We start from the raw sequence: 70917 nt of genomic DNA, 5'->3' as shown, positions 1-70917 counted from the left end.
ACTATGCACAAACTAAGAGATTTTAATGTTAGTTTCTATATGATTGAAACAAAATTATAAACAATATTATTATTCGAAAACTATAAACAATAGATCATAGCATATAATAACAATGAACAAAATGACTAATAAAATTTTAAGTTATATGAAGATAAAAATATTTACAAATCAATATTGGAACATAATATTCAAACATTAAATTATAGATAGAACTTTAAACCTCATCCTTGAAAACTAAAATCCTTATCAATTCTAAAACCTTTTTTATGACAACCAAGAATGCTGCAAAACCACCACAGGCAGCATATGTTGTTTTTCAGCCCATCTAATCGTTGCATATAATAACTGTGAGACTAAAAAATAAAGTAAATTTACATCACACAAAACAAAAAAAAAAAACTAAAGAATGTATAATTACCACTTCTCCTAATGAGATTTAAGATATTGTTTATCAAAAGCTATAATTTAAGATTGCATTGGTGAGACACTTCCTAGTCAAGCTTCATTTCATTGCAATATAGTGACCCTATACACTAAAAACCCAAACCTTGAAACCTAAATCCTAAACCCTTAACTTTAAAACATACTCATCATGACCAACAAATGAGCCAAATATCAATAAAATTCTCACTCCGTCCCAGTTCAATTTTACTTTGTTGATCATTTATTCAATTTTGGGGGTTTTAGATCTGTATCCGATATCTTACACTGGGTCGGTCTACGTGATAATCCTTATTGATAGTAGATGTTTTTTTACCTGAATCATGGTTGTAAATCTGTTTATGTGCTCATATCAAGAAAGTGCTTTACAATAGGGTTATGTGAACGGTAAACAAAAAAAAATCTTACTTGCATTCATCCAAGCATCTATTCAACCAATGATATTATTTATTGACCAATAAAAACTCATATAATCAAATAAGTTTATAAACTAAAAATTGTACACAAATCACATAACATTTAAATCACTTTTCGATCTATACTACAAAAGATCAATCACAAACACATGTCAATAAAAAATAATGTATAAATATATATTAGAAGATAGCCAAATCGATCAAAATCATCAACAAAAATACAGTAATATAATAATAAATAAATAAAAATAAAGAATGCATATAGTGGTGGACAGTTATATAGGTATTGGGCGGGGCAACAAAATATATTAGGTATATTAAAAAGAAAAGCAATTCATAAAACTTTTCACTATCTCGATTTAGGACGAATATTAAAAAACATTTAAATTTCCGAAATATCAAAATCTATAAAAAGATAATTAATGTTGGACACAATGCAAAAACAAACAGTTGTATCCTCTCAATTCTAGTCACTGCCATACAAGCAATATATTTTAACAGAAAAGAAGGTTAAATAAAAGTGAATCTCATGATATACAAACTGATATCAGTGCCATCTAACGTTAAATATTTGATTTGATAAATCTCTGAAGGGTCTCGGTTCTCATCTTATGTGCATGTAAAATTAATAATTCAAAGTAAGGGTATAGGATATCTCACGGGAAAACCATTTTCTGCACTGATAAATAATTTCGTTAATTTCTATTATCAGAATTTGTGAAAAAAAATCTTTTACACAAGAAAATGAAATGAGAAACAACGTGAAACTGCAAACATGATTAGCTGCTCAAACCTCATGGTTTATGGATACAAGTAATAAATTTTCATTATAGATGTTACATACAGCTTGCATGTAAATAACAACAATATTTTTTTCAAACAATATGCAGAATGCATGAATGTACCACAATAAGAATATTACCACAAGATAGTCCTAAATTAGTAAAAACCAGCAGTTATAAAATAAAAAAAGTAACAACAATTTCAGAGATGAATAATACTACTTGACAGCCGAAGCCATTTTAAGAGGAGAAGACCAAACCACCTTCGCTGAAAAAAATGGAAAAGATTGTATAAGTATAAGACTTTCACGTAATAATAGGTTAGTGGGTAAGTGGCAATGAATGCCATTAGTGGGTAGTTAATCATGAAAAAAATGAAGAGTCATACTACTAATATTTCATTTAATAATATAGTAAGTATACTAGAAAATTCTTTTTATATTATCAATGGCATTCATGTAATTATTCCCAAAACTCCCCTTTTATAGATTTATAGATTATTAACAATGCTATTTCGCTTTTAGTTAAGTTCGACATAGTAAACATGGAATCTTACATAAATCATTATTAACGAAGAGAGCAATGTCACGACAAAGTTCAACCGCACTTCAAAATCAGGGATGAAAGCATAATTTGTTTTTTCATTCGAAAATATTGAAGGGAGAATTTTTCTATGATATATTTTGATATTTAGGATTTTTTATAATAAAAACATCAAAATACTAGTATTTATTAAAGTATATAAAAATAAATTTATATTGGTATGGGTTTAAGTCCCTTGTCACTAGTTTGTGTTCGCCACGATACTACTTCACTGATAAGTACTACTACCTCCGTCCATAAAAATAATTATGTATTGATACAAAAATTCGGTATGGTATCGGTATAATATTTTGTCATACCGCAATTTTTGATACGGTATACGATATGTCGTTCTCGGTATGGTATACCGTACCGACCCACCCTAAATACCACAAGTCCTAGTTCCTAATTTCGTCATTCCTATTATTTTTTTATTGTATATATGTGCACTACAAATGCATGCTTATTTGGTATAATAATGTAATTTTCGAGCTATTAATTATTCACAGATCGCAAATACAAGAATACATCTATAAATACTTGTACTATATAAAAAATTAAATGTCAACTATCTTATTACACATTTAAGTTGCCGATTAGAGGATTGTGATATACTCCATTTAAGGATTAGATTATAAGCATATGTGATCAAACGAGAAGTATATTAGTATTAATATTTCAACATTATTTCTTTTCTAGTTTTTTTAGATCTTTTATCTCTTCCATTCATGCAGACTATTTCTGTAAACACAATCCTGATATTAACATTTTAATTGGAATGGTTTTGCTGATTTTTGAATATATTGAGTCAAATTCGAATATCTTACGTACTTGCAAACTGCAACAAATTTCACACATATATAATAGTTGCTGTGAAACAATGTTTTCATAAAACGCAATGAACATATGTACTTAATTATATTGTATTTTTAGGTAAATTATGAAAATATGAAATTGTTGCCTCTCAAAAGATCAACTTAACCGTTAGGCGTGGTATCATCGGATGATCGACGTGGAGATGCATCCGTTATATATTTGCATGATCAAATGACCGAAAATGATTCTGCGTTCCACATTATTTGCACTCGTTCTTGCATACTCCCTTCGTCCCATAAGAGATGTCACATTTCTTTTTTTTGTATTCGTTTTTGCACTCTGCATTATTTTATTTCTTATTTTACTATCTCTCCACTTTAACTATTACTATAATTTTTTCAAAACGAGTGCAAAAAAAAAATGTGATAGGAGTATCTTTTATGGGACCGCGGAAATATTTATGTGTCTATAAGCCTGTATATATCTACTACATATACAATGCATATTGGTGGTGTTCGGTTTCCAAGATAAAATAATAGTACTAGTGTTCGGCTGTCAAGATAAAATAATAACAAGATATAATTTATGATTGAACTGTGGGATTATTTTAGTCATATGGGGTTAGCTATGACTAATTATCTCATGATTGTTCATCTAGGACTGAGTTGTGAGAATGAATCTAATGAACCAAATACACTACAAACAGGGGCGGACGCAGAAATAAACATTAGTAAGGGCTATTTTTTCAAAATATAGTTTTCTACGTAATTTATATGATTAATAAGGCTTTAATATAAATATAAATAAAAATATAAAATAAAAATAAATTATAAAAATTTATAAGAGAAAAATGTTAAAAAAATTAATTCATTAAGGGCTAAAGCCCCACCCTTTCTCTATGTATGTCCGCTCATGACTACAAATTTAATCTCGGATATAATCTTGCAAACCGAACACTCCCTCATATATAATTTAGGATTGAGTTGTGATATTATTTTAATCATAAAGGGTTAGATATGACTAATTATCCATGATTATCCATCTAGGATTGAGTTGTGGGATTCAATCTCACAAACCAAATACACTATATATTTAATCTCGAGATACAATCTTGCAAACCGAACAGCTTAATATTGTTTCTCTTTTTTTTCTTTTCTTTTCTTTTTTTTTTCTCCTGCGACCTACGAAATTTCAAGATCATAATTAATCAAGTACTATTAAATTAGTTTTAAGATGTTATCACTAGGAAATCAGACACGCTCGTGCACACATACTAAAGTGTGATCACGTCTAACTGTCTAAGGCGAGATTTTATTAGCGAAAGATTAATCTGGCTGCTTTGTCTTAATACGTCCACTAATTACGGAATCTCTTACTAATCCTGTTTTATTGATTTGGATTTTCTTTCATAAACTAGGTTGTAATAATCCCGACAATTTCTGCATTCTAATATTTATACAAAACAATTATAATCCTTCGGATTAAATCGGATCGATTAATATTCTCTGAGTTGTTTAATGAGTAGTATTATTTTGTTCTTTTTCTATACAGATTTTGGAATTTATGGAGAAGCCTCAATTAGCTAGACTGACAGATTGATTAGAAAAAAAAATGTTTTCAATTTAAGAGTTAAAAATGCTTGAATCATAATCTGTAACCTCAAACAAGATTAACGAAGATATTATGCAGACAACGTGAACGTGGTCATCTTGCTCATACATCTTGATGTTTTATCCTTTGACTCAATTAGTAAATAATTATCACGTGAATTATTCTTAATTTTGATTTTATTAGCGATAAATAAAGATTTCTGATAATCTTGCAAATCTTCAAGTTCATTGAATACTACAAATTATTCTAAACTAAATGAAAATATAAATATTTTATTATTACCCAGAGTAGACACCGAAAATTTAATTTAGAGGAGATATAAAAAAGGGATGAAAGGGGGCTAATTAAAAAAATTAGCAAAATATTAAGTGCAAGATTTAAAAATTAATTGGTCATATATTCCTCGTATGTTACTGCAATATGTATTTAAGTATTTTGGATGTTACAATTTTAGATTTTATAAGCACTTATAAGATCTGAATAAGAAAAATAAATAGAAATGCAACATTGTTAAGGACTTAATCCCTAACGATCCGATAAAACAGACAATAACGAGATAAAGATAATCCGGCGCCCGTGAGGGTCGGCGGAGATAAAGATCTGGGCGGCTGTGCGCGGGTTCCAACCCGTCGGGCAACGGCTACAGATCAGATATACGTTCCGGCTGTGCGCGGAGACCTTCCGTCGGGCAGCAGGTAGCGTAGGGAATTATGGATTCAAAGCATAACTCGAGGCATTTGGCCAAAATAATATATTTGTTGATGGATGATTAAATATGATAACAAGCTTTCCTATTTATAATACTAGAATACTACCCTAACTTATTGAATAAGAAAACTAAGATATGGAAAAGATTTGCTAAATCCCTATAATATCTAAACTAAATAAATATAATATAGGTTCGTATCAACTCCCCCACGGTTAAAATCCACCTTGTCCTCAAGGTGGGAACCACGAAGCTACGAAGAGTTGAAAGAAGCAGCTTTGGCGATTTATCTCCTCCTGGATCAAATGCCCACCGAATAGTTGGGCGTCTCCCTTCATCATTTCCACCCAAAATCACCAATAGAGAACCGTGTTGGGTATAAGATATGGTGGACACCCCCGGCACATTGTTGTCACGACAATTCAACGCTGAAATGAAAAGTTTTGCCACACCTCCATGAATGCTCAAACACGGCGTGTCATTTCCCGGAGGAATCAACCTTGCATCTTTGTCGAACGATGTTGATCGATGATTCATATTTGGATCATCACTGACATTCAAATCCACATTGACACAAGCAATTACGGGCAAATCGGTATAAGCACTATCTCCTTTCTTGCCCCAACAATTTCCAATGACATTTTTGGATGACACTTGAACAACATTGAGTGAGGCGATTATCTTCTCCACTTCACCAATAGAACCATCCTCCTCTTTATCTTCTAGCAATGTCTCCTCATTTTCACCAATCTTCTCATCAGATACCCCAACGAGCACTTGTGGTGGCTCATTGTCGTTCTTGACAATCCCTTTGTTCTTGATGAACTCTCCAGGGGACTCGTTGTTTGGAACATCAGGAGGAGCGCCATCATTGTGAACATCGGTAATGTCATTGGGAACCTCAACACCGAATACTATCGTGGGAGTATTATCAGTTTTCTCTTCGGCTAAATTCTCATCTTGAATGTTCTTCTCAAACGACCCGTTCAAACTGGCGAGCAAAGCGGCTTGCTCTAACCTATAAATACGTAATTTCTCATTGTAATCGTCTAAGGCCGCTTGTTGGACAGGAGTGAGTGATTGAACCATGAGATTGGGAGTATTGGGTAGACCACACTGCTTCCCCGAATCAATAAACTTGCTGGACTGTTGTGGCCGATGCGTGACGCCGGACCGTGGCGGGGCAACGACAGTCAACGGAGCTGTGCCGTGACTCAGAAATCGGTCGGACCGCGGTGACCGGTATGTAGGCTGCTCGGCGCGGCCATTATGAAGATGTTGGTGTCGCCTCGGATACTCCTCAAGCTTCTCGAAGCGGTGATCTGTGTCGTCGCTCCAAGCCTCGAATTTGTCCAATATGTCCAAAACGCGATCTAGTTTACTGGAAACGGGTTCCTGCCTGTACTTGGGTGGCGGCTGATCATACACCGAGACCTCGTTGAAGGGGCGTTGCCTTGGTGTCTCTCGATAGACAGGTGTGTCCCAACAGGTAGGTCGGCGCTTGGGCGGTGATGGCGAGTACATATCTAGCTCATAGGATGAAGAATGTTGATATGCAGTGGTCCGACGGGTCCATGGTGGGTCCCAGCAAGTGGGCTGTCGGGTATGGCAAGGGTGAAACGGCTGCACGAGTTGAGGGAAATTGTATTTACGATGGCAATAGCTGGCGTAGTCGTATGACATGTCGACGGACTGAATCGTGGTTGTGGTAGAAATGGTGGTGATTTATTTGGGGATATGGATGAACGCAGACGGAGGATGCTGAGCTCTCAATGAAAGCACCAGTTGTTAAGGACTTAATCCCTAACGATCCGATAAAACAGACAATAACGAGATAAAGATAATCCGGCGCCCGTGAGGGTCGGCGGAGATAAAGATCTGGGCGGCTGTGCGCGGGTTCCAACCCGTCGGGCAACGGCTACAGATCAGATATACGTTCCGGCTGTGCGCGGAGACCTTCCGTCGGGCAGCAGGTAGCGTAGGGAATTATGGATTCAAAGCATAACTCGAGGCATTTGGCCAAAATAATATATTTGTTGATGGATGATTAAATATGATAACAAGCTTTCCTATTTATAATACTAGAATACTACCCTAACTTATTGAATAAGAAAACTAAGATATGGAAAAGATTTGCTAAATCCCTATAATATCTAAACTAAATAAATATAATATAGGTTCGTATCAAACATGAACTGGTTTTTTTGTTAATTTCTTTTTATCATATCTGTTGATTTAAAATCAAGAAAATTAGGATGATTAAAGAAATAAATCCAGCAAATAAGTTTTGTTTGGTAGCGTTTATATTATAAGTTTGTAATTTCAAATTTGTTTGGTGGGCAGAAGACGTGTCTCAAAACCACAGATGATTAGCCTAATTAGGGGCATATTAAAAAATAATTATTGAATAGTGGATAAAGTAACAGACATAAATTAATATTATCTATGCTAAATCACACTGCTTGATTTGTGGCCTTTGTTGAATAAAAATCCAAGCTCAGTTCTTCTGGATTAGTCATCAGCTTATGGAAATTACTGTATTTTAATTAGAATTACTATCTCATTTTTTGGTGCCCCATGTGTGTACCACTAAGGCACTTATTTATTCAATTTTAGTTTGTAATTTGAGTTTTGAACATAGGTTCAAAACAGAATTCTTAGTTAATGTACATGCAAAATACGTATGTAGTAGCAATGAAATTAAAAGTCACTATTTGACACATTGATATAACAATATAATATCAAAACGATGTTTGCATTACTACAAATACTTCAAAAATTAACCGAATACGTCCTACATTATACTCCATATTTGTCCCATAAAAATGCACTCTTTACTTTTTAGTCCGTCCCACAAAATATGCACTTTCTAACTTTGAAAATTATTTTTCCTCTAATAAGGTGAGACTCATTCTCCACTAACAATACTTTATTTACTTTTTCTCTACTTCTCACATACTTTATCAATTTTGCATTATAAATTGTGTCAAACCCAAAGTTCATATTCTTTGGGGACGGAGGAAGTAAGAAAAGTGGTAAAAGATCGATTTTCCCCGTTTGGGGGCATTTATCCTAAAATGTCACACTTTATTTTATGGAATAAATTGTCCCGCAAAATATTTATGGCAATCGGAATACAGATGTGCAATTTGGGTAATTGGCGTGTAATATCGACTGCCACGTCAATACTTCAACCGCCATAAAAAAATTTTGCACGATCATTTATTTCCAAAAATGAAACAATGGAACATTATGAGTAAACACCTCAAACGATGCGACAAAATCGGCCATTTACGCTTGATGAAAAACGTATAAAGACCTACTAAAAGGTGAAGGTATGTAAAAGCATTTGATGTAACTATGCGGTGGAGTACTAAATAAAACTAAATCTGACAGCTCATATCTGGATTGAATTTGTTGAGTTGGTTAAGACATGCAATGAAGTAGCTAGATGACAGTACAGAAGGAGGTGCATAAGTACGAAGTATAAATAAATACTTCCTCTGTCCCAAGTTACTTGAGTGATATTCCTTTTTGGGTTGTCTCAAGTTATTTGAGTCATTTCTCTTTTTGATTAAAAATAAAACATCTAATCACACCTACTTTATTATTTATTTACTTTACTTTCTCTCATCTCTCTTAATTTATTTAACTCATTAAACACAAATTTCTTAAACCTCGTGCCGAAAAGAAACGCCTCAAATAACGTGGGACGGAGGGAGTACAATAAATATAAAAGCCTAAAACAAAAGTATTTGAATCAAACTTTGGTATGTAAGATGTGTGTATAAAATTAATACTTAATTGGAAAAGTGAAACGCACATAAAATCACAGAAAGCTTCCAATAAAGTTGTTCCAGCTTTGATTAGAATCTGCTAGCCTACCCTCTTCATTATTTACCAAATTAAGATTCCTAATAACTTTTGCTTTGTATGTTTCTCAATTTTCTACTCATCCATGTCTACACATTGCTGTGAACTACTTGCTTTGTAATTTGTATGGTTTTGCTTCTTTGTATACTTATGTTGTAATGGTTTAGTTTTGAGCATTAATATAGTCATGTGACACTGAATAAATTATGGACAACAAAATCTATAATAATTTTTGTTCAAACTATGGGTCTTATTAGGGCTTTGATTGATCCATTGTGGTACGTACTTAATTGGCTGGGTCTGCTCGTCATGTCTGTTTCTTCAACCGCTAATTTTTGTTCACTAAAACAACTACTACCATTCTCACAATTCTCCTTTTTAGATAAGGAGAAATGTTCACATTATATTTTAAATGCAATATCACTTTTAATCAAAACCACAATTACTCTTATGCATAATATAAAGCACTTTTGTTTATCGTAGTAATTACTTATACAATGACAATGTCATTTATATATATCGCATTTTATGGAAAATTAAATAGTAGAAATTTTTGAAGGCCAATAACATATAAATTCAATTTATTTTTAACGAATCGAACTTCATTAACTAATACTCTAGTAAATTTTCATCCCTAGTTGAATTCGAATCAAGTGCTACATTCTTCAAGTAGAATATGTATTTACAGCTAGAAAAAAAAATAGCCACACAGCCATTAGTTATACTTTCATATACATTTTCTATTTATCCTTTTTTTTCCTTAGAGCATTGGCAATGGTAGCCGATCGCCCACCTCATCGGCAACCGTCGGCCTCCACTGCGGAGGGAGGGCTGATCTCCCTTCTCCAATGCCTCCCCCCTGCCCGATCAATCGCCCAGCCGATATCCCATTTTTCTTTTTTCTTTTTATAATTTAATTCATTTTTAATCCACTATATCTACCTCATTCCCCATCAATTCACATTCATCCCTTTCCAATCTCAATTTCAATTTTACTTCTCTCCACGGTGATATGAACTTCAGCAATTTTACATCAATTCACATTTTATCTATCTTTATCTTGTTTTTTTTTGTTTGTTTAATGTATGATGTTTTATTTTGTTTTTAATAAAATTTGTTTTTTTTGTATATTACGTTGTCTTTAATTTACACCAACAATTAAAAGTGAAATATATAAAAATAGTGATGATTTGGAAATAAAATTGGCTCTGGGATAGTCCCTGGGATGGACTTTCATTGCAGTGAGATAGACTTCGAGATTGGTCTGCTGACTTTGCATGAAAAAATGGATATAGACTCTGAGATGGGTTCTGGAGATAGGTCACCATTGCTAATACTCTTATAATCAAGACATTCATCATCGCGAGCCTAGGGACTATTGTCCTTTACTAATTTGTAGGCATCTAAGAGGAATCGATAATTGACCCAATAATTAAAATTTTCTTCATATCCAAATTGAAGGATCAATCCACTGTTCATCTTATTTCTAATAAGTAGAAAATTAACTCTTCATGTTTTGAAAGGACATTGCAAGGATCGAATAAGAAGAATGATCAGTCTAAATAATTAAGCTAACCTCATTTTTTTTTATTTTTAGCGTAAAGAATATGTAATATATCGATTGATGAAATCCTGTTAGTGATAATGAGGCGGCACAGTGATCTTAAAGTGCCATTATAAAACATAATTTTCATAAAGTATTGTATTTTATGAGCAGTGTGAAATGATAATGGCGGTTATGACGTTGACGGCTTAATTATGATTACTGATTAGTGTAGTTTTTCTTTAGATTATGATATGATGATTAGCTCTGGTTGAGACAAATTATTAAGATAATCTTACTTATATGGAGTACTCAAAAGATGGAAACAATGATTGTAAGACTTGCAAATACATAGTTACCACAATACAGAGTTTTTGTCCAAATTTACTTGGAAGTTGGATCTATATAGACCCATATATATTGGTCTATTTACTACTCCTAAAATGTAATTTTGAAAAAATATCACATAGGGATTTGGATTAATGCTTAGACTCGTTTAGAAAGGTATTAAAAAGTTAATACGGAAATGATTGGATTATAAACTAATTTTTGTAATAATTTATATTTATAAAATTTAAACAAATTTTGGTGAATAGCAAGGATTATTATACTGTGAATTCGGAAGTTGGAACGTGTATCTACCGCATTCTCTATTTTTATATACTCCGTAATCCGTAAATGTTAATGTTAATGTTAATGTTAATGTTAATGTTAATTGTTAAATATTTTTTGTACATTCTTAATTCTTGCATTTCATGTTTAAAATTATTCATATTTTCTTAATGTAACTTCGCCGATTGAAAATCTTAATTGAATTATATTTATTTGTTTTATTTATACATTTAATTTAATTCTATTACGTTATAAATTGTTATTCACTCGAATATAGAATTGATTAAAGTAATTATTGCAAGCATGCTTCTCATATACACACCATCTATGTTGAGTAAGTGTCCTCTTTAGAAATGAACCCTCAAACAAGAATACCCTTGCGTCAATGCAAAATAAATAATCTCTATATCCATAAAGAGTGAGCAAAATTGAAATTGACACAAATTAGATGCTGCAATCAAATCGAGGATGATTCTTTGAAAATCCCATTCGAGAGAGAGAGATTATTATTTCAAGTGAGAGAGAGATTATTATTTCAAGTAGGTTAAAGCTAGTATTTGCTATGGTAGTAAACCAAACAAATATTCGACCCAAACTACTGCACACATTTATAAAAAGAATAAGTATTATATATGTTGTGAAATAAGAATGATATGAGAAGAGTTGTTGTTACATACATACATATAATAAAAAGGGAAGACATGTTAGCGGTCCTTATTAGACGGCAAATAGTTCCACAACCATCTCTCTTTTCTACTCTTATTATATTCAATCTTGCACATGGGAGGAAGATGCAACTCTCACCTTCATTTACCTACCTCACATATCATACTACTATACTCCACCTCCCTCTTTATTAACCATGGATACAGGAAATAGAATTCATGATCTCGAACACAGTGAAGAAGGTCGCCGCTAACGTTGAAATGCTGATGCTTTGCAACGGCTATCGTTGGCAATGGATAATGAATGGAGAACGAAGGTGAAGGAAGCTAAACACCAAAAGGTTGGAGCGGAGTTATTGCACCATGGGGTCGGCTGCATCTAAAAAAACCGAATTTAATGAAACTTTCCAGTTCTCATGCCAGCTGGGACCCAACACTGCTCTCACATTGAACACTCGATGTGAAGAAAATATAAGTTGTGAAAAATGATCTCAAATGCCTTGAACTATTTACATTTTCCTCTAATGGGATGAACCTCATTTTATATTAACAATACTTCAATCACTTTTTTATAATTTCTCTTCTACTTCGAATTATGCATTAAAACTCATGTAATTCAAAAATGTGTTATTTTGTTGGACGGGTGTAGACTGTGTAGTAACACTTTTAAGGTACTCATGCTAATAATTTGAGGGTAGTTTAGATCGTTTTGCCATACTGATTTTGTCAACCCCTATCATTTTCATATGGATATTATGTAGTATTAAAATGATGAGGCCGCCTTACCAAAGTAGATCAAGAATCAAGATCCTACTCAGATTTGTGGTTCGGCTGTCATAAATTCTCATATTCGAATTTATGCTCAAATAAGCATGGCATTCCAATCATAACCAAATCATAGCTCCATCGCAGTAATTCAATAAATAACAAGATATCATGCATCTGATTCTCCCATAGCATAATAATTCAGATTTGTTGTATAGTAAAACACTATTGATTTTGACATCTGTCCCAGAAAGGAGCTAGGCTACACTTGCATCACCTAATGATCAAAGATTTTGTGCATTATGCATACAATGTAGCCTCACATATTCCCAATCAATCACTAACTGCTAAATCCACTAGATGTAGTGGCCACAAAATAGCTGGATTTGAAAAGGATTCTTCATCAAAAGCAGAAGGGAAGTAGTCATACCAGATCTGCAAAATCAGATCCAAATAGAACTCGAACAAAGGGTTACAAAACATTACATCTCGAACAAAATCATGCGCTCATGTGCCCTACCTAGCACAAAGAAATGCAAAGATTAAGCTAACAAGTATATGAGCCAGTAACTATTCAGGGCTTACTGAGGAAGTGGATATTCAGTTCGGATTCCGTATATGACAAAGCAGTAATGGTATCACATTTTGCACGATTCTCTTAAAACTGCAATTACAAATTACACAATCATTTGAAAAATCTAAGGAATGTATGACGCACCATAAATGCCAAAAACGTAATCTTAGTAGCTTAGCAATGCTACAGCCTACATTGATTGACAAAGATCTACTTCGCTAATGGAAAGATGAAAAAATCTACATTGGGCATGAGGATAGATGATGATCAAACCCGGTATGATGATAACTTCTCTTCATTCAGAAAATTATACGGCGGCAAGGACGTCCATTGTGATGCTTTTATCTCATCAAAACCTGTTTTGTAGCATATATGTGTATGGTTAAGATAAAAGGAAAAACAAACTTCAAGATGAGGTTTAGCAATCAAGATGTTGAAAACCAGATAGGCCGTAGGTGCCCTGGAAAGAGACTATATAAGGCTACACAGACGCGCACAAACCCTGATCCAATTACTAATTTGAAACTGCATATCAGAGGAAAGATGAAGTTATCTCTTTTTGGATTATGATTAAGGTAGTGTAGTTTTAAACCGCATATCATAGAAAGATGAATCTAACTCTAAAAAGAGACCCTATTCTTGATGTAGAAAATAAATAAATTTAAGCATGTTCAGAACATCATCTCATAGACAAACTAATTTCAGATAATGAGAAACCATGATGACCAAGCAACTGAACATTCTCACACTCGAACCAATTATGAGTTCATTCAACATTGTTAAGAATCATTTGTACAGGGTGATAACAAGCTGAATTAAGTTAAGAATGGACAAAACTGAAGAACATTGATCCAAGGATCAGAACACAAGGACTGGAACAGAACAACATAATATAAAGGTCACAAGTTGCCAGACAAAACACTACTTACGTATCTAAGTTTTTGAATCATGCATTGTCTGTCTTTTCATTAAACTTCAAGTATGTTGTCTTCTTTTTTTCTTTGGTTTCTCAACTGCTCATCAGATTTCAAAAATATTTCCCAATAGGTTGTCAATGTATCATTCTCTAATTTCATATCGCCAGTGTTCCTCTTTGTAGCAGTACTGCAAGCATCATTTCAAGGATTATGATGGATGTAAGAAAATACTAAAAGTACTCTAGATAAGCTTTCTATCATTGAGATGTTCAGATGAACCTGTCAGCTCGAGACCAGTCTTCCAAGTTATTATCCAACCATCGAACACCTCCTGTATGGTGAGCAAGTAAAGATCCTGATATGTGAAGTATCTCTTCATCAAAGCTGTATAGAATGCAGACAAATTAAAATAACAAAATCGAAAGAACCCCCCTCAAACAACTGTGCAAGAAAGATCAATATTCATGTTCCTGTATTTGATGAAGGCTGAATATGGAAGCCTATGACTGGATAAAGTCAATCAAATAGTATATTACAAAAATTAACTAAGAAAAAGCTCATCTTGACAACTATAATGGAGTATAGAAGCCAAATGTTGGGGAAAGCAGCAAAATCCAAATCACAAAGATGGGTTTGCAGTTCACCTCTTCACGGAAAAACGTACAATGGTCCCAATTTTATCTTATGCTTCCTGTGAGTTCGACTAACATACATTTCTTCTTCGCCTTTCTGCAGTAAAACAATTGTAAGCATCTTCAAACACAACAATGCTGATCCATCATCTTTTTCATGACTACACATTTACAAATTTATACTTAAATTTATCACGAATATCGTCATCTGCTATTACAACAGAAGAGAAAACAAGAACCACAGCATGAATCGAATTAGGAGTGAGTTTAACCACCTCCCCCTCTGAAATAGAGAAAGAAAAGTTCAAATCAATTAAATTCATCTATCTTACTTATAAAAATCTTGTTTTTTGAACATTACTGTAACTCTACTTGATACACCACAGGTGACAGGTAGACATATTACCTAATACCATGTCGGACTTCGGATTGAAAAGCAACAGCTTAGCCTTTAATTGCACGCCAAAACATGTAAAAGTTCCGGGCACAATCTTTGCCAAATTAGAACGTATATTCGGATCATATGCCAATACCACTCCACCAAAAGTCTCATTATACCTATAGAAAGGAGAAACCTCTAACTTGCAACAACCCTCAATCAAAATAACCCAACCAATAGCACAAACGGACAAAAAAAAAGATAAATTGCAATGCCAAAGTAGATAATCAACCCAACAGCAAACATATTCACCACAAAAACTGATCGACAACTTAGAGGAACTACAGAAACAAAATTCAGGTCATATTGAAACCTACGAGAATAGCAGAGTGCTAAGCTCACTGAGAATGGCGTCGCTAGCGCAGTTTGCCTTGGAGGGGTGAAGGTAAACTACCAAATTCGCCTTGCACTCTTCCAGTCCCGCCATTGAATTGAATATCAACGAGAATCACGAGTTTTCTAGAGGAAATTGGCTTCAATTAGTTTGGGTTAGGGTTTTGGAAGAACCCTAATTTCAGTCCTCTGTTGATTGGATTATGATTTCAAATTTGAGTCGGGTCAAATGTGGGCCAAGCCCAATAATATAAATCATGCAAACCTCTATTAATTGCGAAAATTGGGCTAAGTTGAAACTTATGGGCTTTTGGGTCTCTATTTACTTTTAATAGTTAGTTAAACCTATTTGATTTGTTTTGGCAAAATTGCAATTTTGAATGTTCAATGTTCTATTTTATTTGTTTATGGTTTTTTATAGATTATATGTGTTGATTTTAAGTTCTTATTCGTCATTCTCATTTCTAACAGAATTATTACGTGATATCAAGAATGTATGCATAAGCGTCTAGATCAAATTCTGTTTGTTGAACCAATTAGTAATTTTATAAAATGTTAAGCATGTGATATTGTCATTCATTTTATTTACAGTTATAATATGCATTATATGCTCTCTCTTTTGTGAAAGTGGCTACCTAAAATGTATGTTTAATAAAGTGGCTAAAAAATCTACCACGGTATTACCCCATAAAGTAAATAAATTTGGAATAAAGAATGCATGACACATGATTGATAGCAACCTAAAGGAATTCTGTTAATGCTAATGTGCTAACCGAATAATCCCTCCGTCCCAATTAAGTTGAGTAAAACTTTTGGCCACAGAGATTAAAAAATTGTATTAAAAAATAGGAGAGAAGAATAGAGTAGGAAAGATTAAAGAGAGAGTAAAATAGATGATGGAATAAGAGCATCTCTAGTGGTTCTGGACATGCAATAGCCCTCCCATAGCCTTGCCACTGCCACATCATCAGCACTAAAAACCTCTTGCCACATCATCTGGACATGCAACTGGACAAACAACTGACATGCAATAGCCCTCCCATAGTCTATCCACATCACTAATAACAATTATATAATTTAATTTACAATCGTAGCAACATACGGAATTTAATTTACGAGACAAATACAGGAAAATTGAATAATACTATTAAAATTTTAAAAAGTATAATAATTTTAAAAAAAGTACATTAATTTAAAAAAAGGTACAAAAATTAAAAAGTACAATAAAAAAATTACATAAAAAATCACTCCTCGCCTCCGTCGTCGCCCATCGCTTCGTCGTCGCCGCCTCCGTCGCCACCAACGCCGCGGCTACTCCCGCCGGTATCCCTCTGCAACCCCTCCAATTCTTCACGCATGCTCCGGAACAATACGCGAAGATAAGCCTTCTCCTCGGGGTCCACCGTCGTCCGGAAGTCGGCTAACTTCTTTACCATTTGAGCGCGCGTTTGTTGACGCGCGAAGAATTTGAGCTTCTCGGTGGACCTGCCGAGGGGGGATGCCGACTGGACCTCCTGGGAACTCGGGGTGCCCCTCTTGCATCCTGTTGCGCCCGCCTTTGGCCAACCGGGCAAGGTCGGCGACCGAACGAACGAGGGGTCGGGACCTCCTGGGCCGTCTCGGGGAGGTCGTGGGAACCACCGCCGCTACCGCTATAATCACCGGTATAGTTCAGTTTCTGCTTCTTCGGCCAGCCAGCGTCGACACCTGCCCGGAATTTCTCCGACTCGTTGAGCACAAGGTAGCAGTTCCAGTATGTGAACTCATAGTACTTCCCGAAATCCGGGTAGGCTCTCTCCGGGCGTTGGCGTACAAACCCAAAAATCGAGAGACGGCAGACCTGATTCGGTCCCAGCACTTCCGACACTCCTCCCCGGTGCGCGGTCTCCCTTCAGGGCAAAATGCCCTGTAGGCTGCGGCTAACTTGGCCCACAAGTTGACGATCCTCTGGTTGTTCGAAATGAGAGGATCATCGCAGACACTCACTCACGCCTTGGCCACCGCAACGTTCTCCGCGTCCGTCCACTTCCTCCGGACTCGGCTATCCTCACCCGGCTGCGACGACTCGCCAACCTTCTTGGCCTTGCCCTTCTTCTTAGGGGCGCTCCGACCCCGCCCTACTCCCCGGCTTTGAATAGGAGTTTCCGGAACCTCGTTAATATCAAAACCCAACTCCTCTAAGGAGAAGGTCTCATACTGCGTGTATTGTGCATCTGTTGGGGTCGATGTGTGCGAAGAACCGGTGGAAAAATCAAAAGCCGACCGATAGACGTCCCCCCCCGGGCGTCCCCTGCGGTGGTGGCATCATCTGCTGCGCCGGTGGTTGCATCCCGGGTGCCCACCCCTGCATCATCTGCATAGGGGGTTGCATCGGCGGTACCCCCTGCCAAGCCGGCACACTTCCCCCGGCGGCCATCGATGGCATCATCTGCTGCCACGGGTACATGTTGTAGTACCCGGTCATCAGAGGCCAACCACCTCCCACGGGAGCCGGGGGAGTCTGAGACCCTCCCCCGGGAGTCGGGGGAGTCTGAGACCCGGTCGTCACTGGAGTACCTTCGTAGTTGTTCTCCATTTCTCGTTGTTGATCTTGTACATAAATTAAGATAGAGAGAGTACTCGTTAAAACAAGTGGTGCGAATGAAAATGATGTCCAAAGCGCGTATATATAGTGTTTCGAAAAATTAAAAAAAAAATTAAAAATCTAACGCAGGTCTGACGCCGATCCGGGGCCTACAATGGCGCCGTGAGGATCAGCGTGAGAATCGGCGTTAGCCCAAGAATCGGCGTGGGCACGCCGATTTTGACGCCGATTTCGCCGACGCCGCTCGCAATGGTTCGGCGTCAGCACCGGCGTCCGTGAAAAATCGACGTGCCGGTGACGATGATGCCATTGGTGGTGCTCTAAAGTAAGAGTGATTAGATGTTTGTTTTTTTTTAAAAGGAAATGACTCAACTTACTTGGGACGTCCCAAAAAAAATACGACTCAACTTAGTTGGGACAAACTAAATTGGTTTTATTTGAATTATACTCCTATCTCACAATGATTAGTATTTTCTTTTTTTTTTTGTAATGAAAGCGGCAATGCCCTAACCAGACTCCATACTACCGATCATAAGAAATTCCTAACCTATCATGTAATAACAAAATAGCAAGACCTGTAGGCGGTTGTTCAAGAACATGAACTCCTCTCTCGAAGTTGTATGCATGGTGTGGCAAGAAATCTGCAACAAAATTTCTTTCTCGATGCACATGTCTCACTGATGCCGAATCAAACTCTAGCAATAAGCTACCAATCGTTCCCACTATCGCACGACAAACCCAACTTTTTCGTGCAACTAAATACATTTTGATATAGTACTTAGTATACATCAAAAGAAATATACTTTTGTGAATCTAATGAGTCATAGTGAACTTGTATTTTAAATTGTTATTCACTAAAGAACCACTTTCTTGGCAATTCCTACATCAACTATCCAACAAACCTAATTAGTTGATCTAGCTTTAGATTTAACATTGTGTCCCATTAAATTAGGAGCATATCAATGATTCCACTATTAAGCACTAACACACCATCAAATCAATTTATCATTAATTAACTATGCCTCACCTCATAGTGGGAGAGTGGGAAATTTTTCGAAAGAGAAACCCTTTTGCATATTTCTATATATTCTATGAAAAAAGCCAAAAAATTCGGCCCACAAAATAGAAATAGACAAGATGGAGTCTCATACATATGTGAATGTGTCTCCTTACAACCCTACATTGAACTCTGTTGTGGTGTTCCCCTTTTTCGCCACGCCTATTTTTGCTTCTTTCACTTTCAATTATTAACATGCTTCCATAATTGGGTCCCACTTTTTATATGTTTTTTCCTTTATTTCTTCCCAACTTATTATGGTTTCTTTTCTTTTTTCCCCAAATTTATCCAGATCATTTGATTGTTCAAAAAAATAGTGATGCGGACATTTACATCCCAATTATTGAAATTAGGGAAGTTAATCAGATTTTAGTTAAAGTGTAATAGTAGTACAATTAGTATTTATAAAATTTCTAATGTTTGGTTGAATAAGTTCCAATAATTTTGGTTGAGTATTTGTGATTTTATAGTGTGGTAGTCCCAATATATAGATATATTTTTACTTAAACATTTGGATAAATTGGTGATAATAAATGGAACATTTTTGTTAAGTAGTGTCTAAAAATAAAATTGATACGTTTCTAGTGGATAAATAAAAATAAAACTAAAATAGATATACAGTATATAGTTTAATTTAGTAATTTGCATGTTTGCACAATTTGTGTGATTAATGTGATCATAAGAAAAGACAATGGCTCGACATTCTCATATTAAAATAATCATAAACCTATAGAATAAAAAATTTATTATAAATAATTATTTAGTCAGCCTAATAAAGTTTTACCTAAAAGACTATATTTACATGTCAAAACAAAAAGGTGATCGAGCACAAGATGATATCTTTAATTTTCATGCCACTGTCAATGGGGGTCAAAACATGCTGCTTTTATTTGATTGCTTATATGATTAATTATTAGTTGTCTTTACTCACAGATAAACGGAATTAATCGTTAATCTCACCACTAATTTAATCATTTGATTTTACTTTTTGCAATAATTTGCAATATTATATTCTGGGTAGGACGACAAAAGCACTAGCTCATGATAATGATGAGACTTTGTATTGTTTTCAACTATTAACATCATTAGCTGGATTATATTTACCATACTCATGATAATATTAATTAATCTGGGCAATGTTATTGGTACCCTTTAGATTTGCTGATATAATTAGCTGAAGTACTTAATTACTCCTTTTACTTGTATTAGAGGAAGACAATGAATAACATCAAATTATGATGGACCTTTTATTGATGGGGAATTGTAATTCATCAAATTAATTTTATGGTTTGTACTTGCTTTATATAGGGTATACGAGGAAAATATATTTTGCCATACCATCTATGTTAATTTTTAGGAATAATGGCAAATAATATTATAAAAATTTATTTTTTCCCATATGGACTTTAGATTTGACGTATAATAATTTAAACTTAATAGTTATTAAATTTTTATTATTGACACTAAATTCTGACATACATTAAAATGAGATGGATATATATGACTTTTAGAGACTTTGTAATTACACCATTATCGAATGAAATGTAGCCGAAATTTGTCGATGATGGAAAAATATTCTACATTTATTTAAGTCCAAGTTCGGGAGGAAAAAAAATATAAATTTTTTAATATTAAGTGCCAGTATCCCTAATTATTATTGGGGTGGTTGAGATTTAAACTATGAATTAGACTCAATGTTGAAACTCAATTTAGTTAATACTCCCTTCATCCCTTAAATTTTGTCACACTTTGACTGGACATGAATTTTAAGAAATGCAATAGAAAGTGCGTTGAAAAAATTAGGAGAGAGTGGGTCCTACTATTGTATATTAATTTTTTAATAAAATGTCAGTTGGAATGAATTAGTGAATATTGAGCTCCCTATCTAAAAATGGTAAAAAAATGAAATATGATAAATTTTTTAGATAGACAAAAATGGGAAAATGTAAAAAATATTAAAAGGCAGAGGGAGGGAGTTAGATGTTTTTATTTATCCAATAGATTAAATATTTGAGTTGTAATGAAAGTAAATAAGAAATCCTTATTGACAATATTTTTAAAAAGCTACAAATTTTGATTCACTTTATAGTTTAAAATTGACTTTTATAACGTAGGAAAAATATCCAATTGCATGAAATGATTACAATATACTATAATTGTTGTGCTATTGCAACACAATATGTAATTGTTGTGATAAAATGGTTTACTTCCTTTATCTCATGATGTTAATGGTCAAATTTATACGGTGTTAGTGGAAAACGGTTGGATGAAATGGGATTGACTTGTATATACAGTAGTTAAAAACATCATCAATTTCTTTTTATGTTTGATTTATATTTAACTTTTGTACTACTGCAAATATTCCCTTTTCCCTCTCCCCATTTTATTAATATACAGTAGTTATTGGACTGATCATCTGAAATATTCATCAAATATTACTATTCGGAAGAAAAATATAGATCTACAAAATTTTAATCCGTATGAAAGTTTTTTATTTCATTAATGCACCAAATGTGGACTTGAAACTGACATTCACATGAGTCAGATTTTACAGACAAATTGAAAAACACACGCATCATATTTATTTATTGATTCTCTGTGACCAAGATGATAATTTATTATGTTTGCAATTTTGCACATAAATATAAAAGTTCAACGAAAGTAATGACAACTCATATAAGTTTGACGTTTCGACATGCACTACTTTTCATATATTAACGGTACTTATTTAACATTAGTACAAATCCGTTGATTTGATGAAATTTTTTTCGCATTGAATCACTTCAAATCGATTTCTACTATTCTTTGGTTTAAGAAAGATATTGAATGTGTTCAATGTGTATTTAACACATTCAACATCTCTTTTTTTAAACTACGTGCCGAAAAGTTTTATCTCAATTATAAAGAAACAGAGGGAATACTTATTATGCTACTATTAATTTTCTACTTTATTGTTTTATTGATAGTGAATTTTGTAGTAATTATACATAGATAATTTACCATTCTTTATTCAGATAATAATAATTTTTTAAATTTTTTTTATATTTTGAAAACAAATCTAATACTACTATATTTCATCCTTGCATCAAATAATACATATACTATCATTAACATATTATCTCTATAGATTTCATATGCTAGCCAGACATATTAATCACTTTTTATTTCTTCTCAGATTCCAATTTTAGTATACGTCTGTTTTCTTGCCGCCATGTTAGAATCCCTTTTTTTCTTTAGTATGATTTCTTTTGTTATAGTATTTCATGGAGTATATATAACTTTTACGTTCTTAATAGTAATTTTTTAGAATTGATGTTTTTATAATCGATGTAGTATATATATTTTATTTATAAGTTTTTTTTGCTAGTTAATGCATAAGTGAGAATTATTTTTAAATATGTAGCATTAGACGTGCTCACATAACACAGTTAGCATATCATTTTCTATTAAATTTATAATTTTAATGATAAAAATAATTAAGCAATGTTCCTTAAAAAATAAAAATAAAAAACTAGAAAAAGTATTTATTGTGGTTTAACAATAATTAACTAAGTATTAGTAGCCATTTGAAATTACGTAATGAATTGCGATGAATTAAGAGGAAAAGATAAAATTTAGCAGCACAACCTCAACAACCAATACAAGTGCGACACGTCAACGGTGTTGGAAATAAATAAATAAATAAATAATACTGTAGAACAAATTCCATTGAAATGAATAGAGAGAGGAGTGACGCCGCGAATGCGGCTATTTTAAGTTCCAACATCCTCGTAACTAGCGCCAGATCCTGACCGTCGGATCCAGCCCTAATCCCTATATATGCACGCGCACAATGGGATGTGGACCCCACGCTAAATTGCGGGCAACGTAGATTCATGGAATGCGGGTTGTAACTTGTGACACAAAAGTATTTGCCCTTTATGTGAAACAAGGTTTATACTCCGTTTTGCATCATGCTTCTACACATGTTTCCCAAATAAACATTTTTTCAAAGAGTAGGGAACTAAGTACTTGCTTCGTATATCATTTAAAAAATTATTTTGCCATTTCATACTTCCCACGATTTAAAAAGTTAATTATTTTTTATTTTAATATGCACAATTTATATTTTATACATTCACAATTTATTACTCCCTTCGTTCGAAGATAAACGAATCACTTCTTTTAGCTACGAGATTTAAAGAATTAGTATTTAAATAAGTTAAAGTAGAGAAAGTAAATTATGAGGGAGAGAAAAGTATAGAAATGAAGAGAGAATAAAGTAGGTGGGGAATTGACAAACACAGATTTTGCATGTTTTTAAGAACTAGATTTTGTTTGTTTTAAATGTTAATCGTGCAAATTAAGTTCTTAAATTGCATATATTATACATTTTGGTATTTTGGCGTGTTTGTTGAGAAATTACAGAAAAAATATAGAAAAAGGTGCAAAAAGTCTAAGGTGCAGCAGCCTCAGTCCAAGCTGAGTTTCCAGACAGTTTTGGAGTCCAATCAGTGATTAATGCATACCATTCTCTTCCTCTTCAAAAGAGCTTCGCGTGTATACCTTGAACGTCTCAATAGGAGATATGTGGAGAAAGTTATGACCATTCTACGCATATTGCGCAATGTAGTCAAAGCTGGCGTAAATTGAAGAAATAAAATAAATTGTTGCCCAAATCTCCCCATTTCTTGTAGGGCACGAAAATATTAAAAATAAGCCTTTCTCCACCCTATAAATACCTAAACCTAATTCATAATCTCAATCTCAAAGCCTCCAATCCTTCTCCACCTCCAATCCTTCTCCATCTCTACACCTTCTTCCTTCCCTCCGTCTCAGAGCCTCCAATCATTCTCCACCTCCAATCATTCTCCATCTCTACACCTTCTTTCATCCCTTCATCTCGGAACCTCCAAAATCCTTCCCTCTCTACACGTTCTTCCATCCCATCTTTCACAAATAATTCATCCATCTTCCATTGGAGCGGAGCTCTGCAGATCCAGCCAAGAGAAGACTGAAGATTGAAGATTCAACCTTGGGTTTTATCAATTTCTTTCATGTCTTCTGCTTTTATTATTATTTTTACTACTTGTCTATGAATAGTTAAACATACTTTGTAGATTTTTTGGTGAAGACTATTGTGAATATGTTTTGATTTATTGAATCAAACCATTTCCTAGCTCTTTTGATTGTTTTGCTTGTTCTTGTGATTTTATTGTTCTTTTTGTCTGGCCAACTTTAGATCCTTTTCCGTTTAACTAGATTAATCGAGAGATAGCTAGTTTAACGTGATAAAAGAAACGAGTACAACACATAGGTTTATATGCACTCGAGAGAGGGAACCCTTTGTGAGGGCTTGAGTCTTAGGAACTTAAGTAGTTAGAATCTAATCTATTGGAAGGAGACTTTGATAGTTAGAGTATAATCTACTGGATAGGTGCACTCGAGAGAGGGCTTATCCTAGAATCGTAACTTTCCTAATAATCCTAGATACATATAAAGGTAAAGGTTCTGTGAGATTAATCATACTAGGTTGTACTAGTTAGATCCTAAAACTCTACAGTCTTTCACCTGCTTTATATTATTTGTTTCTATGTTCTATGTTTATTTATTTATTATAGTTTATGAATCTAAAACCAAAAACTCCGTGTCTCTAAATAGTATACGACGCTTAGTATATGATAGCCAGTTGCAATCGTATTCCTTGTGTTCGATATCTTGGTACTGACCCTTAGCTATACTAAATCTACCATGTAAACTTGCAAGTATTTTTAGTGCTAATAAATAGTGCATCAGGAATAAAATAAGAGATGATTTTTGGTTAAAAATGGAAATGACTCACTTATAGTGAGACACCCCAAAAAAGAATACGACTCGCTTATTTTAGGACAGATGAAGTATAAAACTAATATCATAGAACTAAAATTGGAACACACATTCCACCTACTTTCTCCATTTACTTTTCTTTATAAAATTAAGTAAATTCTTAAAACTCTTGAAAATGGAAGTATATATCCAACCATAACTTGTCCCTATCCAAAAAATTACCCGAATTTGGCATATGCTAATCTCATGAATTATATATAAATTAAAGCTAACAATAAAGAAAATGATTGTTGTTATGAATAACTTTGTTATGAAATTTTTTTGTTGCAAATAAAATGATTGTGTTTAGGGGTGTCGAAATGGGTATCCGCGGGTACCCGTACCCGGAGAACCGGGTACCCGTACCCGTTTGTAGCCAAAATCTTTGTCTCGTTACCCGACCCGCACAGTGACGGGTACCCGCCTTGTCGGGTACGGGTATCCCGTACCCGACAGGTGGGTACCCGTACCCGACCCGTTTAAAAGATATTCATCACGCTGTCCTAAAAATCATTCAGATTCGAATTCGCCCTAACACTTACCCTACCTCATTCAAAACTGAAATTCAAAGTTAGCACCAACAACTTCTCACTAATAATATTACCCAATCAATCAATATATACAGAACACCGAGGTTCATAACACATATTATAGTTTCCCATGATATATTCTTATATTAACAGAATAGTATCAATTGCTGACAACCAACTCACCATGCACCAGCTTGATAAAAAATTAATTTACCAAATACTCATCCAGCACATAGGTTACGTGTTATAATTCTAAAACTCATCCCCAAATACTTGCCACCTAAATCTATATTTTAATGCATAAAGAGGTTGCATGAAAGAGTATGCAATATTTTGTAAACACAGAACAAAATCTTGTTTCAGTTTTAATAATTTCCAACGCAGTTTCTTAGGAATTGGGGCAGCAATCTGGAAGTTATTGACTTGAGCCCTTACCTTCTTTGCGGCAGGGGTCGGTGGCTGATGTGGGTGGTGGCGGGCGGCGGGTGGCGGCGCGGGTGTGAAGAGCAGACAATTTAGGGTAATGGACAAAAGACGTCAGAGTTAATCCTAAAACGTGTATTAATTAAAATTACGGTAATGGACAAAAGACTTAAACGGATATTAATTAAAAAATTTAATACAATATTTATATTTAAACGGGTATATAAGCGGGTATCGGGTATACCCGTTCGAGTATCGGGTATACCCGATACCCGCAAAAACCTGAAACTCAATACCCGTACCCGAACCCGTTCCCGCTTATGTCGGGTAGCGGGTACCCGAAACCCGACGGGTAACGGGTCGGGTGTGCGGGTACCCAATACCCGCTACCCGTTTCGACACCCCTAATTGTGTTAGTGAAGACTAGTTATTGTTAAAACATTTGATCGGGGCATGTTCATTCCAAACCAGTCCAAGCCGATCTAATCCACACATACAGTCAATCAAATCGAGCCAAGTCCGGCTTATATACAAATATTTATTGACTATTTAAACAATACATTATAGCATCCCCAACCACGCTCTTGACAAAGAGTATGGTTGTGGGCCTGACTTCATATTTATTAATTTTTTACTCTCTGCTCTTCCCAAGAGCACAACACCCCCATCCATATTCTTCCACAAGGACATGCTCAAGGGTCCCACCATTCTATTATTCAATTTAAGTAAAACATTTTCATAATATTAAAATGCATTAAAAATATCCAAAATACTATTACTAATTATTAAAAAATTAAAAATTTCATAATTAAAGTCTAAAAAATAAAAATTACATAATTTAAATACTAAAAATTAAAAATTACATAATTTAAATCCTAAAAATTAAAAATTACATAATTAAATTCATAAAAATTAAAAAATCCACTACTTGTTGCTGAATTTCGCCCAAATGTGTTTGATTAAGTCATCTTGTAGCTTAGTGTGGGTCTTGGTATCGCGTATTGTGGGTCTTGTTTGGATCCTCTCGCGCACCATCGTATGCATACCTCGGCATGGGGGAGACCTTGCGGTTGAGCTTCCGGCTTCATCCTCGTCGTTAAACTTAGCCGCCATTGGTCCTTTGTCAGCTATAATCATGTTGTGCAAGATAATACACGTGTACATGATGTCGGCAATATTCTTAACGTATTACAGTCGAGACGGGGCCCTCACAATGTTGAATCGGCCTTGAAGGACCCCAAAAGCTCTTTCGACGTCTTTCCGAGCAGCCTCTTGACGCTGCGCCTAAAGAACTCATCTCGGGTCTTGCGGATTGTTGAGCGTCTTCACAAAAGTCGACCACCTTGGGTAGATACCATCGGCGAGATAGTAATCCATGTGGTATGGATTTCTGTTGACGGTGAATTCGATCGCCGGTGCTACACCATTCAAAACATCATTGAAGAGTGGTGAAGAATAGAGCACGTTCAAGTCGTTGTTGGATCCGCCCACACCGAAATATGCATGCCAAATCCATAAGCGGTAGTCGGTGACCGCTTCAAGGATAAGCGTTGGGCCGCCGCCTTTGTGGCCGCTTAAGTGTTGCCCCTTCAAGCATTCAGACAATTCTTCCACTTCCAATGCATGCAGTCAATGCTGCCAAGCATACCGGGAAATCCGTGACTGTTTCGTGAAGATGAAGCAACCGTTGACAATCTTCGGTGATAGGTGCCTGAAGGAATTCATTGCCGAAAGCAGAACAAACGCCGTCACAAAAGTTTTTGAGGCATTCGATTCCAGTTGACTCACTCACATGCAAATACTCATCGAAGAGGTCAGCCGTTTGTCTAGTAGCAAGTTGTCGGATGGCACAAGTACACTTCTGCAACGCCGAGAGACTTTTCCGACCGGTTGCGTCTCTACGTGATTGAAAGTATTCAACACAGGCGGACAATGTGTTGACAATACGCCTAAACAACTGTTTTGACATGCTAAAACGGCGCCGGCTAGTCGGAAAAATAGTCGGCAACGAGCCTTTCGTGGGCTCCCTCCCGATCACGAGGGATGTAGCGGCGATTTGATCTAGTTGGTCGAGGAGTAGGGGCGGGGGTAGCGGCAGCGACATAGGCTTCATAGACGGCATGATATTGTTCATAGTATTCTTGTAGATGAGTTGTATAAAAAATATAAATGAGAGATAATTTGATGTGACAAAAAGGATGATGAATGTGTGTATTTATAGATGATTTTGGGATTAAAAATTTTAAAAAAAAAATTCAAAAAAACTATAATAAAACATCTATATTTTTGGGAATCCAAAAATATTTTTTATTTTTAATATTATTTTCGATTTAAAAAAATAGAAATTACAACGGCTAAGCTGTTGGCGAATGAGAGGGCGCCACGTCGCCCTGCTCAGCGGCACGGACGTGTTCGATACATCGAGAAGTGTCGTGCCGTCGGCAAGAGTGCAGCGGCGGACAACAGAGAGCCGCGCCGTCGGCACAAACGACGTCCTCCCTAACGAGCACCGTTGGGGATGCTCTTAATGTAAATATGTTTCTATAAGAAAAACTACTTGGATTTTGAGGGTCATTTCTATTCAAAATTGGCTATATTTTAGGTTTTTAACTCTTCGACCAAATATAAGTTGGAACAATTGCAATCGACTATTTTAGATGTATTTAAGAGCATCTGTAATGGGCTGGGCCGGGCCGCAAGTCGCGAGTCCCGGCCGGTCCCATGCGTTACACGGAGGCGAGTCACGGCCCAGGCTGGTCCCGGGGCCGCGTTCCCGGCCTGGCGAGCGTCCCGCGTCCCGGCCTGGGACGGCGTTGCACGGTGACGGGCCGCAAGTCGCGTGTCTTGGCCCAGCGTTACACGCTCTTCGAGCTGGCTGCAAGTCTATTTTTTTAATTCGATGTCTATAAATACGAGCCTTTGTTGTGCATCAATCTTACGTGCATTCCATTTCAATCCTGCATTCCATTTCAATCCTCTATTATACCCTTTGTTTAGGCGTCAATGGATTGGTTCAACAGCGATGAACGTGAGATGGACGAGTTCGTTAACTCGAACAATTTGTACATACCGGGGTCGCAACCAACGCAGCCACAGCCTAGTCCGGGAGCCGGTAGCAACGTTGATGTAACATCGCCAGTCAACACCGATGAATTCGAGCTCAGTCAGATGGAGCCCGCTCAAGAGCAAGGTCAGCGAGGAGGATGGGCCGAAGAAGTATAGTCCGCAAGAGACAATGTGGCTTGCGAGGAACTACATCGACATCGCCGAGGATCCTATCATCGGCAACCAGCAGACCAGCAAGGTTTTTTGGGAGCGGACTGCTGAGAAGTATAACGTTGGCCGTCCTAAAGGGTCGATCGAGCGTAGCTACGTAAAGCTGCGCAAGCATTGGGTCCAGGCGGATATGAGCAAGTGGAACGGAAAGTGGGCCAACGTAGTCCAGATGTGGCCGAGCGGGTACAGCGAGGCGGACCTCGTCGAGAAGGCGAAGGATGCGTTCTTCGCTGACGGGAAGACGGCCTTCAAGTACATCGAAGTTTGGAAGCTCATCGAGAAGAGCCCGAAGTACACCAGCGGTGCCGAGCCGACGGCAACTGGGGCGGCGAAGAGAACCAAAGTTTCCGCCTCCGGAAACTACTCTTCGAGCGAAGGAGGTCCGACGATCGACCTCAACGTGACGGACAACGACGTCTTCTGCTCCTCTCCTAGCATTCAGAGCCGCCCGATTGGAACAAAGGCGGCAAAGAGGAAAGCAAAGGGGAAGGCAGCTGCGAGCAACTCTGTTATGGTGCCACCGCCGACCAATCCGTCTCTGGATAAGATGTCTGACACTTTGTCGGAGATGAGTATTACATGGCGGATGAGCCAGCTGACGGAGTTGATATCGAGGGATACATCGAAGATGTCGGAGGACGATCTCGAGTTGCACCGTGAGACGATCGCCTATCTTCGTGCCCAAATGAAGAAGTAGTGGTTGTGGCCCGGGTTTCTAGTATTTTAAATTTGCTTCGTCTAGTAATGTAATGTCAATTTCTAATGAACAATGCATTTTCCCGGTTTCAATTGTTCAACGAATTGCGTTTACGAGTTAAATATGTTGAAGTTGTGAATAATGTCATTTATTAGTTGCGGCCTGCAGGGTTACAGCAGTTGGGGTCTGGGCTGCAACTGTACAGAAATGATGACGTGGAGGGGAATTGGGGCTGGAAATGAGGACGTGGTTATTGATGCCCTAAAATTTAGGACAATTTGCAGTTGGACAATAGGCCTAGAGACATTCATTGGTAGTCTAAAAAAGATTTAGATGTATATATATAGGAGGAAGGTTTTGTTGAGAACTGCTTTTATGAGAACGAGTGTACCGTACCTTCCACACTGCAATTCTGTTCTCTACTTATATTAAGAATTGGCGCTTAATATCATGCTAGAGCTAGACTCATTTTCGTGTTAGCGCCAAACAGAAAGCCTTGATAAATTATCGACAATTTGGGAATCCCTCACTTTTGAATAGCTGGAGCTTCTTCAATCCATTATTTCTCGCAACCAAGTGCAAATTTTCAGAGTTTAGCTTATGCTTTCTCATCAAAGCAAAACTTTCAAGAATTTTCTTCAAATATAGACCCTTCAATGTCGTCTGCAAACTGAAGATGAGTGGGTGGAAGTTGGAACCCATTCTCTTCAGATTAGACCTTCATGTTCTCTAGATTTTTTCCCTTTGATTATCTATCCACTGAAATTAAAGAAAAATTGGAATTGTAATTGTAGCAGTATAGCATTAAAACTTTCCAACTTTCAATAGCTAGGTTCCGATGACGAATCACCATGCTGTTTGACTGTTTGTCTGAAAAATTTAGGAAAATAAGGCAATCAAATGTTGGTACTAATTATGTACGAATGTTTGTGTAGTTTATGTTAGAACTACATTTTTAGAATTTGAAGAAGAAATGGAAGAAGAATGGAGAAAAAGAAGAAGAATGGAGAGGGAGAGGGAGAGGGAGAGGGAGAGGGAAGAGGGAAGAGGCGTGCATAAATGTGGGAAGTGGAGCCTATTTTAATTTTCACATTTTTATTGGGAAGAGGAGACTATTTTAATTCTCTCATTTTTTTAGTTTATGGAGTATAATTTACAATTATATGTTGGAAATTTGGAAGTGGAGCTCTAGTTTTAATTTTCTTATTTTATTCAATGTTTTTAATTTTTAGTATATAATTTATTATTTTTGAATTAAAAATAAATTTTTCGTATTTTAATTGTTCCACGTATTCTATTTTACGAGTAAAATAAGTTGGAGTTGTGAATAATGTCATTTATTAGTTGCGTCCCGGGTTAGGGCCTGCATGGTTAGAGCAGTTGTGATCCGGGACTCGAATTTAGGGAAATGATGACGTGGAGGGGACTTGGGGCCTGATTCCGGGCTAGGGTTAATGATGCTCGGAGAAGGATCCTCTGTTGTGTCTCAACCACAGCATAGGCTGTTGTGCACCAAATACGACAGCGTTTCATTACCAATTCTTCTTCAATTTCATTTCTAGTGTATTATGAAGTAATAGATACTGTCTTTTCTCATTTAGGTATTATTTTTTTTTCTTTACTTATTTTTCCACCTACAAGATTATCATGCCATGGGAATAAAATTAGTTGTCAATTGTCACGCCCAAAAATTAATTAAAATTCAAACTTTTACTTTACCTTTATTTACTTCTAAAATAAAATATAATAGGGAATTATTATTGGGAAAATTCTAACTTTTCAAACGAATACTTTTAAATGTCTTCATTTATATAAAGTATAATTCAGAATGAAATATCTAATCCTAAATAATCACTCTGAATAATCATTTAAAATTTTAAGTGATTATAATTCAAAATATAATGTTATATGCTGCAAAATTAGGAAAACAAAAATGTGTGATGAGCATAATATTAAAAAAAATCCCACACTAAGATTTCGCTATAATTCACTTTAATTCTTTGTTATAATGTTAATAGATTTCATTTTTCTTCTCAATGTGTTGTTAATTGTTAATTAATTACTTATACACATATGATACCAATTGGTACAATTATTGGAAGAATACTTGCACCAATTTATTATAGTAGTAGATTATTGATGCCCATGCTATAAAATGAAACTAATGGATAAAAGGTGATAAGAAAAATAATAAAAGAAATAAACGAAGTTGCAACTAAATTTTTATAAGAACTTTATTACTTACTTGAAGAATATTTGAGAAGCAGATTTTATACAATAAAGTAGAGTATACGATAATAATGGGGAAAAGGTGATTTAAGGCAATTTATTCAATAAAAATAAAAAATGAATCTAAATGATAAAAGGCGATGAACACTTAGCAGTATATAATAAAAAAGAAATTGAAGGAGTGGCAATGAAACACTGCCGTATTTGGTGCACAGCAGAGACTGCTGTGGTTGAGACACAGCAGATGATCCACTCCCATGATGCTCTCAGCGCATCTTTAGGAATACAAGTAACATATGAATTATATAATAAAAAAAATTCAAATGAATTAAATGAACACACTTACACACACCCGTCCGTACGGTCTTTTCCTGCATAATCTTGAGAGAAGGTTACTCAATTTATTGAAGAAATTTGGGAAGAACTACTAGTAAGTATATAGTATATTCCTTCCATTCTAAAAAATAATGTAATTATTGGGATGACACATTTTTAATAAAAGTTAAATAACGTATTTATTGAAAGGATCTCACTATGTTGGTTATTACTACTATGTTCGTTAAGGAGATAATATTTGATTTTTCTAATAACATGGAATATAAAATAAAATAAAGTATGTTAAAAAAAGTTAGTACTACCGCAAAACTTCATTACGAGTGTCTTTTGTTTTTTACTAAAAAAATACTCCCATCGTTCTAATTAAATTGAGTTAAAAATTTTGGACACGTTGATTAATAAATTATATTGAAAAGTAAGAAAGATAAAGAAAGAGTAAAATAGGTAATGGAACGTGGAATATAAAATAAAGTATGTTAACAAAAGTTAGTACTACTATAAAACTTCATTACGATCTTTTGTTTTTTACTAAAAAATTACTCCATTCGCTCTAATTAAATTAAGTCAAAAAATTTGGGCATGGTAATTAATAAATTGTATTGAAAAGTAAGAAAGATAAAGAAAGAGTAAAATAGGTGATGAAATAAATTAAGAATGATTTAATATTTTAATTTTTTTTAAAAATAAAATAACTCAACTTAATTGGACATCACAAAAAGGAATATTACTCAACTTAATTGAGATTGAGTGAATACATTTGATAATCATAATTCATAAACACCGCTCTTAAAAACATTGTCTCGCTCATCATGGGATAGATTACGTACTATACTACTTATTCTAGTTGTATTATTTATACTACTCCATTCGTCCGCAAAATGTTGTTCATTTTTGTCATTTCTGTCCGTGAATTGTTTTCCACTTTATTTTTTTTCATTTAAATAGACCTCATTTTCCACCCTGTCATTATATTCACATTCTATTATTATAAAACTAATATATAAATGTGAGATATACATTCCCCTAAATTTTTCCACTCACTTTTCTTCATAAAGTCAAACAATTTCTTAAAAACCGTACCGAGTTAAATATGAACAACATTTCACGGACGTAGGAAATATAATATTTATAGTTTCTTTTAATACTACGGGCACATAGTAATTTATATTTTTGATATTACAAGTGATCGAACAATAAGCAAATAATATCATTCAAATGAATGTTTAGGTGATGGCGTTTAAATGCGTTTAGCTTGTGTTAATTCGAGATTTCCACACATATAAACACGAATTTAATAAGTAATCAAATAAAATTTTAAAATCAAACTTAGTAGTAACAAACTAACAACAAACACGTCAAGGCCACATGAAAATGTATGGGGATTAACGAGAGAAATTATTAAATTAATTTTCAAATAAGAATTCGAACTTGTTTTTGTGTGAGAAAAACTAAAAAAAATGCTGCCTACATTCTTACATTATTTTCTAGTAGAAGTGAGTTGTTTATGGGTGCAAGCAAATATTGTCTGATTTTCTCTGCAAATTTCTGTTTCTGATTTCTTCAGCTCATAAAACAGAACCAACTATTTTCAGCAAGTTTATCGGCAGCTTAAGAGTAATCACACTCTTTGCCAGTTTTCAGGCAATCCCTTCAAACAGCATGTATCGAGAAACTCGAGAACCGTGAAATAAATCGAATAATGTTACTGTTAAAGAAAGAGAGTAAAAAGATTCAAGAATTTTGGTGTTTTGTTGATTGAGAAAGAGAAAGGTGAAGCCTTTATTTTTTTTACTTCAATTTGTCATCTCTAAACGCCATTTTTTCTATTGAAAGGTCAATTTCTTTATGAGAGGAATATGATTCAAGAGCGGAAAAAGGGAAGAGAAACAGTTGATAGTCCAAGCACTCATGCTTTGATCCGCGTGCTTTGATGGGCAAAGAAAAATGACCCCTCTAAATCATAGTCTGTGTGTTTATTTTTGTTACTTTTGTTGTAAAAAAGAAAATTCCCTTTTTGCTGTGGATGGGTTGTTGGTGGTAGGGCGAGGAAGCCCCACTTAGATTTTTCAGTATTACTACTCCTTTTGCAGGGTGTGTTTTGTTCCTTGGTTTTGGATTTTTTAGAGCATGCCTTCTTTGATTGGTTCCTCTCATACCTCTAGATTCCCTGAATATTTGTCTTGGCCTTATTCCTCTCTTCCCTTCCACAAAATTCACTCATCAATTCCAATTCTTTTTAATGTACATGCATTTTCTTGAACTAGTTTTTGTTACTTATCTTGCAACTTTTGGTTGATTGGTGGTTTTTACTCTGTGAAGCTTGATTCTTGTCTTCATTGCTTGATGCAAGAGATGGAGCCTGTTTGAGAGAGTGTGTGTTTTTGTTTTGAGATAGGGAGAAGATGGCTTCTGTTGAAGAAAAGCAGAAGCCAGGGGGTTTGGTGAATGGGGGGAGCAATGTAATTGATAGCATGAAATTGTTGAAAGAAATGCAAGACACTGGTTAGTTCTGCCTTACCTTCTCTATTACTATGTTGTTTTGGTGAAAGCTCGATGCGAAATTCAATGGCGTTACACAAAGAGCATGTAATTTATGAATGATTCTTGATGTTTTTAGGAGTAAAGAAACCTATAAACTCAGAGCTGTGGCATGCCTGTGCTGGTCCACTGGTCACCTTGCCTCAGGTGGGGAACCTTGTGTACTATTTCCCACAAGGCCATAGCGAGCAGGTTTGTCTCTTCGTCTTCAAAGCTGCTGCATACATGCATTTTACACCAACTGGAAAATCAGCCATATTTGGAAGGAATGCACTAGTGGGGATTGATTTGTTTGAAGTATAACCTTGTTAGCTAATTGTGTAGTTGATGCAATCATCATACTAGCTCGAACTTGTCTTTCTCGTTTCGTTTTTTTTAACTTAACTGGTTGAGTTCTTTTGTTGAAGCTGGTTTTAGTGAGACTTTTGGCCCTAATCACTTGACATTTGTGTGTAGAATAGTGTAATCTGTTATTTGTGTGCTTATTTAGGGCTCTTTTCCTGTCTATGCTTTGAGTGGAAAGAGTAATTCCTACTAAAATCGATAAGAGTGGACGAGTTAGATAGCTTTTTATCAACTACATTCTGTCCATTCGAAATGTTCCGAGCTCGAACAGATTTTAAAGAATTTGGCCTATGGAATATTGTCATCCGATGATGAAACCAAGCATGAAAGCTATTTCGGTTTGAGAAAGTAGAATACCGTGCTCTCTTTAGATAGTTTTCCATTTCGGAGATTTGTTAATAAGGTAGGAATTGATAGGAAACGGATCAATGACATTATATAGAATGCTATTCACTTTGTCATGTTGCTCAATTTGGATTCTGATTAAGCTAGTATATCTCCATTTCTCTGCCTCAGGTTGCCGTTTCCACGAATAGGTCACCAACGACACAAATACCCAACTATCCGAATCTCCCTACACAGTTGTTGTGCCAAGTTCACAATGTTACACTGCATGTAAGTATCTCTAAAGAGAAACTATTTAACTGACTTTGGTCAACCAGAATTTACAACTATGTAATTCATTACATCATTTTAATCGTGTCAACAGGCGGACAAAGAAACCGATGAGATCTACGCCCAGATGAGCCTGCAATGCGTAAATTCTGTAAGTCTGGCAACTTACAGAATCTGTCGTTGGCTTCTATTACCATTCAATAAAATCTGAAAATAGTATGGTGTTGGACTAGAATTTCCATATGGTGCGCTTTTCGTCACTGTGATGATGCATGTTTTCTTCTGGCAGGAAAAGGATGTTATCCCTATACCCGATTTTGGACTAAAACCTAGTAAACACCCAACCGAGTTCTTCTGCAAAACATTGACGGCCAGCGATACAAGCACACATGGCGGCTTTTCAGTTCCTCGGAGGGCTGCTGAAAAGCTCTTTCCACAATTAGTATGGTTTTGGTCTAATTGGTTTTCTACTTGACTCTCTATACCTCAAAATGATGTTTAAAATTTATTCTCTGCTTACCGATTCCAGGATTACTCGATGCAACCTCCAACTCAAGAACTAGTAGTCCGGGATTTGCATGATAACACGTGGACTTTTCGTCACATATACCGGGGTAAGAACGCTGTGGTGTATACTTTTGAACACTCCATCAAAATTACTAACCTTGTTCGTTGTTCTTATATAGGGCAGCCTAAACGGCACCTTCTAACAACTGGCTGGAGTATGTTTGTTGGAGCAAAGAGGCTTCGAGCAGGTGATGCGGTTCTGTTTATCAGGTACGAAAAAACCGATTCAAATTTATTTTTCTTTCATCGTAGAAAGGGAGAATTTTAAATGTTTTTCCTGCAATACTTCTATTGTAGAGATGAGAAATCACAGCTGTTGCTGGGAGTGAGGCGTGCCAACCGTCAGCAAACAACTCTGCCATCTTCCGTTCTGTCTGCTGACAGCATGCATATAGGAATCCTTGCTGCTGCTGCTCACGCTGCTGCTAATAGAAGCCCGTTTACAATCTTCTATAATCCGAGGTATCTGAAGTAATAAGTCCTTTTAACAAGTGATATGCTATGTTTTTTCTGAGATCGAAGATGGAAAAATGAATGTAAAACTCACTTGCCTGTTACTTCAACTCATTTTGTAGGGCGTGCCCCTCAGAGTTTGTCATTCCGATGCCTAAATATCGAAAAGCAGTTTATGGTACGCAGCTCACTATTGGTATGCGATTCGGCATTATGTTTGAAACCGAAGAATCCACTAAACGGAGGTAAACAGGCGCCTCAGATCTGCTTTGTATTAACATCACCTCAGTCTTTGCTTCATGTTGTTTGGCTTCTCTCTCTTTGTACAGATACATGGGCACAATTATAGGAATAAGTGACATAGATCCGTTAAGATGGCCCAACTCGAAGTGGCGTAGTCTTCAGGTAGTTAAACTGATCAGAGACTTGAAATCTTGCTTTAAAGTGAAATCATTTGTACATTATGATTGAATGTGATGCTCATTTCGAACGACAGGTAGAGTGGGACGAGCCTGGATGCGGTGATAAGCAGAATCGAGTTAGCCCTTGGGAAATCGAGACTCCTGAAAGCCTCTTCATATTTCCATCTCTAACTGCTAACCTCAAACGCCCTTTCCACTCGGCCTTCATAGGTCGTTTGCTTTATTAACATCAACTTGTTTTGGTAATCTTTTCGCATTTGCTGATTCGTCGTTTTCCATGTATCAGGAGCACCGCCTGAGTGGGATTCTTTGATGAATCAGCCTTTCCTCAGGGTTCCCGGAAATCCACATGGCGAGTTTCAGTGCCCCTCGATACCAAGCATGTGGTCAGAGCAGTTACTGAAGATGCTAGCAAAGCCTCATGGTATGATGACACCTAATTCTATGCAAGAGATGAAAGATGTTTCATTCCAAGAACCCAAGTCCCTAATGCAACCGGCCATCAATCAGAAACCCGAGATGATGGGGGCGCAGGACGTTTGTCTGCAAGGCAACACTCATTCTCAGAGCTTCACCAGCCAGCCATATATAACTAACCAGAGTAACTCACTACCAGGAAAACCTAACATATCCGGGAACCTAACATCTCCGGGAGCTGGTCATGAAATGTCGAAGTTAGACTCTGTTCCCGCTGCTAATAAATCAGGTCAGTGTCGGTTGGAGGGGCAGCTCATTGAAGAAAAATTGTCGGGTAAGCCGGCGAATACACAAAGCGTCAACAATGATTTCATGGTCACAAGCCAGATTGGTGGCTCGGTGCCTCTCCAAATGAGCCCGTGTGGAACACAATCGCGCCTGGAGACGCATGGTCTTCAAAATCAACTGGTCGATGCATCCCAAATAGAATCTACCAATGCCAATGCCTTTGCCTTGCTTCAATATACCAACCAGGTCGATTTTAGCCCGTATCCTATGATGTGCCCGTCTCCTACTGGATCATTTAGAAACACAGGATCTTTGTCCATGTTCAAAAAACCCGATCAGTCTCCCATGTCTGAAGTTGGTTACCCGATGCTGCCTTCAGTCGGGCAAGAGTTATGGGACGGTCAGTTCAGCAACCCTAAGTGCGCCGTCTCTGGAGCCAATCTTCCGGTCATGCTGCCTCATCAAGACATGTCAAACCTCCAGTATAGTTCGAATGCTTTGAAAGACTTGTCAGATGATAACCACAACCAGAGTGACGTATACAGTTGCCTCAATCTTGATGGAAGTAACAGCGGGAGCACAGTGATCGACCCTTCTGTTTCGAGTACCATCTTGGACGATTTCTCCGCCCTGAAGAACATGGATTTTCCGAACCCCTCAGATTACATCGTCGGGGGCTTCTGCTCGACCCAAGACGTCCAGTCCCAGATCACGTCGGCCAGCTTAGCTGAGTCCCAGAATTTCTCCATACAGGAGTATGCTGACAACTCGGGTGGGGCGTCTTCGAGCAACTTGGACTTTGATGACAACAATCTCCTGCAGCAGAACTCCTTCCAGCAAGTTACTCCAAGATTTCGAACGTACACAAAGGTGATGATCCCGATCCAGCCATTTCATTGATTCGTCTAGTCGTTTCGTTTAACATTCATGTTGATAATGATGAGCTTGCATGACGACAGATTCAAAAAGCGGGATCTGTGGGGAGGTCGATTGATGTGTCGAGCTTCAAAGCCTACAACCAACTGCGGTCGGAGATTGAACGCATGTTTGGGCTGGAGGGGCTGCTGAACGACCCCGGCTCCGGATGGAAGCTCGTGTACGTGGACTTTGAAAGCGACGTCCTACTTGTCGGGGATGATCCGTGGGAGTAAGTACACTTTTATCTTTACTTAATGAAATGAGACATATATGTTGTGATTGGATTGCTAGTAGTAATATGAGGTGGTGTCTGTGTGGTGATGCAGGGAATTTGTAGGGTGTGTGCGATGCATAAGGATTCTATCGCCGTTGGAGGTGAAGCAGATGGGAGAGGAGGGAATGCAGCTGCTCAACTCTGCGGCATTAGAAGTGAGTTGCGGTAAGGAATGAAGAAACCATTTGTATTGAGAGGAGAGAGGATGATGAACTCAAGTTACTATGTTGTAGGATTATCATATAATATGCAGAGGAATTCTCTAAAGTTGTCTGATATCAACAGAAAAGTTCCCTATTTTGTTCTAAAAATTTACTTTCAATGTCGATGCCCATCAATGACGGATTTAGGTGGAGTTGGATGGGCCAGATAATTCCATTGTCAACGAAAACTCCATTAAATTTGATTTTTGGAAATATTGCCGACACTACATTGGTTGGGTTCACTTCCATTATTCGTCCAATCAACGATCTTATTCAGCGTCGAATCCCATGAATTCTGTGGATCTGCAATTTATAAACGTGCATCCACGTTTGAAGAATTTACAGCATAATGCTGAGATTTTCAACTTATTGACAGATTTAATAAATATTATTATGATATAAATATAATTTCTTTTGTATTTAAAAGACATCATTACGGTTTCGGTTAAGGCGGTTAAACTTAAATTTCACAATTCCAGAAGAAATAAACTAAAAATCGTTTAGCAATCAAGAAAAATGGGGCAACATCATCGACGGAGCAGGGAGCATCACCGGAGCTAAGCCAATTACAATCACGAGCTGCAACAACTGGAGCCCTTCCTTCTCTCCAGAACTCATTTCCTCTTCTCTCTAATCCCCAATCAATTCCTCTCGCTTCTCTTCAGGTAATTCAACAACACATTAACCTCAAATTATAATCATCACGTGGTTTCTACAATTAGGTTGCCACTTACCAGATCAATTTTTTTATTTAATCACGCTCTAAATTGCGATTCGTTTTCCCAAATTCGTTACTTGATTGTCTTAAGCTTGATCTTTTTATCAGGGTACCTTATTTACACCGTGTTCGCTTTTTCGTCTCAGAAATGTTTCGATTTGACTTGTGCGAATGTGGAATCTGATAAAGATGTGGTGCTTAAGAAATTGCCCCTGTTGTTTACTCATCTAGGGTTCTGCAATAGTTGAATTGTTTTTTGTGGCTGATAAAAATGAGAAATTTCGGGGTTTAAATTCGCTGACCTTTCGAGATAAGAGATTCAATTTGCTTACCTTTCGAAATATGGGTCCGAGACATGCGAATTTTTCGGAATAAGGGTTTTACACATTTTTATATTTATTCTCTTCATTTTTCTTATTATTTCCCTTCCAATAATTATAGATTTACTAAACTATCATTGACCCATCTCTCAAAAATTTCATTTTACCTCCCTCCAAACGATTTGCGCACGCCGCCTCCACCCTCCACTTCGCCGCCGCCTCTTCACCGTCTCTGCCTCCACCCTTCGCCACCTTTGCTTCCTTCCACTCTTCGCCGCTCTTCATCATTTATGTGTGGAAGTGGAAGCGGAGGTGGAGAATCACCAGCCGGAGAGGCCTCCGAAGACCGAATTCGAGAGCATCTCGCATCCAGCTCCTCATCCGCCGCGATCGCCGCCCTCGACGCAGGACTCTACTCCGAAGCCGTTAGACACTTCACGAAAATCCTTGACGGGCGCCGGGGCGCGCCGTAGGGGTTTCTGTCAGAGTGCTACGTCCACCGCGCCTCGGCCTTCTGATCGGTTGGATGAATCGCAGAGGCCATCGCCGTTGCAACAGAGCCCTAGCGCTGGACACGTCTTGCATCGAAGCGCTGGCCATTAGAGCAGCATTGCCGAATCGATAAGGTGCTTGCCGGATAGCCTCCACGATCTGGAGCATTTGAAATTATTGTACAATTCGATTTTGCGTGACTGGAAATTGCTAGGGCCTGTTTGGAAGCGGCAGAAGGTTCAATACAGAGAAATTCCGGGGAAATTGTGCTCGTTGGCGGCTAAATCCAGCAGCTGAAGCAGAGGCTAACCGGAGGAGAGAGCAGAAACGTGGATTATTACGCGTTGATGGGATTGAGGAGAGGTTGCTCGAGATCGGAATTGGAAAGAGCGGCGAAGAGTGGAAGCGGAGGTGGTGAAGGGTGGAGGCAGAGACGGTGAAGAGGCGCCAGGAAGAGGTGGCGGCGAAGTGGAGGGTGGAGGTGGAGGCGGAGCCGGAGGCGGCGTGAACGTGAGAATTTGAGAGAGAAGATTGACTTTTAAGAGTGTAGTGCAAATCGTTTGGAGGGAGGTAAAATGAAATTTTTGAGAGATGTGTTAAAGGATAGTTTAGTAAATCTATAATTATTGGAAGAGAAATAATAAGAAAAATGAAGAGAATAAATATAAAATGGTGTAAAACCCTTATTCCGAAAAATTCGCATGTCTCAGACTCAATTCGTTTATCTTTCGAAATATGAGTCCGAGACATGCGAATTTTTCGAAAGATAAGCGAATTGAGTCTCTTATCTCGAAAGGTCAGCGAATTTAAACCCATATTCCGAAATTTCTTGATAAAAATGGAGTGAATGAGGTGGAGTTCTTGAAAGGTTACACCAATATCTGCAGAAGGGCGGTTGCTTCCACATTGTTAAATAATTTGTTCCGGGTATTTTCCGTGGCATGTTCGAAGGCCGGGCTCCAAGTTGATCTGCAGTTTGAGCTATTTGATGATAATTGCAAAGTTAGTGGGGCGTTGTCGCCCCATGATGTTCGTATGCTTCTGTGCATCTGTTGGATTTTCTCCTGTGATTCTAGGATGAGGGAATGCAGGGCAGAGTGAAGGGAAATTTAGTACTATTCCCAGATATCTCTCATTTGGTATCCTCAGCTATTGAGGCGTGACGTGGAGGAGATGCGGTTAGGATTTTTGGGACTCCAGTGTGTCGGAGATAGATATTCAACTTCCTGCCGCAAAAATTCATCTTTGGGCATTGAAGAATGTACCACACCTCGCAGATTGCTTCAACAATTCGTTCATGCTAGACTCTGTTACCTCACGGCCCCGGAGGTGGTACACTTTGTTCCATTCTTCATATTGTTTTGTGTGATCTTACACAATTTCAGTTACTCGAGTCTTGAGTATTTCAAATAAGTTTTAAAATGGATTAACTACTTTGAAGTTTGGGTGCAGTAGTTTTTGTAGACCTCCGATTCCTATAATAATGGAACTTCAGGGGACGATGATCCGCTTCTACATATCAAAATTGACAATATCTATTTAAACCTAAGAGATGTGAAACACGGTACTACATTTTAAGCTTGATAAACATGCATGAATAACAGGGTTCTTTGCGAGTCTCGGGTTTTTATTGATTTGTGGTAGATGCTATTTACCCCAGAACAATAGGTGTTAATAGTTCCTTTTCAATTGTCAATATGAAGATGAGTCTCTTGTAAAACTGATTTTTGCGAAGATGGTGATATCAATGGAGCTTAACAAGCATCTTGTATTATGGTTATGTCACTAATCTTAAAACTGACCAATTGCAGGAGAAATCAGAGCCATCATGCTCTTCTTCTGCTCATGAGAGCTCCTCTTTGGAAATTTCTAAAATTCGGCTTTTGATTCCTGGAAGGGCCTGGGCCATCTCACTCACCTTGAGAGGTGCTATATATGAAGTGATGTCAAAAGCTTGCTTTCCCAGTGATGATTATCAAACGAACGAAAACCTACTTTACCAGTTTGTCCACTCTCTTATAGACTTGGCTGCATTTATGTTATTAACATGTTTACTACCCATTTGTTCTGCTCTACTAAATTTCTGAACTATTTCGGTTTATATTTTGTATGAATTTTACCTGTTTCTCGTAGGGCATACTATAGCCTGTCTTGTATGTTTCAAAACTTAAACCCTATGCGACAAACTCACAGTAACTGTTATTCTCATCTGAATTTACATCGCCACTGCATTATCTGATTTTAGATGTAGCTTAGTAATGCGCAATTGCAAAACTACATGCAGATCTTCTGTTGATGGTAAAGGTCTTTTGGTCAAGGGTCGGGGGCTACAATGGTCCAACGCTAATGCTTATTTCTGCACGTGAGCAAAACAGCAACGCAAGGCCATGGATTCTTTCATGCGTTCTTATCCTCAGGTCAGTCCAAGTAACTTGGGGTATAATTGATGATAGTTTGGCATTCTCTGCTATATACATATTTTTTGCTTAGACGATTAAAACTAACAGGAAATATACTGAATCGGCAGGAAGGGAGAAAAATATATGGTACCTAAATCTGATGCAGTGACTAATGATCAGAGTTTGTGTGTGCACATTGATAGGGATTCCTCCCAACTGAAGCCTCGGTTTTCCAAGTAGAGGTATGGGGATTAGGCGGGAGATCTGCTCGACAGGTTCAAGCAACTCATCAGAAAAGAGAAGAAATTTTTACAGATCAACGACGCAAGGTAACCAATCTTTCATTCTATTTGATTGAGCAGTCAGTCGAGCTTCCATGGCGCAATCTAATGCAGTAATGCTATTCTCTCTTGCAGATCGACTTAAAGACATTCTCCAACTGGGAAGATTCACCCGAGAAGAAGATGATGATGATGGATATGATGTCCAATCCGAATGCAGTTAGACGTGAAGAACGATTATCACAAGACAAATCTTATCAACACACATTGTAAATATCACTGTACATTATAGCGCTGTGTGTTGGGAATAAATTAAATTGCTTCATTGTCATATTATTGAACCCAATGAGCTTTTTATTCACACAATAAATTGCAATTTTGAGTGTGACTTGGAGTTTTGAGAGTCTCTTTCATTGCTAACTTTTAAAATCGTAACAAATCCAACCTTAATCTATATGTCAATCAAGAATTTTACTCTAACTAGAAATATGATGTCAACATACAATTGCAGCTCAAAAAATTCCAAGTGGTTGATCCAATAAGTGAAGCAGCCTTAAACATTCACTGCTGCGGCTTGTCTTCTGCTTTCTTTGGCTGCACAAGTTCATAATAATTATTTAAACCCCAAAGAATACAAAACCATAACAAATCAAGCAAAACATATACTCTGACCAACGATTTTCTCAAATACTCCTACTTATTAGATTTGCATCCATTAGATTGACGAGATGACAACCAAGTTTTATGACCACGAGACCCTAATATATTACTAGAGTAGTGATCTAGGGAAACCACTACTTAAATGCATAACTAGAGAACACGAATTTAGTTCACTATAAGAGCGATTTAGTTCACTCCTTCCTGTAGTGAACTAAATCACTCTTATAGTGAACTAAATCATTCACGAAGTAAATACTTCACTATGATTGTGTTTTGGTTCACTCCTTCCTGTAGTGAACTAAATCGCCCATATAGTGAACTAGATCATTTTGATCTAATGGCTGAGATTTGTTCTCTAGTTATACACTTAATATTAGTTATACTTTGATCATCTCCCTGTATTACTAATATCCTATCTACAGATAGAAGTTAATAGGTCCAGTCATGTTCTAGTTATATGAACGAATGGGGCGTTGGTGAAAGGAAAACGCATGCCAACGCACAAGAAAGATACATAGTAGAAATCATCTAGGAATATAGTCTGCATGAAACGTGCTTGGACATGCCAATCAGAGTAAAGATCTAAACTGGTAAAGCGAGCTATATTTTTTGTTCGAATTTTATTCTGCAGGAACAAATGCATTTGAAAATGTAATGTATATCAGGTGCTATTATGTGAAATTGAATTGACAAAGGATGTGGAAATATGATATTAAGCAAGCCAAACTTCTTTTATTGCATTCCACTAATTGTTTGAGCATCAAATCTTTCAAAAATAAGGTCATGCAATGAAACAAAACATTTGAACAGCAAGATGTTGCATTCCAAATTACTTACACTGGCTGCTCTAAGTGGTAATCTATTTCAGATGATACAAGTAGTTCATGTTAAAAAGAAACCGCAAAAATAGATCCAATTGGTCAAAGATCAAAGTCATTTAAAACAGTTTTTCAACTACAAATGCTCAACACTTATTCCACCTATCGTACGAATTACACATTCACAGTTTCAAATATCACTTTGAAGTTTGAACACCCTACAGGATAACCGACTTCAGGATGATTGATTAAAAGATTCTGATATTCATTTAGTTACTTAAGACCAAACCAATGTTAATGTTGGCACACAAGAATGACAGAATAAAGAACGTCACAGAGCTGCAATAGTCCTCAAGTAAACACACTATGTTTCAGTTAGCTATAGTCATATATTGCTCAAGCATTGAGTTATTAGACAAGGTTTTCACGCTCCAACAGGGAATCAAGAATCCATAACAATCTGAAATCAGTATTGAGCATTTCACAATTTACCCTTTCAACTTAGTTAAGCAAAAATACATCTCAAAAAGAATCTAGTCACTGAGATCTAGTGATGGAACCAAGATAACTCAAGAATTTAGTACTTGACAAACATTAACATCTTAATTACAAGTAATACTACTATATTTACAAATTAAACAAATTTGAATTCTCAAATATTAAGCCTGAAATCATTTTTTTCTGTATACTAGGAGTATCATTTTCCCACTAATTCTAACTCAGTAGAATGAACACATCCTCAATAAACTCCGCAGCATATAAAACGAGACAAAACAAAACCAACTGATTAAAAAAAATTAAAAGACTATTTCAACCATTACTGCCCAGAACATGTTCGACGAATTGCCTGAAGGAATTTAGTCATTCAACTAATAGTATTATTAGATGATAGCAACATAAATAGGAACGAAAATACCTTAATTCCTGTAAATGGTTGCTGAAGCTCGTGATCGGGAATAACAACGGGCCACTTCTCGCCGGCCTCGCGGAACATCTGCTCCGTCTCAAGGACGCGGCCCTTGTCGAGGATGAGGGTGCGGATGTGCTGCGCTGGGGTGGAGGTGGCGTCGAAGGTCTCCTCGATGCCGTTGGCGAAGGTAACGGTGATCTGGGGAGGGAAATCGTCGGTGCGGCGCTTGACCTGGATCTGGCAGCTGGGGTTGGACTCCTTGGCCTTGCGTGCGTTGCACTGAGCAAGGAACTCCATGCAGGACGCCAATCGAGGGTCTAGCGCATTGAATTCGATCTTCACCTTCGACAAGAATTTCAACATTTTGTCCCTCCTTCCTTCCTTCCTTCGTTCCTTCCTTTCCTTCGCTCAGTGTTTCTGTCTTTCAGGTGTGTGAGGGTTTAAGTTCAGTTCCTTCCTTCCTTCCTTTCCTTCGCTCAGTGTTTCTGTCTTTCAGGTGTGTGAGAGTTTAAGTTCAGGCACAAGACTCTGGTTTTTATTATTATTATTATTATTATTATTATTATTATTATTATTATTATTATTATTATTATTATTATTATTATTATTATTATTATTATTATTATTATTATTATTATTATTATTTGCTCCGCATTCTTCAATTCTTAGAGCATCCGCAATGGGGCGGACGATAGGCTGCCCGATGCCTCGGGCGAGCCATCGTCCGCCACTGTGGGTGCGTGGACGATTCCCGATGCATCGTCTGCGCCCTATAGATCGTCCGCGGACGATACGTGGACGATAGGGCATCGTCTGCGCCCTATAGATCGTCCGCCCACTGTGGGCGACGCGGATGATGCAACGCATTTTTTTTCGAAAAATTTATTTATATAAATATCCCCTACCCCACCTTCATTTGTAACCTTTCCATTCACTTTTCCACACTCAAATTACACTATAAAATGGATTCCGGTGAATACTCAAGTCCGAATAGTCCGATGTTTGGGGGTGGTGCACGTTGGCTGGGTACAGACCCTGACGAATATCGGTCGTTCGACTCCAACACGCAGTACGATCCCTAGACATCACCAAACCGAACCGGCCCGGCTGAACCGGCCCGGAACCGTCACCGGCGGTTCCGAACCGGAACCGGAACCGTCGGCGGCGGTTCCGAACCGTGACCGGAACCGGCGGTTCCGACGGGCCGGTTCAGGTTCATGAAATTTGCGAACCGTAACCGGCGGTTCCGAACCGCCGGTTTTCACCGGAACCGGCGGTTCCGAACCGGCGGTTCACCGGTTCCGACACCTTTTCAGGCTACCACCGGCCTAGACGTAGCCTTTTCAGAAACCGGGTCAGAAACCGCCGGTTTTTGTCAGAAAACCGTTGACGAAACCGGCGGTTTCTGACCAAAAACCGGCGGTTCAACGAGTAAACCGGCGGTTCCGGCGGTAAACCGGCGGTTCCGCCGGATTTCAAAAATTTGAAATTTTTTCTTTTTTTTTTCTTTTTTTAATCACATTTTTCCCCTATAAATAACCCCCTCATCTTCATTTTCTACTTACCCCATTCTTGTGTTGATAAGAATTTCTCTCTCAATCTCAATTTCTCTATTCTCCATCCTCTTTCTCTCAAGTTGTTTACGTTATTTGCGCTCATAATTTACTCACGTTGTTCTTGTTTACGTTAATATCACATAAACACTACTCTCTATTCTCTACTTCCAATTTCCATAATATCATGTCTTCATCTCGTCGTGGTGGTGATCGGGGCAAGGGAATTGCCCAAGATCAAAGTGACTCTCGTCGTCGTCGTGCCCCTTCTAGAGCACAAGTTGCGGAGGAGGTGGGAAGGCGAGCCGCTCTTCGATTACAAGTAAGTTCTAAACTTCTAAATTAAATGTTTTACTATGTTAATATGTTATAATAAGTTTTAATATGTTAGTAGTTTTTTAATATGTTTTATTATGTTATATGATATAAGTTTTAATATGTTAGTAAGTTTTAATATGTTTTAATATGTTATATGATAAGTCTTTAATTTGAGAGCACCATTTGGTATACTTGCTCGGAAAAAGATTATGTGCGGACTACCGCCTTTTCTTATATCCTTGTGCAAGATGGCCTATTGTGGAATGCCTCAGCGTCGTCCTTCCTTTGATTTATATGTTATAAGTTTTAATATGTTTTAGTAAGTTTTAATATGTTAATATGTTTTAATATGTTTTAATATGTTTTAGTAAGTTTTATATGTTTTAATATGTTTTAGTAAGTTTTAATATGTTTTAATATGTTATATGATAAGTCTTTAATTTGAGAGCACCATTTGGTATACTTGCTCGGAAAAAGATTATGTGCGGACTACCGCCTTTTCTTATATCCTTGTGCAAGATGGCCTATTGTGGAATGCCTCAGCGTGGTCCTTCCTTTGATTTATATGTTATAAGTTTTAATATGTTTTAGTAAGTTTTAATATGTTAATATGTTTTAATATGTTTTAATATGTTTTAGTAAGTTTTAATATGTTTTAGTAAGTTTTATATGTTTTAATATGTTTTAGTAAGTTTTAATATGTTTTAATATGTTATATGATATGTTTTAATGTGTATAATTCTCGTAGGAGGAAGAAGATCGAAATGCGGCCTTGTTACTTGCCACCCTCGGCGACGAAGAGCCACATTCGGATTCGCGTTTCGAATACGATGTGAATCTATCATCGGACGAAGGCGACGATGGATCGCATCAATTCCCACCTTCTAGCGCCGGCCAAGTTGGCGAAAATGACGAGGAGGCCGAAGCTCCTCCTCCTTCCGGGAGACAAAAGAAGAAGATGCCTCCAAAGTTGAAATCCGACATCTTCACCAAACATTACAAGAAGGTCCCGGTGGTAATTTCTAATCCTGATGATTCGACCACTACCGTGGAGACAGGCGAGTTCAAAGCTTATTGCAACTATTGCGATAAAGTCTATCCATTTGTAATCGGTGGGGGATATGGTACTCTCACACGCCATTTGAAGGCAAAACACCCCGTGGAATTTGGGCATTCTAGATCCCAAACCCAAATCAACTTCCCCGCCGGCTCATCCGTTCGTGTTTTAGAACATTGCATGATCATATCACTTGGTTTTAAAACTGCAATGAAAAATTCCGCAAACAATCTTGAGCTTATGTGTGTTTTATATTACATGGTTGAAAAATGGCTCAAGTATTTCAATGAGATCCCAACAGTTTTTTTGCTTGCCAAAGTTTTGGATCCAAAGTGGAAACTAGTTGGTACTTTCAAAATTTTAGAATTTTATTACAACAGTTTAGCTTCTATTGATCTTGAACCACTCCGAGCTTTGCAAACTGACGACGACGACAACTACATAAACCTTGCCCAAACATTCCAAATAAACCTCCCCCACCTCCCAAGCCTCCAAAGAAATTTTGAGTTCGACTTGCGGTCTCTCTTTCACGATTACGAAGTCAAGTACAACACTACCCACCAAGTTCGACCTAGACCCCCCCGTCAAACACAGAACTTTGGCTTCTTCCAAGTTGATGACCCCGACACCCAATCCCAATTGGCGGACCTATACGCCTTCAGCAGCGGAGGAAGGACGGCACATTCGGTAAGTGAGTTAGATTTATATTTAGACTCACACTTTTCATTCAATGAGGAAGAAGGAGGTCCCGTTCCCCAACAAATCGACGTCCTAGATTGGTGGTCTTCACACGAGAAAGATTTTCCCATCCTTGCATCAATGGCCAGAGAGATCTTTTCGGTTCCGGCTTCCACTGTCGCCGTCGAGTCCGCCTTTAGTGTTGGAGGCAACGTCTTGGACGACCGAAGAAGTAGGCTCACCGGACAAAACATGGAAGCCACCATGTTACTTGATGATTGGTGCTCCGCCGAAATTAGAGACCAAGAACCGGATTGGGACAAACTAGTAGTACAACCCGACCAAGACTACTTCCCCGACGAAGAAGAGTAGGCGCCAATACTTCCGATCAAGCCAAATAGGTAAGCAAGGTAAGAGAACTACGTGGACTTTGATTCCAAAATGCAATTGAGCATTGAGGATACGTAGGCATCTCAACTTATATTTCAACTTAAATTTTAAATTTAAGTTTAAATTTAAGTTGAGCTCAAGTCCTTTTCCTTTATTTCTTTTTTCTCCCCTTTATTTCGAATATGTAATTTTGTAAATTGTAATGAAGACTTTAAGTCTTTTGTAATTTATAATTTTGAAGTTGTAATTTCTAATTTTTATGTTGTAATTTGTAAATTTTAACTTGTAATTTGTAATTTTAAAGTTGTAATTTGTAATTTTGAAGTTGTAATTTGTATCAATAAAATTACATTTGTACATCGCTTCATTCTAATGTTATTTACGCAAGTTTTTTTACATTTTAAACTTGAATTACAATTTACAAAATGCAAAAAAAAAAAAAAAAAAAAATCAAAACGAACCGCCGAACCGGCCCGGAACCGGCCCGGAACCGGCCAATCACCGGCGGTTCCACGGTTCACTTGAACCGGCGGTTCCACGGTTCACGAACCGGAACCGCCACACCTTGGCCGGGCCGGTTCAGGTTCATCAATTTATTGAACCGGAACCGGCGGTTCCGAACCGTGAACCGCCGGTTCCGGAACCGTGGTGACGTCTAACGATCCCAAATTCAGTACGGATTCGTACAGTCTGTCTGACATGGAGCTGTCTCCAACTCGCCCCGCCGTCCCTTCCCGCCGCGCCCTCCGCCAGAAAGAATCGGAACCGGCACCGGGCGTACAAGGTGCCACCTCCGGAAACGAATGAAGAGTACGCCCTCGGGAGGACGAACTACCAACCGGATGAAACCCTCGTCTTGGCGAGGTGTTGGGTGGATATTTCGGAGGACCCGATATTCGCGAACAACCAAAAGCAGGTTGCGTACTGGGAGCGCATCGTCGAGCGCTACAATGAGGCGAAGCCGCCGAGCGCGTACAAGCGCCATAGGGAGGAGCTCCGCAAGCACTGGGATTAGGTGAAGAAGCAAGTCAACCTGTTCTCGGCGGAGTATGAGAAGTGCTCGAGGGAGCAGGGAAGCGGCGAGAGCTTGAGCGATGTGCGCAATAGAGCGGTGTTGTCGTACCAGTCAATGTACGGCGACTTCAAGCATTTCAACATCTGGGCGCTCTTGAAGGACAAGCAGAAGTTCCAGGGCGGGATTCTGCCATCGGCTGCGCAAAGAGGACGAGGACCACCGAAGCCGGTGCTTACACAAGCAGCGAAAGCGACGCATATCCGGTGGACCTCAACCGGACGATGTACGAGGAGGAGGAGAGTTCCGGCACTCCAGTGTCTTCCCAACGTCCCATTGGCATCAAGGCTGCGAAGAACAAGGGGAAGGCGAAGGCGACATCCTCCTCGCAAGCCGCGGCCGCCCCCCATCGCCGATCCCGACCCCGACCCCGACCCCGACGGCACTTGCCTACGCGAAGTTAGCAGCGGCCGCCAACCGCAGGACGTTGTTGGACACGCACAACGACTTCATGCAATGGCAGGACCCGGCCAAAGCCGAATACCTCCAGGGGATGATCGATGAGCTGTGCCGCAAGTTGAGACTTTTGTAGAGTAGTCAACTTTTTTTTCATTTCTAACTCGTGCAAAAAAAATTTTAATCAATATAGGATTTGTCGTTTTTAATTAATCGTGGTATTTTTGAATTATTTTGCATTGACATATTTGAAAATATTTAAATTAATTAACAAAACAATAGTGAAACCTATAGGGCGACCTTTAGGGCGGCTTATAGGGCGTCCCAATGCAGGTGGAAGGGTAGAAGGATAAAATGCTGACGTGCCGGTGCATAGAGCGGGCTTTAGGGCGTCCCTTAGGGCGCATCATTGCTACTGCTCTTATGGAGTAAGTAGTATTTAGATTTTTAGATATAATATGTGGGTATTTTAGTTTTATCTTATTAAAACAACCAAAATAAAATATCAAAATGGTTTAAAATATGATAAAACGTATCACGGTTGCCTGTGTAAAACAAGATTTTGATGAAAATATCTTATTTGAGTGAGTTTGGGAAATACCAAATAAAATGCAAAGTTTGTGATATTAGAGGTCAATTTCAAAGTTCATGAGAAATATCAAATTTTAGGCAAAGTTTATGATTTTAGAGACCAATATCTCAAACTTTTACTCGATACTAGTACATATTTTATGGATACCTTCCCAAATCAAAACTCTATGTAAAATATAATGATCAATGTCATTATAATCGAGCTCTAGGTTTTTTAGATACTAAAAACGAGATTGGGTTGATACTGGGTCGAAATAGGATCGATCCTCGATTTTTTTGGAATTTTAAAGGAATTTCTCACACACAATTGTGTATTTTGTCATACTAAATACATAGTCGCTTGGTATGCTCCAGACACGAATGGCGCAGAGTACATCCGTTGTGTGTGTTGCTATGTTCTTTTTCTCGATAAACCACACAAATTGTGTGCTTTGTTAATTCGTTATTCTTTACTTTGATCTTCATACTCTTCGTCTTTTTATCTCTTTTAGGCCATTTTTACCCTCAAAAGATTCAAAACATGACAAACTTGTTAAACAACAAATTGATAGAAATTTAAACAAAAATATATATAAATACTAGTTTAAATCCTATTCAATGCATACTTAAGTCTAACTCCTAAGTACAAGAAATCATGAGTTTATCAAAAGTATAAATTCAAACAATGCATACTTAGTTTGATATGCACAGTTTGAATTCAAACAATATAAGTCGAGTAAGATGGTATGATAGTATTAGTAGCTACTGCCCCAGCAAAAGGAGAGGGGTCGGATAGCACTTCTGGTTGCCATTTCTGTAGGAGGCGTGTTAAAGTCCGTCACGGCTGGTGATGGCTTGTCCACTGCCCCTAACACCTGGTTGACTCCCATGAATTTCTCAGCCAGAAATATAAGGCCAGTCGTGGCTGGTGACTGCTGTCGTCGAAACAATGTTAAGTTTAAACATTATTGAAATCGAAACATCAGTATTGAATTTTCAGAAGCATGGTGTAAGTGAGCAACAAAATGGACCTCTGATTTACACATTATATTAAAATTTCACACTTTAGTTTACATGATTTCTTTAAAGAGGAAAAACTAAGCATCCAAGTGTTAAAGTACAATTGGGACTCGGCTCAAATCATAAAATCAGCAAAAACTTAAACCTCGATGTGTCAATACTACAAATTCCAAATAGTACCTGGTTAGACTCAATGAGACGTTTAAGGTAAAAATTATAATGCCCAAATAAATAATGATATGGTAATTTACATCCATGCTCACCTGACTTTACATCTCTCTGAATAATACAGTACTTGTGCATATCATGACAAAAAAAATAAGACAACAAATCCACACAGCAGCCGAGAAAGTAAAATGACCATCTGGGACGTGCTCGAATATCATCAGTCACGGCCACAAGATTAATGTCTAGCGCAGCCATTTCCGGCCTGTGTTATGTTAACACCAAGACACACAAAAATGTGCGACAAAAGTTAATGAGGTGAAAACAAAGAAATATACAGCTAACAATTTCCTGGAACAAACAATACCAGAAATAGATTTCAGCTGGCTTTATTTCTGAGTTACCTATAACAAGCTAGATTTCAAGTTATGTACAAAGAAGAGCTAAAGTGATTCTGATGTTTTCTGGAATGTGTAAGTATCACTAGGCATATTGTTAGATAGTAAGACATGTAGTCGGTAAGGTTTCAGCAATAAAATGATTTCATTTTTTCCAATCACCAAAAAATGGTATTAAGCTCAGTCCAGCAGTAGAATATCATCAACAGTCGAGCACAATCATTTGCATCCATGTAATATGGAATGAAGTTACAAAAAAACAAGCTTGAATAGAATTAAATAGTACCTTGAGGGGAGTGGGTGTCGTTTCCTTTTGCGTTCTGTTGTGCCTGAGATGGGGAATGCTGAATACGAGGAGATCCTTCTCTTTCGTTTCTACCAGGATGGTAGGGTCTGTTTTTGAGGATGATATCCTTGTCTTGTTCATCAGGACTTGATTTTAGCGATCCACTGGATAATGCTTTGGCTCGTGCTGATTTAGTTGGTTGCATGTAACTTGGTAGCGAATTTTGGCTACTAGCTTCTCTTGGTTCCTGATCTGTAAATTCAAGTTTTGTCGAACCAAAGGATTTACGCCTCTTTCCAGATTTAGGCTCCTCTGCCGGCTTCAAACTACTCTGAGTGGGAGAATCACGGTTAGGAGTAGAGACAGAACTCGTATCAGCGGATAAAGATTTCTTCTTTTCATTGGAGTTAACTTTTCCACCATTTCTTTTCTTGGGACTGAGAGAAACTTGGCTGGAAAGCATTGCTTGAGATTTAGGGAGAGTTACATGGCTTCTTGGAGACACTTTGGGTAATGCCTTGTCCACTATATGGATTGCATCGGATCCCGGTTTCACCTCCTGCATGTTACTTTGATCTGATTCCAGCTTCTTCTCACGGGGTGGTGATTCTGAAGCAATAACAGAATTAACGTGCTCACCAGCAGATGGGTGGACAGTTTCATTTCTCTCCAAGTGATGGATGTTGGCATATGACAGTTCAGTTCCCAATATGCTAGAGTTCTCAAAAGCTTCATGTTCTAATTTCTCTCTGCTTCTAGGAGGGTCAGTTGCTTCCAAAATTTTAGGTTCCAACTCAAGATCATAGACTCCCCCATCAGACATATCTGGTGAATCAAGGGTAGAAGTAACGGAAAGCTCAGTACCACATTCTGAGCCAGCAACTTGAATGGTCACCGCATTGGATATGGAAGCATTATTTAATCCAATTTCCCCAGACTTAAATGGTGGACCAGTAGAAGCAGAACTTAGTTCTTCGAATTTTGAATGGGCGGCAATAAAAGAGGGATTGCTTGCCTTATGAGGAAACCTTTTCCTCTCAATTTCGGGTTGCACAAAGGAGAACTCTTCTGAATCATGCATGACTTGCTGATTATTAGTTTCGTACTTAACTAAGACAGGCTTGGCGTCCATATTTTCTATCAAACCTGTTTCCATCATTTCAACAACACCTGGTTCTGCCATTTCATATCTTGGATTTGGCTTTTCAACGTTTTGCAGTTTGGGATGACAAGATAATGGAGAGTCTGATGATGCATGGATATCTAAGTTGTCAGCACCACGAGTAATCAAGTTTTCATATATTTCAGATGATTCAGTTGATGGTCCCAAGACAGATTTTAAGTCTTTCGGCTCACACTCAAGGCTTTCCTTCTCATGCTGTTCTGGAGCTGACCCAGATTTGTCTTGCTCTTCGTTGCTCACTGGTGAAACTGACGTCCATCTTTCAAGCCATTTCCATGCAGAATCTGATTTTGCAGGGTCACATTTGATGTTGATGGACTTTATCCTTGGCGTAGATTCCATAAGCTAAAAATTAAATCCAGTGAAGAAATAAAACGTCTACACGAGTTAAACTTGTTTGCCTTATGGTGGAGAGATAAAATGTAAAACTACTTAACAAGAACAAATGTTTCACCTGAGAAGCAAATTTATTGCCAAGTAACTTCTCAATTGAAATATAGGTGCTTGTACTATTTGCCTTGGCTTCTGTTTTGCTCCTCTGAAACGAAAGACACGAATGAGAAAAGTCAGGTATAAAAAGACTAAAGAAATTCATATTCATAAGGTTAAGTCCAGTAAAAATGAAACAAATGCGAAAAATAGATTTTTCAATCAGTCCGACGAGGCAAAAGAATAAGTAGCTTTAACTTTTAACCACTTAAAAATAAAAATCAATAATATCTACGAGTATATATTATAGTTGAAATCTGGAATGGGGAATATTCAGAAACTCGAGAAGACGGATTCAAATGTATATCGACAAAAGAGCATGAATGTAACCTCAACAGTTTAGTTATGAAATTGCTGAGTAGGAGAGGGAGGAAAATTTGAAAGTCGAACGGGTGATTAAATTTTGTTACCAAGACTGTTGGATTGAGACCATCCACGACACTAATTTTCTTCTTCTTGTCAAAGTCACCCGACCCTTTGAGACGGATATGGCGTGCTCGTATAAGAGCTTGCATTTTAATAATGGCTAGAACACACCGAAGAGTACCAACAGCATGCCTTCGAACTAAATGACCTCTTATAGCAGCTTGGAGTTTGATAACGTTCTTCTGCTTCAGAAGCATCCTTCGGGCCTGGTAAAAAATACAAGTCGATCATGATACGTCTATGTCGAATTAACTAAAACAGCAAGAACTACTTTGATGAACAGGTATGTACCAGATATCCCCTGATAGCAGCTTGGATTACGATGGCACTGGACTCTTTGGGGGTTGCATCTACACTACACTCCTCTTCATCAGTAGCAATTACGTTTGAAAGATTTGAGTCTACTTGAGCAGACAACCTGTGCTTTTCATCCGTCCATTGAATTACAGATGCCTTTTCTGGAACAGACAAGTTTGGCTGCACTGGTAAGCTGGCAACAGTAGCCTCTGGGCTTTCAGTGAAAGAAGGTGCTTCTGAGATAATAGTGTTACTCAATACTTGATGTCTAGCCGATCTCTTCCGAAAACTCCACCCACTCCGAGCACTTGAAAGCTTGCTCTGCAAATAAGATAAAAATTTAACAATGAAAGAAGCAAATACCTTAACAAACCATAAGTGCTAGTGATCTAATTTCCATATCTTAAATTCTCTAAGAGCTTCACAACCTCAAACTATTTAATAGATGATCGTATTTAAGTGGTCTTAATATCAATCATTTTTTTCCCTTTAGAATCTCACAACTTTTCTCTCTTAAGAGTCAAAATATACAGATTACACCACAATCAAAGGGACAATGAGAAGTGCAAGAAGATGTGATCCAGTGCCGCAGGTTGTTCCTGCACAAGAGACACCAATAAGGGGAAAATGTAGTGACTAGAAAGACTTATTATATTGGAAGGAGGTCAAAGAGTGTAGCATTATGCAACAATTAATTTCTTCTCCTTACTAAATTTATGTATATTACTATCTGTTTTTTAGCCAATGAAACTTGGCTTAGAAATCCTCTGAAGGAGGAAAATATTGATATCAATCAAAGCAAGTGATTTATCTGAGGCATAGTCTAGTGAAGTAGCACCAACTCCCGCATGGGCCAAAAACAAAGCTAGAGAAAAGGAATCACAAAAAAAGTGATTTTATTCCCATGCTATATGTTTATAAATGACACTTACCTAGCTCTCGACCATAAAAGTAGATTGAAGAACCTTGACTTGACTATAAAAGAATCAGCACGGAATATCTTTAAACTTGACCATGAAACGTAAGTTGTACAGGTAACTAATTTGGGGATATCTCCCAAGTTTTGTTGCCTAATAACTGTAAGAATCCTTCAAGTTTAATTAGCTAAGAGCAATTCAAATGTTGACTTCTCATGTGAAATATCATTGGTTCACATGTTTAAATGGACAACTTAAAACTATAAAGGGTATTGAAAGTGAAGAAAAGTAGAATATGTGGTTTTAGAAACTTGAAAAGAATAAAACACAAGTAAACAACATCAAACATTGGCAATAAGATGTCGAAATTACAGATACTTTCTGTGTTAATCAGATGAAGATGCAGATATGCACAAAGCGCAAAAAAATGCAGTTGTATTATTAGCATCATCTAAGAATATTGTAAAAGTTCCCACTTCTGTTTGGAATAAGAAAAGTTGAACCAAATAGAAAGACATCCTGCTTGGAAAGATATATCATAATTTTATTTTATTTTTCTGTTTTTGTTCCATATCCATAAAGTCTTATATTCCAAATGGCTACACCACGACAGTGATTCTTGTTTCAGTTGTTATTGAACATTTCACTTCTGTTATGTCCTTTAGCTTACTTATACTAGCAAATGCTGCCATAGATATAATTCTTAGCGAGCAAGGCAAAATATGTCGAGTCACCTTACAAAAATATTATCAGATCAGGGCCTGAATATTTTAGATTTAAATTCAAGTATCGCTCCATGGCCAGAATTACAGAAGCAACAATTCCTTATGGATTTTACCTATTTTGGTCATTTATTTACATACTTGAAGACAAGATAAAAGGAAAAGAAAGCAAATAAAGCTAAAAGCAGAATGTAACAGGAAAGGGTACAATCAACAGCCTAAAAACGTTATAGTGATTATAGGTCAGGTCACACTGAAAGTTACTCCAGCAGATTCTATCTTAGGTTTCATCACTTAAATCAGTCAGTGAGTAATTGAGCTCAGAATGTATACTCACAGTCACCGGAAAAGGTGAAAGTAAAAAGGTCAAATTACACTGAATCAAGTCAAATTCAGATTCACCACAAAACAAGATGCATTAATGATCTCTACACTCAACCATTCAAAAACAGCAAAAAAAAGAAAGGAATGCAGACTGTAAACCGTTAGTAGCGAATTCAAAATTCAAAACAACATACGTATGAACTATTCAAGCCGAAAATTCTTCAAATTCAAATCTGGAAGCGTAAAACAATAGAAATAAAATGAAAATGAAATGGAGAATATTAGGAAGGAATAAATGGATAGATATATACTTCAGGCGTTTGAAGATCTCCATGGTCGACGGAATCGCTGCCGCAGGCGATGATCTTGAAGCATGACGCAGTTGATTTTCCCATGCTTGAATCTCTGGAAATTCACTGCTCTCTCTCTCTCTCTCTGGAAAATGCTCTTTGTTTTACTACTAAAACTAATAGACTGGAGCAGGCCGGAGCAGAGCACTGAAGAGTGTTTTTGTCGTCGGAAATTCAAACAGATTGTAGGGGCATTTTAGGAAATGCGGACTCAAAATATCTTCTTAAATCCAATTGACTTGTGTCTAGATTCCGGACATATAATAAATTGATTGGCTTAATTTTAGATTCGTTTATTATTTTATGTGTGTCCATTTTAAATATAATTATATTCTGACATTTTAACATGATTATTGCTATGGCAGTATTATAAATTGATGAGATGTAGTGGAGGAGTAATACCTTTTTTCTTAATCTCATTTCTCTATTTTATTCTCAGATCATAGCATGCGGTATCAATTTCATTTTAATAGGAGTAGTTGATAGTTGATCAGTTACATTAATTATCATATAGACAAATATACTCATAAAATATAGTATAGGGAAAAACTAAAAGTTTGTGAATATCCCTATTTACTTTAAAGTTTAAAGTAATGTGACATTTTAGGATTTAGTCAAATTTCATGATTTTAGATTAAAGTTTGTGTATTGTCTTATTGGTTTTAAAGATTATGCGATATTCCCGATTTAGACAAAGGCTTATAATTTCAACAACAAAACGTTACATTCATGCATCAATTTTTTTTAGTACAAAATAGTCAATCCGAAAATCAAATATGATCAGAGGTTCAATAAAAGAGAAATAGGGTATGGAACAAAAATATGGGTATGAGTCATCCTAAAATTTATCAGATTTACCAAATTCATGAAATTTCATAACTAGTTGTCTGGAAAACAAGAAAATGAAAACATTTCAAAACTAGAGCCGTTATATACTGCTGTTGGAATTAATGCAGTTGACGGAAGTGAAAAATACAATAATTATTGCTGATGAATATTCTTCTCTTTCTTGTAGTAAAATTTATTACAGAATATTGTTTGTTATTATCAATTAATATACTAAACTACTAGGAGTAGTATTTATCAACTATTACTACACCATACTGACTACTACACTGCACTCCAAATAATTAGGTCATTCAATCATACAATATAAATTAGTTAAATCGCTTTCAAGCTAGACTTTTTTCCTAGTATCATTAAAGGAAACAACAATAGCCCCATATTTCAATGAAGAATCTCCCTCACTCTCTTGCTCTCTCTCTCTCTCTCATACACACACACACAATTGTGATGTCCAAAGAAGGACAACAATGGTGGAGTCCCATTCACATGAAAGAATCTCCAATGATAGCAAAATACAAAGTGAAAAGGAACTAACTTTATGCAGTTAGTCTTCTCAAAACCCCCATCGCAATAATGTGAAGCTCAGACCAAGATAATAATCCCACTGTTCTTCACACATGCTTGGGGATAATGAACCAACACACTATTATTTCGCAAAATTTCTTAACCAACACGAAACACGGTTGATTCTCAGAAGATGAACTTCATCTCATCTCCCAGAAGAGTTTTGTTAGGATCGTCGATTACAACATTAGTTTGATATTTTCCGCTTTGGGTCAAGCCCGAACGGATTTATTTTTGGGTCACTCCCAAAAGGTCTGGGGTTGGACATGAATTATATACACCTTCCAACTTCCCTCTCTCATCCGATGTGGGACGGGTTTGTAACCCAACAAACCTCCCCTCAAACCGAGACCACATCGGGAACGCAGTCGACACGAACATTGGTCGTTCCAACCCTGCCCCTGGGTCATCCTAGGCCCGATACTAACCCGAGTCTTTCAGTGGGCCCGATTCTAACCCAGGTCTTTCAGGGCTCGACCCATAGTCATCTAGGCTCTTATACCACTTGTTAGGATCGTCGACTGCAACATTAGTTTGATATTTTTCGCTTTGGGTCAAGCCCGCACGGATTTATTTTTGGGTCACTCCCAAAAAGCCTCAAACTAATTGTGGTTGGACATGAATTATATATACCTCCCAACTTCCCTCTCTCATCAGATGTGGGACGGGTTTGTAACCCAACAAACCTCCCATCAAACCGAGTCCACATCGGAAACGCAGTCGACATGAACATGGGTTGTTCCAGCCCTGACCCCTGGGTCATCCTGGGCCCGACTCTAATTCTGAGTCCTTCAGGGCTTGACCCTAACCGAGGCTCATCCAGGCACGACCCATAGCCACCTGGGCTCTGATACCATTATGATACGGAATGAATCAGCTTTAAAAGAAAAACTATCCCCAACAAATCTTGAAATTTGAGGGACCTTCACCAGCAAACTAATAGAAACAGCATGGCACCTCAAGTCAAACTGTAGTTTTCACCTTTATATATACCAATAAAACAAATCCAACATAATTATTCTCTAAGAAGCTCATATAAAAATAATAAATAAACATTAAAGACTATATGTGATATACTGGTCTAAACCAAACCACGCTACGAAAACATCTCGAGTACCAGATACTGTAATTTAGCTAACCAATTGAATTAGGGACTCAAATAATGTGATCTCGACTAATCAGAAGTAGGAGCAGATGAAGTTGTAGTTGCGGCTGAAGTTGCAACAGGTAGCCGTTGTCCTTGATTGGGCTGCTGTTGCTGCAGAGAGAACATGTTATGCTTCGTACTAGCTACCTGCTGTGCCATGCCATTAGAAGTTCTACCCTCATCTCTAAGCCCCATGTTTCCAAACTTCAAGCGCTGAACTTCTGCAGTCAACGTCTCGTGCAGAGCTGCCATAAAAAGCCAAAATGCTCAGCAAAATTAGTCTTGCACATCAAATTTGCATAAACTAGGACGAGAAGATGGGGTGGAGAGAGGGAGGGAGGAATTAGGTTAGGGAATCATGTATTGGCATTTTACGTGAATTCACTTTGTGAAGTTCTCAACAAATTCTAAACAGTAAACATGATCATTGATAAAATACCAGCTAAACATAAAAATCACTGCATTAGAAAAAAATTCTTGCATACTTTAGCCTTGGGGAATCGTCTTACCGGTTGTTCAATTTGCAAGATTATATCTAATGATTAAATGTGTATTATGTTCGGTTCATGAGATTGAATCTCACAACTTAATCCTAGGTGGATAATAATCATGTGATAATTAGTCATAGCCACCCCCAAACCAAAATAATCTTACAATTTAATCCTAGATAGATTATCATATGATAATTAGTCGTAGCAACCAAACGACACCTTATATTATTAGCATATGAAGTAACAAGGACAGTACTATTTTCTGACAACATGGCCTCATTACTTTGTTGGATTAGAGCAGATTCTTATCGATAGTTCAATATTATCAATTTTTTATTTTTATTTATTTAAAATGGGTGGTTAAGGCAAAGCGCTTGATTATTTTAGATACGACTTGGATGATAGATATCCTACCTAATGAAGTAGGATATGTTTTAGGAGTGCACAGACTACAAGTGTATAACTAAGTAACAATGTGAATGCCAAAAAAATAACAAACCAAATGCTAGAAATGTAGAACAGATTATTTGCATCTAGCCTATGTGATGCAAGTGGATGATACTGCATGAAGTGCATTCACAAATTCAAGTAGATTTCGTAAAATTTAGTAAACAAGCATAATACCATCTCTCAAATGTGCTTGTTGCTCCATAGCATGAATGCGGAATTTCAACTCATTGTTCTGATTAGTCAACTCAGCATGGTCTTTCTGAAGAGACAATAAAAATCAGTTAACCCAGACTGCTATTTTTTATTGAATACGAGCAGGAAAAAACATAACGCCACAGCCATGCACCTGGACAATAGTAATTTTAGCTGATAGTGTGGTGGCCTCTGTTTGCAGTGTCTGCACCTTATGTTCCAATTCAGACATGTACCGGAGCTTCCTCTCCTTCGAACGAGCAGCTGATTGCCGGTTTGCCAATATCCTGAGGAAAAAAATAATATTAGCACACATTTAACACCAAAAAAAATGTCCCACAGTTCAAATAAATATTTCAACACAACTGTACCTCTTTACTCGCTTTGGATCCGAGACAGCAATTTCTGAGAGCCTGTCATCTGCCCTTATCTTTTTCAGCTCGACCTCATTAAATTCACCCCGTCCAAAGTCCAAATTAATATCAGTTGAGTTTTCACTCAATGAATTTCTAGGCGAGAGCTTATCTGCCCGATTACACAGAGAGTTCTGTAAATTTAGTGGCGAGTCACCAAACTGAAAGCTTCCAATGCCGCTATCCATTGAAAGGCTCCTAAAATGCCGATTTTGGGATGCAGAAGCAGCATTCTTTTGTAAGTTTTCTGATTCATAAATGTTGCTATCGCCACCAGCAACCTTTGTGCCTCTGGCAAGGGTGTTCCTATCTTTACCATTGACGCCAGAAGAGTTCAAAGTATCCGAGTGATCTATCTCCATCAGCGACTGAAAGAAGTTATCCACAACCTCTCCCTCAGGCTTTCTTTCACCCAAGTCCTCACTTTTTGCATAATTAACTTCTTCCATTTCGTATTTGTTCACCCCAGCCAGCATACCATTTCCCAACTTCTCCCTTGTATTTGCCATTTGGCCTAAACCTCCCTGACTGCTTATGGGGACCAACTGAGGTGAAGACTGAATCATATCCGAGAACCCCATCGGGACATCACTATTAGAACGGCGATGGCCTCTACGGGGAGGAAGACCACTCCCACGAAACGGATTCTCCCTTGGAGAAGTGAGACCCATTGCAGGCCCTCGCGAGGCGACATCCATTTCCTCCATCGACATGTTCTTGAAACTCGAGTTTGGAGAAGCCAATGAAGACTCACTAGGAGGAAAAGGGCTTAAAGGGGGCAGGCAATTATTCGCCATGAATGACGGCTGAGATAGAGACCTCGAGTGAGAAGAAGTCCCAAATATTTGATTTGGAGATTGCTTCAGATTGGTCTGAGCCATCAAAATCAACAAGATACCATCCAGAATCTTCACCAATTCCCCCCCTTCTGTTCTATTCAGCTTCACTCTCCTCACTTGAAATACAACCTAATTAATCCCCACAATCAAATAGATATCCAAGATCAAGTTCACTTCAACAAAACCCTACAGCAGAAAAAGCCCAAGTTGCCCAATCACAATATAATCAGAGCTACCGTAAATATTTATTACTCAAATATGATAAACAAATAAAAACCTAACTTAGGCACAAACATGATATCTCAAATCTACAAGCATCAAATGCAGTTCATTCACAGTCGAAACTCGGCACTAGTAAAAAAACTAAGTCAAGCAAATTAATCATAACCCGACAAATCAAACAAGAGGGGAAATTCAGTACCAAGAAATCATCGTACCTGATTACTTGAAAGGCCAAAAAATCCATGTTTATTCACGACAACCGCTATTCAAATGGGGTTGAAAAGAGATCCCGCTGAAAATGGCGGAGATTACGTTAGAAAAAGACAAAAATGATTAAAAAAAAAAGAAAGAAAATGGGTAAGCTAGACAGAGCGCGAGAAGGAGTATGAAAATTGACAAAAACTTTGGGTTTGCATAAAAAATGACGATTATGATTGCAGAGTTAGAAAGATTGGATTTTTAAATTTTCTTCCTTATCTTAGTTGCAGGCAACAAATCATATACCGACAAATTTTAATTCATTATTATTTTATATTTTTTCCTTTTATGCTGACTTTCTGACAGTGACTTTCTTCTCTGTTTTTTTCTTTTTTGGAAAAAATATCTGTCTCATTTGTGGAGAAGTCCGTTCTAGCAAAGGATTTTATAGAAACAAAAATAAAGGATTAATTCAATTTTAATGCCATTTGTTGGTAGTGAAACAAAAAATATAGGATTAGTACAATGTGATGGGTGGCCGTCTAGGTCTTACATTGTTCCTAACAAAAACAATCCATGTTGATTTAATATATTAGTATAGCTTAAAAATTCAATTTTTTAGTATTATTAATGATTAGTATTTTCTACTAGTCCTATTTATTTCATATAGGTTGGAATCATTAACATAATATGATTGAATCAAAATAATTAGTACTAATCGCCAATAGTTTGTGTATATATGAATAAAGTTTGATTCATTTGAAGCCAGAAGAAGACTTTCTAAACCAGAAGGGAAAAAGTTTCTTTGAAAATAAAAAGATTCCCTAGAGTCAAACGAACCAATCTTAATGCCAATGCCATCAACAAAACGTGAGGCTCGTTGCTAATTGGCTATTTTGTTATTGAGCAAAAAACGAAAACATAATTGAAAAACCTATTCTATTTGTGAAATTATGGATAGTTTTCTTGAGCATTGCTGTTTCCGATTAGTGAAACGTGCTTAGCAAATTTCATTTACAATTAATAACGCGTTAGTGCGCTGTCTGAACCATATGAAATTCTTTAGTGAGTTAATGATTTTGTTAGAGGTTTAGAAGATGGAGCTGCTGCATATTTAACCTAATACTACTATAAAATAAAACTATGAGTGATAATAAGGTGAGCTGAAATGAGTTTTGGCTTCTTAATCCAGATTTATTTAAGGCCAATCAAAACAAAATAAATTAACTTGTATGATGAGTTGCACACAAAAGAGGCAAAATATAGCACATAGTACTTGCAAACCGGGCTGACAAGTCCAACCCATATTGCGTTACAATAGATTTCAGGCATCTGACATTGTTTAAGAGGCGAAATCATCATTTTATTGTATTTTGAGTTTTTTTTTATGAATTTCATACTTTTATATTTTATTTTCTTTTGAGTTCCCAATGTTTCCTAACAATTAATAATTTTCATTGTTTCACAACCAACCTACATTGCATTTGCCATGACGTACAATAGATTTCATGCACCTCACATTGTTTAAGGGATGAAATCATCATTTTATTATATTTTTATTTTATTTCCTTTTAAGTTCTCAATGTTTCCAAACCATTTATAAATAGTGATTTTCATTGTTTTGACAATCAATTTTGATCATTGTTAATATATTTCGAATTCAATAAATTATGTATGTAATTTCCCTATCAGTGCAATCATTCTCGTGGGACTACTTTGGCCCCTAAAACAAAGCCAAATTTTGGATTTTGTCTCATCCCAGAATAATGGAGTTCATAGTTTACAACCGAATGTACCTATTATTTACAACATCTACAATCGATCTTCATTTACAAGTTAAGATTTTTTTTGACAATCTTCACTCATCATGAAAGGCTCAAAGATTGATACAATAAGATACTACTACCATTTAAAAATTTCATGTCTCTACTTTACAATTATACCCACTAACATGCAAACAAGATGTAAATTTCTCATCTACATAAATTCCATTTCTTCATCTAATCAACAATCTCACACATCTTTAGCCCTTAGAGGACTAAGAAATAGGTATCATCAATCTAGCATGATCACTAAGTGAAGTGTACCTTCCTGTTTACCTAAGTCAGTTATTGAATACACCTCTCCAGTGTTACACCAAATATTATTAGGAATGATGGGTAGCTTTTCGAGAAAGATCTCGTTTCTTTACTTTCTCTTAAGAAATGATCCTCTCGTTGAGAATACTTACTTGATGGTGATGTAACGGTTTGTCCTCCCGTGCTTTGCCCAGAGTGCTCTTTGAGATCAACCGGGGTGGATAAATCATAACCTTCTGCAGCGGGTCGACTGAGTAGCTTGTTGAATGCACTTCTGCTCATCTTCCTACTACCAACACGAACGTGTCGCTTGCTGGGCACAGCTGGGAATGGATACATCGACAAATTGGTTGTGCAACATGGTGATTGCCACCCACCGTTGACCCATTTATAGCACGGTCTTAGGACCCCAGTGCACGAACAGACTGGCACGGGCATGGTCGACTCATCAAAAGCCACCTGATTCAGACCAAGATCTTTATCCTTCCAATCAGGTTTCCCCTGTCAAGTTGCCTGTTAAGATCATCGCTGCATCAACTACTGAAACATAAAAGAATCGTTAACAACTAATTAGGCAAAAATGTGAAAGTGAAAATCTCGAGAATAGAAACAGCCAATCCCCATCACTTCGTGCCACTTTGTTGGAAAAATAAGGTGCAGCAAGCTACCTGACCCTGAGGTGTTTGACGCCTTCCATTGTCGCAATGCCCACTGTCGTCCATCTGAGATCCACAATATAACAATCTGCTAATGCAAATGCCAACTAAACCGATTCCCCATTCTACTGAAGATTATAACAAGGATACAGATACATAATAATTGTATACTGCAAGAAAATTTCATGAAAAAGATGAACAAAACAGCGCTAACATGGTCTAAGTACATGATAAAATTGTGGATTCAGATAATAGTATAACACACATATGGTTAGTGACAAGTAAATCTGATAGGAATCTTACAAAGTTACACATGCTTACTTCTAAGATGATCCAAAAAAGTAGCACTAATCTCAGTAAAAATATGATCAAATGAATAGCATGTCTCACTAGTTGATGGAAGGTTATTATTGCATCCATCAAAAGGCTAATAAAAACATTTAAGTGTCATTGGTGCAATGCCACTTCCATACAAAAAAGAAGCACATATTTACAATATTAGATTCTGATTATAAAAAAATATTATGTCAATTTATTCACTAAATGCTCCTCTTCAAATTCTTATAATTCTCTCATATTTATATTTGCCCTTTAAACATAATTTTCTGGCTCCACCCCTGTCAAGACTCAAGAACCTTTCTTAATGTTACACCAAATATAATAGGTATGATAAATTTAGGCTGTAGCATAATCACAGACTCAGCATGACATCACATGAATTTTGCAATAAATCAGCTCCCATAGCATAAAATATCAAAGAAAGTGATTTACACAGCTCCTATACGTCAACCATATCATATTTGCATAATTGTATTTGTAAAGTTTAAAATGGCATGAGCAAATGAACCTAGCACTTTAGTACTGCAGATTCTAAATAACCTCAAACCTCTAATCCATGACTGTAAGTTGAGTGATACAAGCTCAACATTCTAGATTAATGACGTGTGATCATAGCAACAAAAAGTTTCAGACAGCTTGAAGGACTGATCATTCCGCTTTTCTTATCATTTTGATCTTTAGATATAATTTGGTAAATCAACTAGTACTTTATAATACTATACAGATTAGTTTTGATTTTGAAGTGTAAATCTAGTTGAATTTAGCTTTGAGTTTCAACCCGAAAATTTTGTCACTGAAGGCTTGCACTTATGCAGATTTAGGCTTGTTAAGACATCCATACCAGTTGGTTATTAATGCTTCACATAAAAATTTATAAATGAAAACAAAAGGAGTATTAACGGCCATTAGTTAACTAAGAATATATGCTAAGTCGAGTTTGGGCTTCTAACAAAAAGAACAACTAGTAGCTGCCCCAGTGTTTTAGAATTTAAAGGCCTAGCCCTTGATCATTGTGTTGGGTTTTCGTACATGAACCTATCTTTCACACATGTGCGCACAAGCACAAGTCACAACGGCAGGCATGTTGCGCACAAGTTGTTCCTTTAAAGCTCAATCTGAGTGTCCAAGGAAAGACAATAAAAGTGGAGTTCGAGTCACATGAAAGAATCACCGACCATAACAAAATACAAATCAAAAGCAACTGTCTTCGCTTCCCTCCTCAGAAACCCCAATGCAACATGAAGCTCAACTCAGATAATTGATGAAGTCTAAAACACACTAATATTTGCACATGTTCGTAAACTACATTCTCATCACAGGGTTGATTCTCGAAAGAAGAACATTGATTCTCTTCAATACCCAATCTTTTGCAAATCAGCTTAAAGCATGACTACTATCACTATGTGGTCACTCTAACCGCTGGAAACCAATCATTTGTCCCAAGAAACATCAATAACTAAATAGTCATAAAATTTAAGAACTTAATCTCCAATTCTCAGCTAAAATTGGAGCACCCAAGAGCTTACCACATAACACATTACGAAAAACATAACATGCATCGACTTGATAAAAGCACCCAACAAATAATTAACTCAAAGAAACAATTAAGTATACAAAGATGGAAACTCATTTCAACCAAACCCCAAGAATGTAGTCTACGCGCGCCAAACTCCCGCTTCACAAAAATCGGAGGACCGCTTCTCCCGAATCAACTTCCGATAACGGGCTGCGTCAAGGTATGTATTCTATCAACATTCACTTCGGATAGGGCGACAATTTCGGTATGTTTTGTATCAACATTCACTTCGAATCAATTTGACTGCAATATACTTGTCTGCAGTGTTTGATCTGAACCGATTCAGAGTTTGATTTTCAATGGCCTTTGATCAGCGCGGAGGTGCCGACGAAGATGGTAGCCCACCACTCGAGGGTAATAATTTTTTACATTATGTATTGTTGTGTTTAACGAATTCGGAAAACATTGACCCGTAATGTGTTCCTATCCATCCGTAAGTTATCCACACATGCCCGATCAGTGACCCGAACAAGTCTATCTAAATGCTTAACATGAGCAGGTATTGTGTCGAGCACAGGAGAAATTCCAACCCTATCCAATCGTTTGCGCTTGCGAGTTTCTGGGCCAATGAGGGTGATTATAAAAGATATGAGCACCATATTGATTTGATGATTCAGAAGTATTTCCTCCAATAAAATCAACACGGTTGTCAATTCATGACGCCTACGTTCACCCTGATAAAGCCAAACACAGATTTGTAACTGAACGAAAGGTGTCGGAATTAGCATAAAATCCTTAAACATGTTCGATATCAGTACAAGATCCTAGCTTCAATAAAAAAAAGACCAGCACCATTCAGAATAATGAATATACATAAGCACATAGGTGCAGCCAATCAGTAAATTACAATCCAAAAAACACAATCGAATACAACAATCATTTATAAAAACTGCGGTTCAAACTAGCACGAATTAGACATTCATTCGGGAAATTGCCTGAACTAATTCACAAAATCAAATTAGCGACCCTTCAGAAGGTTGAGATGAAGACGTGTATAGCAATTGAAAGCCCGCAAAATCTACAAATCAATACAACCCATGAACCAAGATCAGCGTGTGCATCCTAATCTACTGCTTCGAATAAGTTCAACCAAAACCACGTCGAATTGGGAAAAATTGGGTACGTATCGAACTAATAACGAATTAATGAAATGACGACGCACAGTGTGTACCTTAGGTATGTCGTCCTCATTAGCCATGAAGAATCGAGCAAGATTCGACGCACAATTTGAAGAGCTTTCAATGCAAAACAAAGTAATACGCTTTCAGTGAGGAATTGCAGTAAATAGGTGCCCCTCGATTCGTCGGCGTCGTTGTTATTGACAGCAAATTGCCTGTCGTCGTGGGAAAAATTTGCAGCGATTTCAGGATCTTGTTTTAAACCCCCAATTGAATCGATTTCAGGACCTTGTGTTATATCAAATTGAAGTTGAGGTTAAATTCGTAGAAGGAGGGAACAAAGAGAGGGATGTATTGGTCATTTGAGCAGAACACGCCTAACCAGAAGACCGACATAGTTCTTTATCGGAGATGGAGGGTGGGATTGAAGAATATGGTTTTGGTAGGTTGCTGTCTTAATTTCTACCGGGTCAGTGGGTATATCCCGGGTATTTGGGGTTGTGTATCATACCAAACAAACCTATGATAGTGGTAAGATTGTGTTGCCTATCAAGGCCTAACAGGCCAACCAAACGAGGCCGTATTGTTGTACTCTCTCCCTCTGTCATTAAGAGTCTCATTTCCTGCAGAGCGGGCTTTGAGCGGACTTTAAGAAATGTTAAGAAAAATGAAAGAAAAAAAGTTAGTGGAATATGAGTCATACTGGGATATATTAGTTTTAAATGAAATGTGAATGAAGTGAGTTAGTGGAAGGCGAGTCACTATTACCATTAATGGTAAAAGTGAACCGAAACTCTTATTCGCGGACGAACTAAAATGGAAAAACGAGATTCCTATTCGTGGACGAGAGAGTATT

At 37.3% G+C, this 70917-nt stretch overlaps 5 protein-coding genes, 1 long non-coding RNA gene and 2 pseudogenes across 16 annotated transcripts; 3 read left to right on the top strand and 5 right to left on the bottom strand.

Moving 5' to 3' along the window:
- Positions 1-12984: 12984 nt before the first annotated feature.
- On the bottom strand, positions 12985-15924 carry LOC121756399. Of its 3 annotated transcripts, none has more exons than XR_006040924.1 (6): positions 15717-15924; positions 15342-15493; positions 14948-15032; positions 14583-14687; positions 14316-14490; positions 12985-13742 (listed from the first exon to the last, which is right to left on the bottom strand). It is a non-coding gene; the product is annotated as an uncharacterized LOC121756399 (long non-coding RNA). The 3 variants fall into 3 exon arrangements; XR_006040922.1 differs by having other exon boundaries at positions 15692-15923; XR_006040923.1 differs by lacking the exon at positions 15342-15493 and having other exon boundaries at positions 15692-15920.
- An 18248-nt stretch (positions 15925-34172) lies between these two features.
- LOC121753553 (auxin response factor 5-like) lies at positions 34173-39947 on the top strand. Of its 3 annotated transcripts, none has more exons than XM_042148761.1 (15): positions 34173-34453; positions 35079-35185; positions 35301-35413; positions 36083-36181; positions 36276-36332; positions 36471-36623; positions 36711-36795; positions 36868-36958; positions 37046-37210; positions 37324-37446; positions 37531-37606; positions 37698-37833; positions 37910-39198; positions 39288-39475; positions 39573-39947. In XM_042148761.1, the coding sequence occupies exons 2-15, from the start codon at positions 35086-35088 to the stop codon at positions 39694-39696; spliced, it is 2799 nt and encodes a 932-aa protein (XP_042004695.1). In that variant the 5' UTR covers positions 34173-34453; positions 35079-35085; the 3' UTR covers positions 39697-39947. The 3 variants fall into 3 exon arrangements, with proteins under 3 accessions (XP_042004695.1, XP_042004693.1, XP_042004694.1); XM_042148759.1 differs by having other exon boundaries at positions 35003-35185; XM_042148760.1 differs by lacking the exon at positions 34173-34453 and adding an exon at positions 34795-34924 and having other exon boundaries at positions 35003-35185.
- A 270-nt stretch (positions 39948-40217) lies between these two features.
- Positions 40218-44264, top strand: LOC121754758 (annotated as a pseudogene).
- On the top strand, positions 40249-41718 carry LOC121755867 (annotated as a pseudogene).
- A 64-nt stretch (positions 44265-44328) lies between the features above and the next one.
- On the bottom strand, positions 44329-46822 carry LOC121755868. Its single transcript, XM_042151286.1, has 2 exons — positions 46328-46822; positions 44329-44527 (listed from the first exon to the last, which is right to left on the bottom strand). The coding sequence occupies exons 1-2, from the start codon at positions 46682-46684 to the stop codon at positions 44495-44497; spliced, it is 390 nt and encodes a 129-aa protein (XP_042007220.1). The 5' UTR covers positions 46685-46822; the 3' UTR covers positions 44329-44494.
- Positions 46823-52920: 6098 nt separating this feature from the next.
- Positions 52921-59113, bottom strand: LOC121755974 (protein IQ-DOMAIN 32-like). 3 transcript variants are annotated; one of them, XR_006040886.1, is made up of 7 exons: positions 58894-59113; positions 56614-56940; positions 56307-56528; positions 55862-55945; positions 54225-55752; positions 53639-53805; positions 52921-53290 (listed from the first exon to the last, which is right to left on the bottom strand). XR_006040886.1 is itself a non-coding variant. In XM_042151427.1 (6 exons), exons 1-6 carry the CDS (start codon positions 58975-58977, stop codon positions 53786-53788), a joined length of 2265 nt encoding a protein of 754 aa, XP_042007361.1. In that variant the 5' UTR covers positions 58978-59113; the 3' UTR covers positions 53491-53785. The 3 variants fall into 3 exon arrangements, 1 of the variants encoding a protein (XP_042007361.1); XR_006040885.1 differs by having other exon boundaries at positions 52921-53287; XM_042151427.1 differs by lacking the exon at positions 52921-53290 and having other exon boundaries at positions 53491-53805.
- A 2187-nt stretch (positions 59114-61300) lies between these two features.
- LOC121755843 (bZIP transcription factor 29-like) lies at positions 61301-64563 on the bottom strand. 2 transcript variants are annotated; one of them, XM_042151255.1, is made up of 5 exons: positions 64312-64563; positions 62994-64060; positions 62777-62909; positions 62605-62689; positions 61301-61734 (listed from the first exon to the last, which is right to left on the bottom strand). In XM_042151255.1, exons 2-5 carry the CDS (start codon positions 63914-63916, stop codon positions 61517-61519), a joined length of 1359 nt encoding a protein of 452 aa, XP_042007189.1. In that variant the 5' UTR covers positions 63917-64060; positions 64312-64563; the 3' UTR covers positions 61301-61516. The 2 variants fall into 2 exon arrangements, with proteins under 2 accessions (XP_042007189.1, XP_042007190.1); XM_042151256.1 differs by having other exon boundaries at positions 62994-64003.
- A 1614-nt stretch (positions 64564-66177) lies between these two features.
- On the bottom strand, positions 66178-69272 carry LOC121753804 (barley B recombinant-like protein D). Of its 4 annotated transcripts, none has more exons than XR_006040499.1 (2): positions 67041-69272; positions 66178-66912 (listed from the first exon to the last, which is right to left on the bottom strand). XR_006040499.1 is itself a non-coding variant. In XM_042149062.1 (2 exons), the coding sequence occupies exons 1-2, from the start codon at positions 67092-67094 to the stop codon at positions 66403-66405; spliced, it is 525 nt and encodes a 174-aa protein (XP_042004996.1). In that variant the 5' UTR covers positions 67095-69248; the 3' UTR covers positions 66178-66402. The 4 variants fall into 4 exon arrangements, 1 of the variants encoding a protein (XP_042004996.1); XR_006040501.1 differs by having other exon boundaries at positions 66178-66909; XR_006040500.1 differs by having other exon boundaries at positions 66178-66885.
- Positions 69273-70917: the final 1645 nt, after the last annotated feature.

Source organism: Salvia splendens, chromosome 11, assembly GCF_004379255.2.
Source record: "Salvia splendens isolate huo1 chromosome 11, SspV2, whole genome shotgun sequence".
Classification (NCBI taxonomy): domain Eukaryota; kingdom Viridiplantae; phylum Streptophyta; class Magnoliopsida; order Lamiales; family Lamiaceae; genus Salvia; species Salvia splendens.
Note: the sequence above shows the minus strand (reverse complement) of the source record. Positions and strands in the feature narration are given on the sequence as shown.

Bases quoted from the DNA above. Each gene is read 5' to 3' on its own strand.
- LOC121753553 (XM_042148761.1), top strand. From the start codon at position 35,086: ATGGCTTCTGTTGAAGAAAAGCAGAAGCCAGGGGGTTTGGTGAATGGG. The intron at 36,959-37,045 runs GTACGAAAAAAC...CTTCTATTGTAG, and splicing joins GATGCGGTTCTGTTTATCAG to AGATGAGAAATCACAGCTGT. The intron at 37,607-37,697 runs GTAGTTAAACTG...TTCGAACGACAG, and splicing joins CGAAGTGGCGTAGTCTTCAG to GTAGAGTGGGACGAGCCTGG.
- LOC121755868 (XM_042151286.1), bottom strand. From the start codon at position 46,684: ATGTTGAAATTCTTGTCGAAGGTGAAGATCGAATTCAATGCGCTAGAC. The intron at 44,528-46,327 runs GTATTTTCGTTC...GAACTTGTGCAG, and splicing joins AACCATTTACAGGAATTAAG to CCAAAGAAAGCAGAAGACAA.
- LOC121755974 (XM_042151427.1), bottom strand. From the start codon at position 58,977: ATGGGAAAATCAACTGCGTCATGCTTCAAGATCATCGCCTGCGGCAGC. The intron at 56,529-56,613 runs GTACATACCTGT...ATTTTTTACCAG, and splicing joins CTGCTATCAGGGGATATCTG to GCCCGAAGGATGCTTCTGAA. The intron at 55,946-56,306 runs GTAACAAAATTT...CTTTCGTTTCAG, and splicing joins GTCTCAATCCAACAGTCTTG to AGGAGCAAAACAGAAGCCAA.
- LOC121755843 (XM_042151255.1), bottom strand. From the start codon at position 63,916: ATGGCTCAGACCAATCTGAAGCAATCTCCAAATCAAATATTTGGGACT. The intron at 62,690-62,776 runs GTGCATGGCTGT...TTGTCTCTTCAG, and splicing joins CTAAAATTACTATTGTCCAG to AAAGACCATGCTGAGTTGAC. The intron at 61,735-62,604 runs GTATTATGCTTG...TTTTTATGGCAG, and splicing joins ACAAGCACATTTGAGAGATG to CTCTGCACGAGACGTTGACT.
- LOC121753804 (XM_042149062.1), bottom strand. From the start codon at position 67,094: ATGGACGACAGTGGGCATTGCGACAATGGAAGGCGTCAAACACCTCAG. The intron at 66,874-67,040 runs GTAGCTTGCTGC...GCAACTTGACAG, and splicing joins GTCAAACACCTCAGGGTCAG to GGGAAACCTGATTGGAAGGA.